Here is a 72,089-nt window from a genome sequence, read left to right on the forward strand (position 1 = left end):
CAGCTTAACAACCACTCTTGATTAAATCACATCTTCAGGGAGATGATCTAATTACAGTTTCAGGCATACAATACTGAATAGAGATTAGAAGAAACAGCTGCCTTTACAAATGGGATTAGGATTAAAACATGGCTTTTTCTAGGGTACATACATCATTTCAAACCAGCACACAGTCACATTTGATTTGATACAAACTTAACTTCAATGCATACACATACAGCATTCCTATATTCCTCTATACCCCCATCATTTTCTTGTCACAAATTATATCTTTATATATTGTATTACGAAACTAAAATTTTTTTCACTACTTTTTATGCATTTGCATTTTAGAATCTGCAAAAGTGGAGTTATATACCAAATAATACAATACAATAATACTTGAATTTATAATTACCCATGCATTTACTGGAGGTCTTTATTTCTTTATGCTGCTTCAATATACTGCCTGTGTCCTTTCTTTTTAGTCTGAAGAACTCCCTTTTAGCCTTGCTTTTTAGTGGTCCAGTAGTAATGAACTCCCTTAAATGTTGTTTGTCTTGAATGTCTTACTATCTCCCTCATTTCTGAATGACAGTCTCACTGGATATAAAATTCTTGGTTGGCAATTGTTTTCTTCCAATATTTTAAATATTTTATCCCACTGGCTTCTTGCCTTCATTGAAATTGAAACTTAATTGTATTAAGACTACCTTGTACATAACATGTTGTTTTTCTCTTACAACTTTCAAATTTTTCTCCTTGTCCTTGGTATTTGGTAGTTCTAGTACTGTGTGTCTGTCTAGTACTGTGTGTCCTCGGTATTTGGTAGTTCTAGTACTGTGTGTCTGGCTGTGGTTCTCTTTGAGTTTATACTGTTTGGGATTTGTTGGAGTACTTGAATGTATATATCCATGTTTTTTGTTATATTTGGGAAACTTTCTGTCATTATTTCTTTGACTACTCCTTCCACTCTTTTCTCTCTTTTTTCTCCTTCTGGGACTCCCATAATGCATATATTGGTACACTTGAGGGTGTCCCATAGGTTTCTTGAGCTCAGTTCACTTTTTCCATTCTTTTTTTCTTTCTGCTCCTCAGCCTGACTCATTTCAAGTGTCTTTTCTTCAAGTTCATGGATAATTCTGCCAGCTCCAATCTGCTGCTGAAACTCTCTAGGAATTTGTCATTTTAGTTATTTGCCCATCAAATGCAGTATTTCTGTTTGATTCCTTTTATGAAATATCTGTTTCTTTATTGAGAGCTTCATATTGTTCTTTTATCATTTTTCTGATATCTTGCAGTTTTTTTTCCATGTTTTATCTTCTTGAGCATATTGAAGATCATTTTTATAAAGTCATTTTTTTCTAGTATATACAGTCAGGTCTTGTTCATTGATAGTTTCTGAAATTTGCTGTTTTTTTTTTTTTTTGGATGGGCCATTGTTTCCTGCAGCTTTGTTTGTCTTGTAATCTTTTGTAGCATACTGTACATTTTAATATTTTAAAGTGTAAGCTCTGGGATTTTGTCCCTGATCTCCCTGTTCTTTTTATTTGTACTGAGTGGTGATATGCCAGATTTCCTGGAGCAACAGGAGCTAATAAAAATGATCAAAACAAAGCAAATAATATATTTCACAGTGTCTTCAAATTAGTTCTGTGTTGGTTGATGCTCTCCTTCAAAGATCAGCTCTACTATCAAGAGGATCAGCCTGAGGCAAAAGTGAAGTAGGGGTTCTGTCTTTTTTGAGCCTGCGTCTCATCTTACACTTGTGCTTACTCAAGACATTAAGAATTCCCCTGTTTACAGGATTTCAAATGCCCCCTCTACTCCCTATGAAATAAATTTTCATACTACCTGAGTGCTCTTTTGTATTTATTAAAGCAGATAATCTTTTGCTGAAGGTTGCTTGAGTTAATTTTTTCTTAAATTACTTCAGGTGTCTTCAGACTGTTTCTGCCTGTAGGGCAAGTTCTTTTCCCCTTTTTGGTCAGGAAGTTGCTGTTGATCCCACAATATCAGGGCCAGGCTCATTCCTGGGAGTCATGTCCCATGTTGCCAGGGAGACTCACACCCCCAGATGTCATTTCTCATGTAGAGGGAAGGGTAATTATTTCACTTGCAGAGTTGCACTTAGAGAGAGAGAGAGGCCACATCTGAGCAACAAAAGAGGGTCTGTGGAAATAACACTTAGGCATAATTATAGGTAGACTTAGCTTCTCTAGTACAGAAATAAGTTTCATAAGAACAGATCTCAAGATCAATGGCCTGGCTTACTGACTTGCGAGTCCCTAGTGTTTCAGATTCCAGTTTTCCCAGGTGGGAAAGTTTCATAGTTCCATATTTTTTCACTAGTCCCTTGAGGGACTTTGCCACTACTTTTTAATTATCTGTCCAACATACTCTGGGAAATATCTGGGTATTACATTAAGCTATACAGAATAACCATTCTGGGCTCCATGGATTTGGGTTGTTTAAATGAATCATTCAGGCAGGTTGAGTTAGATTGTGTGCTATAGAAACTTTAGGCTTTGGACAAAATAAACCTCTCTTCCTCCAGTCTCATAAAGTAGATGAAGTTCTAAAATACAGACACTGTCATCCTTTACCCTGTATTCAGATTTACCTTTAATCCCAATCAGATCAGCTTCATTCTTATCTGTAACTGAAGCCTGATCTCTTTTTTGGCTTCTTTAACAGTTGTTATATGCAGCAATACTAACTTTCAGAGCTGCAGAATTCCAACTGTGAGTCACACAGGTACCCAAAGATCCAGGGAAATTCCAGGTTATACCTTTATAGCACAGCATCTCAGACTACAAACAATACTTAAAGCTCAGTAATAAATGTGACTGCTGTAAGAGCTTACAATCTAGGCCTGAATTTTCTTATACGTACTTTCTGAGAGACCATGCAATATTTATCCTTTTTTACTGTCTTATTTTGCACAACAAAATGTCCTCAAGTTTCATTCACCTCATTGTGGTCTTCACGGCTTTGTTCCTTTCTGTAGCCGCACAATATTCCGTTATATGTATACACCACAGTTTGCCTTTCTGCCTGTCAGTCATTGTACCGTTCAGCCACCTCCATCCATTGGGCATCATGGATAATGTCCAGAATAAACAACCCATGTCTCACAGTATCTCACTTAGTTGTACAATCATCATCACTCTCAATTTTAGAACTTTTCATTGTTCCAGTGAGAAAAATAATAGATAAACTCACCATCAACAAAGAGAAAAATCCCAAACTCCTCTTAACTCTTATCTTCAACCCCATTCTTTACCTCTAGTATTACTGTGGTACTGGCATTGTTTTCTGTTAAATAGAGGCTACAGCACACAATAGTAGTTAGGGAAGGGCTTTTAAAAAGCTCTCTGGGTCAGGAGGCACTGACTGGCTCAGAATACCGCTAACCTGAAGTTTATTTTTGTGTTTCATGGCCCAGGGCTTCTATAAATGTGTCTGCTCGATGGTTAAGCTAGCTGAGAAAAGGAGAAAAATTCAGAGAAAGAGAGTTTGGGGAGGTACATAGATAAAAAAGTAGCAATATTTTCCCTCATTTGTTTGTTCAACAGATACTGAGCCCCTACTATATACTAAGTACTGTTCTGAGCATTGATTGTTATGAATAAGGCTTTTGTACACAGCTAATTTTATTGTAGTTATTCCATTAGAATTCTCATTCTAACCCTAATTCTAATAATAAGTAGATAAATAGAGAAGATGATTTTAGGAAATGATACTATTTTCCTAGGGACCTGTTGAAGTGCCTCTTCTAATATTTATGGCTGACTCCTCAGGAGAAGCCCCAACCACACCAAGAAAAGGTCCTCAGAGCTGTTCTCTGTCTCAGCAATGATCACTATCTGTAATGAGCAGTTGTTTAATTGTTCCTTTGTTTAATGTCTGTCATGCTCACCTAAACAGTAGCTCCATGACAGCAGCAACTGCTTTGTTTTTATTGGACACCCCATGCCTTTTTCAGGAGCTGGCCCTTGGGAGGGTACTCAGAATATATCTGTGGAATTAGGGCAATTAACACTCCTGATTTGCCTGGAATTGACGGTTCCTAAAACATAGGGCTTTCAGTGCTAAAACTGGAACCATCCCAGGCAAATCAGGACAGTTTAGTTACTCTATCTGAAATGCATATCCATTGGATGAGATATTAATCCCTGAAATAGACCTTCCATTATCCAAATTGAACCTCAAGTCTCTGTAAACCAGACCCAGAGCAGAGGTGTTTCTATAGCATGGTACCATTAGTTGCAACCAAGGCATTTAATATGGGTTCCAAGGCCTATATTAAAGAGAAAGCCGATCCCTAGGGAATCTCTCCAGCATTATAAGTATCAGTAAAATAATACAGACATTGAGTTCCAAGGAAAAGAGACACCCACAATCACTAAACTGAGCAGGACTGAGTCAAGTCTATCACTTCTGAATCTTCTCAAGTCTCTTGAATGCTGAGCTATCCATCCGGAACCAATCTAGAAACTAACAATTAAATATAGCCTAAATATGAAGTGGCAGCTAGAAGATAATTCTGAAATCATGTAGTTTAGCCCTCTCATTTTAGACTTGAAAGGATTCAGTTTAGTCTGAGATGTTAATTTCTTAAATGTAGAAGCAAGTTTTTAGGATCCTCTTTATTTGTTGCTACGCTGACTAGAGTCTCTTTAAAATATTGGCCAACTGCTCTTGCTCCACAGTTGAGAAAATGACTCCCTTCCATTGTCTCCTCTCAACAGGTTGTCCTGTTTTGCATTTCCTCCCTCATTCTCTGTGCTCTGGAACAAGTTCTATTAGCCTTTTTTGCAAATGACATTTCAGTGTACTGGTTGTTTCTCCCTAAAAGACTTGTTTAACAGGTTCAAGTACTTCCTCTTCCTTAAAGTATGGGATGATTACTTTGAGATTTAAAGTGAAAACTTTTCACCATCATGTATTCTTCAGATCTTAAAAAAAAAGGCAACCAAAATTTTCTATAAAGATTTTGAAGCCTAATAGGCATCTATTTGTCACGTGAGATATTCCTCATGTTTACTGCAATAAACTTTAAAGAGTTTATGCTGGAAACACAAGCCAATTCAAAGATAACAGACCAAAATTCACAATCATATTTACATTGTTGTGTGTTCTGAATCAAAAGATGACACCACATCTGCTATTAGCCTTACTGAAAGAGCTAACCAAATCACTTCTATTTTGAGATGTTTTCAAAACAGAATGCCCTAGTTCAACAATTTTGAGAGAAAATTCAGCTTGTCAGTAGTTTGGAAGTTAGAAAGTTTATGTTCATGATTGCCTTTTGCAACAGCTGATACGTTTTACTTTTTTGAACTTAGGAAAGCAAGGCATTAAAATAAGTTTGTTGTGAATCATTAACAAAAACAAAACTTAAGACAAATGTTTTATTGATCTGGGGAACTTGATCCAGGCTGAGACTTTATTTTACCCTTTGCTATTAAGTTCTTCCTATGAGAGTGCTAAATTGATGCCTCTGTAGAGAAAAAGTCTTGGTCTTTCTTAGATCTGTCTTTCTTAGAAATATCTCCTTATGTACTTTTTCTTAGGAAAAAATTTCTTTAAAATCATTGAGCAGCAGTCTGGGCCAGAAAATTCCTCTTCCCTTCGTTTTCAAGTCTTTCCAAACTCCACCTCTATAAGTAACAGCAATGTCCTTCCACTCTACCTCCTTATCCAAACACATCTGCAAACACACCTTTCCTGGGAGATGAAGAAAATGGGCCACTTAGTAATAAGGAGACAAATCCATATATTCATTGTCCATTTTCCTTTAGTTCTTGATCACTCTTTAGAGGGAATTGATTGGAGCAAAATGTGTTGATAATTGTAGATTCTAAAATTATCACTACTTTATACCAGGCCCTGGAGCCATTAATCATATGCTAATGGTGCTAGTCAGTAGGAAAACTGACCTTAAAGCAGGGTTCAGTTAAGAATCCTAATTCTTTTTTGCCAACACACATCACTGTCTGGGAAGGAACACACATAATCACATCAAAAAGCAGGTAGGGGGCTATTATTTATTTATTTATTTATTTATTAAACATAACATACAAAAGAATGTTCTTACCATATGATCATTCCATTCTTGGTATATAATCAATAACTAACAATATCATCACATTGTTGTATATTCATCACCAAGATCATTTCTCAGAACATTTGCATGAATTCAGAAAAAGAAATAAAAAGAAAAAAACTCATATATACCATAACCCTTACCCCCTCCCTTTCATTGACTGCTAGTATTTCCATCTACCCAATATATTTTAGCCTTTATTTCCCCTATTTTTTTCTATACCACTTATCACTCCCTTTCATTGATCACTAGCATTTCAATCCACTAAATTTATTTTAACATTTGTTCCCTATGATTTATTTATTTTTAATCTGTCCATACCATAGATAAAGGAGCATCAGACACAAGGTTTTCACAATCACACAGTCACATTGGGAAAGCTGTATCATTATATAATCATCTTCAAGAAACATGGCTACAGGAACACAGCCCTACATTTTCAGGCAGTTCCCTCCAGCCTCTCCAATATACCTTAACTACAAAGTGATATCTATATAATATATAAGAATAACCTCCAGGATAACCTCTCAACTCTGTTTGAAATCTCTCAGCCATTGACACTTATTTTGTCTCATTTCGCTCCTCCCCCTTTTGGTTGAGAAGTTTTTCTCAATCCCTTGATGATGAGTGAGTCCCAGCTTATTCTAGGATTTCTGTTCCATGTTGCCAGGAAGGTTTACACCCCTGGGAGCCATGTCCCACGTAAAGAGGGGGGAGGACAGTGAGTTTGCTTGTCATGCTGGCTGAGATAGAGAGGCCACATCTGAGCAACAAAAGAGGTTCTCTGGAGGTGACTCTTAGGCCTAATTTTAAGTAGGCTTAGACTATCCTTTGCAGGGATAAGTTTCATATGAACAAACCCCAAGATTGGGGGCTCAGCCTATTGCTTTGGTTGTCGTCACTGCTAGTGAGAATATCAGGAATTCTCCACATGGGGAAGTGGAATTTCCCCCCTTTCTTGCCATTCCCCCAAGGGGACTTTGCAAATACTTTTTTATTCACTGTTCAAATCACTCTGGGATTTATCAGGGCATCACTCTGGACAAACCTACAAAATCTCATGCAAGGGAGTTATTTTTTGATAAATTATATGAGATGCATGACATTCTTTAACAAACTTCATGTCACATGTATTATATTTTAGAGTAATGGGCCCAAATAAAATTCTTGGAACTGTTGTCTGATAATTACTCTTTGTAAATTTGATTAATAATGAGCACAAAAACATAAACCAATAATTTGACCAGTATATATTCCTTTAAAATATAAGTTTTAAATATAGAAATTTAAGTTTGTGTAGTAGAGCTGCATGGAAATACTCAATTTTGATTATAAAATTCTTTTTTTTAAAGTAATTGCAAAAAAGTGTACAAATACCTGTGTACCCACCACTCAGAAATGAAAATGAACATTTGTCAGATCTGCCTTTGCCTTTGTTTATGAAAGAAATCAAATATCAGATAAAAGTGAAGTCTCTTCTTGTTTTACTGCCATCCCCTCCCAGAGATAGCCATTTTCTCCAGTGTTTCAGTAAAATACATTTGAAACCATATAGCTTTTCATTGTTCCAGTGAGAAAAATAATAGATAAACTCACCATCAACAAAGAGAAAAATCCCAAACTCCTCTTAACTCTTATCTTCAACCCCATTATTTACCTCTAGTATTACTGTGGTACTGGCATTGTTTTTCTTGTTGTTGTGCAGAAAATATATTTAGTATTATGCATTTTCATTTAAATATCCTTAAATATTGTACATAAATGCTGATTTTACTACTGAAATAATGATTATCTACATGTCAAAATGAATGTTTAGACATCTTACAAGTTTGAATTGCACAGATCATCCAGAAATCACAACAGTGCCCCAGGGAAATGCTCTAATATTCTCAAAAGATGATATAACCTTTTGAAAATCAATTATTTTAGTAGATGAAAGAGAAAAATATACTTTATAATGACTATTAGTAAATGCTTCTCAGAGAAGCTTTTTTTGATGAACATAATTTCTTAGATATACTTTTTGAAGTCTGACTAATAGTCCAGACCATGGAAACTTTAATGATAAAGCTTTTAAAAAGTTACTATTTTATTAACTTTAATATTAAATATAAATGGTATTAGTAATATCTAAAGAATTCTAATAAAAAGTGTTAGCAACATCTAGGGAATTCTCTTTTATCATTTTATGGTGAGTTATTTAATAGAGAGATTCGCCATCAATATTTGAAAACAAATCATTCTTATTTAGTGCCATAGTAGCTCCATGGGTTTTACGCTGCAAGAATATTTAGGAAGAAAGACCATGCAGTGTTTAGAGTACTATACTTACCATTCGGCTCTTTGACTAGGGTAGCTTTGCTATTATCTTGTTGTATGGACTTGAAAAAATTGTTTAATCTCTCTGGGACTCAATCTCCTCATCTCAAAAATGCTTTGGTTGAGGGAACAGAGGTAGGAAAAGATTTAAAGAGATGGGTCATTAATATTTCTCCCTTCTCTAAAATTTTATTATTACTCTCTTTATTTTCTCCCTTCTCCATTCAAGGACATAAATTGATAATTACTCAAAATTGAGGGTAAAGGACACTCCTGGCTGTTAACAGATTGACAACAGAGAATCTTCTAGCAAAATTATCAGACTTCAGGTCAAAGGCTACAAAAATATGAAATGGAAAAACCTTTGCTTCATTCATGATAAGATTGACACATTCAAAAGGAACCAGACAAAAACTGCTAGAGAGAGAAATTAGGAATAGAGAAATATGTTTTTATTTATTATTCACTGTAAAGCTTATATAGAATGAAGGACGTTTATTCAAATAAACTCATGTTAAACATAGCTGACTTTCTAATCAAACAGAAACACCTCTAATCAAAATGATGCATGTTTAAGATCATTCAATATTTCCTTGTTAGTGCAGAAAAATTAAGTTGTTATGCATTATATAATCACTGAATATGGTAAGATTGCCTCATGACCTTGTGAACAAATATTACATTATTTCTCAGCATCAGTCTCCCTCTTGAGTATATTGCAAATCATTCATTTGTAAGAGCAATTAAGATTTGGTAAATGAATGAAATAATGCTCATGAAAGGAAAAAATAAATTTGCCTCTCAACAGGTTTTGTCTATAAATGAAGACATAGTCATTTGCAATCCTCTTAGTGGTGTTTGAAAACCTACCATTTCTGTTGTGGAATTTCCCATGCAGTTGTTACATTCTTTGGTACAACTTTAGGGTCTGGGAGATAAAAAGTGACAGTGACAAAGAATCATATGGATATGTGGAAGAGACTTCCTAAAGTTATCTTGTCTAGTGAATTCCCTTCTATTTAGGAGTTATTTGTAGCAAGTTTAAATGGATGGCTCCCTATGATATTTTTAGTGATCCCAGATAAGGAAAATATATGTCTTCTGTAATGGCCACTGTCAGAGTTGAATGACCCTTGCAGACTCAATGTTCTCCCTAAATGAGTTAATGGATGTGAAAGAACATTGTAAACTGTAACAAATGTTGGAAATTATTATTGAGATGACCATTCCAAGGCTGACCCAATCATTTGTTGCATCACAGTAATTCCCGCTAAGTGGGAGAGTTCATTTTATAGTTATGAAGTGGTTCTGGAGAATTTATGTACAGAGGCTAAGGCCAAACACATATATACTCTTTTATTACTAGGAAATCCCAATATGGCCTCCTGGTCAGCTAGGTTGGTCGATAGACAGAATTCCTTTTACACAGGCTAGAAGCTGACAGAGGGCATGGAACCAAAGCATGCCAAGCAGCCTCCTTTACCCTTTCACACTAGTTCCTCAGATTTGAGGAGAGAGACATCAAGGAAAAGTATACTGAAAAGCAAGGGGAGCAAAAGGGATTTACTCTAAGACCTGGAGCTAGACTGGTCTGCTTGGCCTGTCCAAGAGCATGTCACAGTAACCTGTCTCACTATTGCAGCCTCATGGGAGACAGACCCCAAAGAGAGAGATCCCAAGAATGGAGCTTGGGTTCAGAGAGGCCACAACATGAATCCTATGGCTCCCCAATATCTTTTCCTGACTTGCCATATGACTACAGTATTTTCTCCTCCACTATGAAGGCAGGCAGAGGGGACAGGAATAGTTGCATTTTCTTCTTTTTCCTTTAAATGTATTCTCTGTGAAGCAGAAATTACTTCCTTTTCTTTAATATATAATAAATAGCTTCGTATCTAGGCAGTAATCTAGGTAATATAGGTTTTTAATTTCTTACCTATTTAAATTATACTAGAGTAAACTAATAATTGTGCCTTTGTGTTCCAGAGAAGCTGTGCCTAGTTCACAGATACTGTAGAGCAAGTTAACCAGCTACAAAGGCATGGCAACACACCCTGCTAAATGATTTTCTCAAAATTGCATCTGATCATTCTTCACATTTTTGTTTCATTCAATTTTCATATTCTTTTTTTCAACATAGAACAAAGTATATATGTATGTATATTTCTCAAATATGTGTTTGGCTTCCTTGGGTTTGAAAGCTGAGAAGGCCCAGGCCCTGGTCTAGAGTGACTGTTGATAAGTAGCATGACCCATGACTTAGGTTTTTTTCCACTTATAAATTGGAACAAAGATTCTGTGTCCTTGGACTGTTCATCTCCATATTTCAGAGTGACACTGAGGAAATAAATGAAAGAGAAAATGTGAAAGCTTTTTCTAAAGATTCAGAGAGAAGGAATTCAATACTGAAAAAGGCTGCCCATTTCACTTTGGACAGTTTTAACCTTTTTTTTGCATTGAAGCTGTGATCTACTCCCCTACAACTTTCCCTTTTGATTTTATCTCTGCTGTTCTGATGCCTCATTCCTTTTTCACATGAGGAGTCTTTAAATATTTGAAGACAGCTATGCTTTCTGAGGTTTTCATTTAAAATTCAAGTGTTCTAAAGAAGCCATAAACCACAAATCATGACATTAAACTGTGTCTAGGAGACAAATAATAAACATTGCTTTGTAATGAAGCAACGAGCTTCTAGTTTGATTTAATACACATATCTAGTCTTAACAGCAATACCTTGAACTTGTAAAATGAATTAAATTAATGGAGAATTCTTTCAAACAGCATTTCATAAATCTTATAGTAAGTAAATTCATTTTTCAGAGTCAGAAGATGGGAACGGTGGAATTAGAGAGATATGGGTTTAATGCATAGCTTCTCTAGCTTTGTGTCCCTGGCAAAATATAGTATCTAATTTCCTAAACCTCATTCCTTTATCTCAGAATTAGAGGTGGTAGTTCTATTTCTCAGTGTTTTGCTGAGGATTAATGATAACATAACTAAAGGACTTGACACAAATATAGTGAAAAACTCTCAGTGGAAATAAAGAATGAACAACTTCAACATATTTCGACATGGTTAGATGATCAGAAGTGTAAGTGGGAGGAAAAACAGTGAGAAACAGAACAAGATGGACTGGGCAATAACATTTAGGTAAATAGTCTCACATGATATACACATAAAACAATACCATCATTGTTCATAGAAGATGGACTGAAAGACTAACACCACATGCAGTGTGAGAGAGGAAGTGCCTTTCAAATGGTGAAAACTGAGATTTTATATGAGAAATGAAAAGGACTAAAATAAAAGAAGGAGGGATGGATATGGATCAGTCATAACAATTGCTCTAATTTCGTGCACCTGAGGTCCAACAGAAACGAAAAAGAAAAATGAGCCTTAGCACAGAGCCTGGTATGTAGCAGAGACTCACAATAGGTAACTATTATTACTTGGGTGAGGTACCACTTCACAGAACTGTTTGCATCAATTTAAATATCACTGTACTTAAAAACATACAGTGGGTTAGAAGTTGAGCCGGTAGAGTCAAAAGGCCAGGAAGAAACTGTAAGTAGACAAGAAAAAGGATATCTTTTCATAATATAGAATAATGGCAACATAATAATAACAGCTGTTATTTATTGAGTGTTTACTCTGTGCTAGGCATTAACTCGTTCATTAGTTTATTCAACCAAAAAATAGCTAATGAGTACTTATTATGTTTCAGAAGCTGTTCTTGACAGTGGGAATATAGTAGGAAAACAACAACAAACTCTGTTTTTAAAACACTTACCTTCTAGTGAGAGGAGACTGGCAATAAAAGAGTATGTTAGATGGGGCCAAGTCCTATGCAGGAACCCTTCCCTCCCTCAACAAATCAGAGAAGGACATTATGGAGAGGGAGATGACTGCAGTTTTATACAAGGAGGTCAGGGAAGGCACCTCTGAAGGACATTGTTCCAAACCCTTTTACTGTATTCTTTTAATCTTCTCAAACATCCTATGAAGAATTGACTTTATTAACCATGACTGCTGTTTTTCAGATGCGTAAACTGGGCCCAAAGTCCTTTATTTCCTTTTCTAACGTTTGGTACTAACGTTTGGTAGCGGGCTAGGTGACAGAGACAGGATTAGGCTTCAGGCTGCCTGTCTCTGGAGCTGTCCCCATTAAGTATTTTTTTTCATGTAGGAAGCTAGAAGGGGCCCTGGGAGATCCCTCAGAATGGGAAGCAGGACTGTGGTTTGGTAAAACATTGAATCAATATTATGATTGTATCCATTTTCCATTTTGAGAAATACAAATAGACATATTTTGTTTTGAGGGGGAAAAAAAAACTCAGAAAGTAAAATCTGGGCAAAATCTTCCAGGCTGTTGGGCCTATCCAGAAGTTACAAAGGATATGCCAGATATTTCCATTAGAAAATCCTGATTTGGTCCAGCCCTTTTATTTTATTGTGACAGGACAAGGAACTTCAAGACTATAAGTGACTTTTCCAAAGTTGTATAGCTTGTTTATTAAATAATCTGGTTGGAAAACTGAGCTTGATAACGTAACCCGTCACTATAAGCAGAACAGTCAGGCTGACCGACCCAAGCCTTCATGATTTACTATGAATGGCTGGCCCCTGCCAACCTAGCTCTCTTGCCTGTGGCTTCTGTTTTAAACAGTAGAGATGTCATGTTAAGTCAAAGTCTCAGATAGGAAAAGTGAATTCCTGAGTTGGGAAAGACCCATTTGTATAAGGGAAGAGGGGAGTATGATAAAGAGGAAGTGAGAGGAGGCACAAATTACGGAAATGAGGTGAAACATCAGCCAAGAATAGGCAAGGTGAACTTCAAGATGGGTTTCCATCTAGGAAGGAGGGAAGGGACCATGAGGTAGGGACTAAAGGATTCCTCTAGCTCAGTAATTCTAATTATAGCCCCATAGGACAGGTAGGAGTGGTGCAGGGTTTTTTTTTTTTTTTTTTTTTTTTTTTAATTGTTCACTGGTTTATTTTTCCAAATGAGCAATAGGCTATTTACAAATAAGCAGATCTTCAATGATGCACATCGAAATGGTAATCCTGTCATTGAAATTGAAATGGAAAAAATTCATTAAGGCCCATTTGATCTGTAAGTTTAAGACAAACTTTTTAATGTAGTAACAGATTCATTTTACTTTTGATGCCCCCTCCCCCAAACACATGAGCACCAAAATGGTAAGGAATGTAAAAATTAAGGAGGGAACATTTTCAAAAGGAAATCTTTGGAGATCAGTTTACTGCAAGTAAAACATAATAAACAGTGAGTGCACACTCCTGATACACATAAATACTAATAAATAACAGATACTCCAGATATGACACAACAAATGCAGCTTTATATACAGAGAAAATGAAGCTCAGAAAAATTACTTACTCAGGATCACACAGCTGGCAAAAATTTCATGATATATCAGTTTTTCTCTTTTTGTGGGTCTCCTTCTCCCTTTTATTGCTGCCATCATTTCTTCCCTGCGCCTTTTACTTCTACCAGATGGGTTATTGAGGTTTTTGCCTTTATTCTAATACAGTTATCAAATGTCCAGTGAGTATGTGGTTACCACGACAACACACGCTTTGCTAGGGATTAGCCTCCCTGCTTGGCCTCCAGAATCAAATTTCACAGCACAAGTCCCCTACCTTTGTAGAACTTACCACAGCCAAGGGTAATTTTACATTCGTTCGTGCACCTACTTATTTGCTTAATGTTTCTCCCGCTCCCCCCCCCCCCCCCGCCCCGCCCCACTAGGTCATAAGCTTCATAATGGCAGGGAGCAGCCTGCATTTGCCACCAGTGTGTGCCCAGCGCCTAACACAATGCCTGGTCCTCAGGCGCCACATGATTCCTGAAAAATGTTCTGTGGTTCCTTTCAGCTCTCTTCGGAAAGTTACCCGGACAGTAACCTTTAGCTCATAATTATGTTACTAGATACTGTATAACGAGTCGGACCGGCATGTACAGGTAGTACACACACACACACACACACACACACACACACACACACACACGACTGCACAAACAGCCCCGGGCAGGTGCACTCAGGGGGAAACGCAAGCCTACTGAGCGAGCCAAACCAGCGCTGGTAAACAGCGCTGCGAGGGGCTCGGCGGGGCTCCTCAGCGTGGGAGGGGATAGCGGCCACCGCGCCGCGGGAGTCCCCTGCCCGCCGCCGGGACCCTGGGAGGCGCGGAGGCGGCGGGGTGGGCGTGAGCTGCGCTCGGGATTGGTCCGCAACTGTGGGCGTGGCGGGGCTGGCGGCGGGAGGCGGCGCTGGGAGCCGAGGGGTGTGCGCAGCGGCTGGCGCCGTAGTTTCAGTATAAACAAGGAGCTGACTGGTCGGGAGCATTTTTTTTAATCCTTCTCCCCGCGCGCTCTCGTTCTCTATCCTTTGGTCGCATCTGTGGGCGCGCGGCAGACATCCGGAGGCCGAGGAGTTGGGGGTCCTTGTGCGGGTAGGTTGTTCCCTGGCTGGGCTGTTCTCCCGGGAGAGGCCCGAGCCCGACGGCGGGAACTCGGTCCTGTTCTGCGCGCTGCGTCCTCCCAGGAGGCGGGATTCCGCCCTCCCGGCCGTCCGCGCTGCGCGGGGGACTAGCCGGTGGCTTCTCTAACTGCGTCCCGGCTGCCAGGTGCGCCCCGAGGAGGCGAAAGAGCCTTGGGCCAGCGAGTGCTTGAGCTCTCGCCAACACACGACGGTCCCGCAAAAGCTAGGAACCAGGGCAGCCCCCCTGCCCGGCCGCCGCCGGCTCCTGGAACTACCCCGGGGTCCGTCCGGGTCCCAACAGGTGCGAGGTCCAGCGGCTGGGACCCCGGCAGGGAAAGGCTTAGGTTTTGCTTTGCTTCTCTCGCGCCGATTTCGCAGTTAGTCCTGTTTGACGATCTGGGTGCAGTTTGTGAGGATTTGCGTTGAGTTCTGGTCGCGTTCATTCCTTTTTTATTCCCGTTTTCCTCCCTGTACACAGCTCGGGGGTTTTCTACTTCTTGACTAGTTTTAGCGTGTGGTTTGTATTGGGTGGGGCAGGGGTATGCGTATTTATTTTGGGTGTCGGTACCTTATAATCTAAGGTTTGACTCTGGAAGGGCCAAGGGAACAAAAGTCAGAGACCCGCCACTAATCCAGTGGCGACGTTCATTCATCTCCCCAGTTCACCTGGCACACTTGCGAGACACCGAGTAGCCCTTTTCTTGCTCAGGTGAGTCGCTTCGGGTCACTTGGCCCGGCGATGATGACGTGAGCTGGGGGTACCTGGAAGCCTCTCGGACAGTCAGCGTGAGGAAGCCTCTCCTAGGAACCATGGGAACAAATCCGGTACTGTATAGGAGAAAGGGGGCCAACCGGGGGTGGGAGTTGGAGGTAGGCTGGTGTGTGGGCGGCGCGCGCGTGCGTGTGTTCGTGTGTGTGTGTGTGTGTGTACTACTTAAGTATTGTTTCCCACCTCATCCCAGCCCAACAGGCACATTTCCCGCGAAAGCGACAGAGCTAAGAATCATCTGACAGTGCGGAGGCTGGCACAAGTGTGGTAAATAGTGGCAGGGGATGTTCCGGGGCGATGCACGCTTCTGAACATAGACGTGCAGATGTGCCGATGAGGTCGCTGGGTGCAGTGTGTTTAGATGACAATATGCGCACAAGGTTTGTGTGTGTGTATGTTTGGGTCGTACGCGTCTCCAAGGAGCCCTTCGTCAGCAGCGCCATGTGACCAGGGTCTGGAACTGCTGGTGTGTGTAGATCTAAATTTAGCCCTAGATGATCCACAAGTCTCTACTGACCGAGGGAGGGTCCCTGAACTGGGTGCATAAAGGGGAAGAATTCAGGGATCGGGATTTTGCGCTCTTGGATGATGTCTGGTACAGTCAGATACAGATGGGGCGATGAATAATTGTTCTTTCCTTTGAAAACAGTAGTTAGAGCTTGCTTTAATTTAAAATATAGTTGACCGTGGTGATAAGCCTATGTTAAGAGAGAAGGAGATTTACACTGAGTCAGAATCTTTATCTGATTGTAGAATTGGGAGGAAGATTACTGGCCAAATGAGGTTTAGACAAATGTAAAATTTTCTTTAAAAAAAAAAAACAGGACAAAAACCTTTTGCTGTTGACATTTTCCTGATAGAAAAAAATAGCAGCTTGTTAGACCCTATAATTAATGAGTGCTGTATTTGGGGGGGGGGGGGTGGCAAGTTTGAGACAATGAAAACCAAGGGCATTTTAAACAGAAATCAGAGTTTACAGACAGTGCTATATTATGCTTTTTAATAAATTCTCTAGCAAAGATGAGAACAGCCACTGATTAGCAAGTTTCTTGTTGGCATTCTCCACTACGTATCAGTCAATCCTTTGTTTTCTTAGAGGTGGCAACATTTCTGGCTACTAAGCATATTGGCCTTGTACTTTCCAGTTGTCTAATGGAGTGTTAAATTCTTAGAATTCATTTCTCCCATGGTGCATTTTCAGCCTTGTTCCATTTTATGTGCTTCACTAGACATTTTATCTGATACTACCACACCTGATACCTGGATCATGCTGTCTTTTGAAATAGAGAATCACCAGAAAGCATGTACATTCATTGTCTTTTATTTCCAGCTTACCATCTAGTCAAATATATTCTTCAATGTATATTACTAAATATTTCTAAATAAGTATTTATTGCATTAGTACTAAAAGATGATTCTTATTTTCATGTAGATTGATTTTTATTAATATCTAGTATTCTTAGGCCCTTGAACTAAATGTTCCAAACTTCAGTTTAGAAAATAATTGATTAGTTTGATTATTACATCTGTTTGCTTTCTTACCATTTAAAATTAACTAGTGGCAAATAGAGTACAATAGCCCAAATAAAACCAATTGAATAAGACGAATCTAGGAAGAAAGAGATGGGAAGGAATTTGAAAGGGAGAAGCCGGGGAAGTGACCATGCTAGCTAAGTAGATAGTATGGTACAGTCAGCTTCTGTAAAGGCCTTCTGGAAAGGCTTCCTGGAAGAAGTGTATTTTAAAGGAACATTCAGATGCCTACAGGAGGGCAGCTCCTTGCTTGGGTGAGGATCTGCAGATAGTGAAAGCAGGGATTGAGAATTTTGATTCTGATACCACAAAAAATGGAAAAACCATTTCAACATTTTGTGAGGTCTTAAAGAGACAAGTTATACTGCTGAAAATGCTGCTTAATTAAAATTTATGGGGGATTTTTGTTGTTATGGTTGAATTCAGGTGTTGATTCCTGACCCTTCTCACTTTTTCGGAATTATAGTTGTCTTTTTTTCTTTTTTGCTCTTCCAATATTAAATCTACAAAATTTAGATCTGTGCAAGCCTTAATTATCTTAAAATGACAGGTGTCGTAACCTAGTGTTGTAGGCAGATTTCTTTCTTGAGACTTTTCTGGCTGAACTGGATCCCTAATAATTCACTTATCTTCCTCCTGTACCTGAAGTTTCTGTAAAATGGACGCAGGGATTGAACCACATGATTTATGCGTCTCTCTTAGCTTGGTGATAACAGATTTTTTGCTGTGCATTATCACTGCGTGCATGTGCTGTGCCCTTTTAGAGGTGAGGGAATAATGAAGTGACTTGCAGATAGATGTTTACCTGCTTTCTGGATACATGGAAATGAAGAGAGGAGAGTGAAGTTTCTTTTTATTATTGGGGTTTATGTAGAGATTTAATGAACTACTTTTTGCTTTTATTCTTCTCCCCAAATGTGAGAATTTAAAAATATGATTTTTTTTTGGTCTCTTGATTTAACTACTGTCTAAGTGTTTAATTTCTCTATTGACCAGTCATTTTTTCTTTATGGGGGGCTATTTAGGGTATATTCAGTATTTCATCTCAAAGTATATCTGTATCTGGATATCATTCATCTGGTTCAAATTTTATTAGGAAACCCTGTATGAAAATTAGTTTAACACAAAGAAAGTACAAATTAACCTTATAATAAAGCAAAACATTTTATACTACTAATATTTCTGCTTATCTAAAAGAGAAGCAAGGGAAGGGCAAGGATAAGGGTAGAATTTTTAGAACTTGTAGCCAAAAAATAAAACTATTTTATTATTATATTTATTATAATAATTTCAATAATATAATGTAAAGAGAGGCTCTACTTGATTAGTACATGTCTTCGTAAAATATTAGCTCTTTTTCCTGCTGAGATGAACTGGATTTAGAAAAATAAAACAAAGTCTTAATAAATGATGCACCCCTATGTAATGTTCTATAATTGAGCTGGAGATCTGTCATGTATAAGTGGTGGTCTGACTGCTTACAACTGTGCTGTAGAAAATGGTAGCCATAGGCCACATGGAACTATTTAAATTTAAACTTGATTTAATTAAACAAAATTAAAAATGAGTTTCTCAGTTGCACTAGCCATATTTTAAGTGCTCAATAGCCACATACGACTAGTGGCTACCAGATTGGACAGTGCCTAAGAGGAACATTCCCAGTATTCCAGAGAGCTCTGCTGGTCAGCTCTGACTTTAGATAATGATGATTTTGATTATCCAGAAGATCATTTTTATCCTCTGGGAAGGTGAAAGTTAATTATTAACATAGATGAACACTTAAAACCTAAGGAAAGTAAGACTGACTGACTGTCAGCTTATCCTTTGACCGTAAAGCATAAGCTACACCACCTTTCAGAGTTCAGTAATACGCCAAGGTCACAAACACCTATTTTTCAATGTTTTTTTCCCCCTAGAATTCTAGTTGCCCTCTTGCTTTTCTAAACCATCACTGACTGTTAGTGCTGGAAAGCACTAACCATTTAGAAGACATGGAATGAGGTGCCACCTACTGTTAAAATCAGGAACTGCATGTAAAAATGATTCATGCATAAAGGATGTGAACATATTCTGTATTGTTTCCAACAGTAAAAATTTATCTCATAGAAGTTTTAAATGACTCTCCAGCCCATAATGGGTTGTCATCTACCAAAGTATTGCTTTGTGTCTTAAAAATACTGCTAACAAGGCAAAAGATGAAAATTTTAGCTTTATTTTCTTTCAAGAGAAGCCAGAAATAGCAACTGAGTCAGAATCCCCTTCCTCCAGAAATGAGGAATTAGTAGGGAATTTTTTAAGTATCATGTTGGACCAATCAAAGCAAAACGCAGATTCATTTTTTGTATGAAAGCCTGTAACTTAAATAGGGAAATGTTATCACCATTTCATTCTTATTATGGAGAAAAAGAAGATCGTCCTTCCTTTAAAATACTCTGTTTTTTATACTTAACTATGAAGTAGAGTAAGCGTTAGGAACTCAGTTCCAAAGAATGTACTTATCTTGGAGTTCTGCCCTTTCGGTTTATGTGTGGTCTGTGTGTTCCTGTGCCAAAGAAGTGCATTGATTCTAAGTTGTCTGCTCTTTATTGTTTGCCTTCTCAACACAATAGTCTTTTCTTCAAGGGGAGTTAGCAGAGGTGTAGCATTTCTACAGTATCCAGAGATGCTGTTAGAAATCTCTGCTTTTAGGATTTCCCCTCACTGAGGAAAGAAATAAGCAGATAATCTTCTAGACATTTTCAGGCTCAAAATAAGCCATATTTTAGTATCAGAAACTTAACTATTACCTTTCATAACTCAAATCCTTATATTCTGAGACCTACCAGTATCAAAAGGAATAAAGCTACAATATGTAAACTCATTCTGTTGCGGATCTCTGGAAACTTTAAATGAATAAAGGAAGAAAGTATCTTTGAAGATGCATCCCACCAAAGTACAAAGTTCTTTTGAAACATAGTTGGGAATTGAGGACTGGTAATTCCAGGATATTAAATCAAACCTCTCCCTACTAAACAAATATGCTTCCAAAGTTCAACTGCGATATGGAGGCCCTCATCTACTCTTTTTTTTAAATTGGGATACCTGCCCAGCATTTGAACAGAAGCGAAACTAAGTGATCACAACATAAAGACACTTGATTTATTAAATATTTCACTGAAGCACTCTGATGAAATAGTGATTCGTTAAAAAAAAATGTCTCTGACTTACACCTTTTCCCTCTCATTCTCTTGTGCGCAAAGGAACTGCTGACTTGGCATTCTGGTAGAAATTTACAAAGTGCCTATACCGAATGTTGAAGGATGGCTTTTGATTTTGTTCCCACACCCATCTTTTCCTCAGCCTTTCTTCCCATTTGAATTGTCACCTGAAACCACCTTATCCTGATGCACCTGCTTCGTTATAAATAACACTGCAAAGCAGTCACTGATTCAAACACACTGTGCTGTTCAGAAAAAGGCAGCTTTTCATCTGCTGCTTTGGTTGGTTTTAAGCCATTAGGCATGCCTTTCAAATCCATTCACCCCTTAAATCACCCAGAGCCTGCTTCCTTGCTGCTGGATCAGTGTCAGGCTGAACTTTTCAGGGTCCTTGGAAGAACATGATATATCTCTGGTGACTGAATTAGCTTCCCTGTAAGATAACTTGTCTGTCAATCATCTTTTCAGCTACCAAATTAATTTAAGAAAGAACATTTATCTTGTATACCTGGGTTGGGGGTTGGGTATATTTTTACTCCCCATTGGGAAGTTTTCCAGAAAAACCTGTAATTGTATACTAATATTGGTGGCTCTAAGCTTTCCTTTAGCCTGATTCATTTTTAAAAATCTGTCTTCCATTACCTTACTATGTCTCTTGCCCAGGCCAGAGTGCCCTGTGCTGCCTCCATTTAGGGGGAAAAATGCCTATTTTACTATCGCTACCCAAAACTAGAAGAATTATTATTCTTTTATTTTCTTTAACCCTATTTGATTTCCAGTGCCTGAAAATATAAATATGCCTTAAATTCGAAGGAGACGCCCTTGACCACCTTAGACCAAGGTTTTCTTCAGAACCAACCATGTTCTCCTTCTTTGAAGTACCGTGGATACCTCAGATCTACCTTCTGTGTGTTCTAGCACATGGGCTTATTAATATAAGCAGATTTGTTGGTATATTTATCTGGGGGTGTTGGGGAGGGAGATTTGTGTTCTCCCTAAAAAGTTGAAAGCCACTGGCCCAAAGGAACTTAGTTTCTGAGTTCTGAGCAACCCACTTACAAATGAAACTTTGTAAGGGAAGTATTGCTTGTGAGGAGATCAACCTGTCCTCTACACTGGCGGTGATTTAAATGGATGAGCGGCTTTTTCACCTGTCTTATAAATCTCTCTTCTTCCAAAGAAGGTAGCTACTTTGAAGCTTGACTCAATTGAAAACCAATGCCGGTATCTAACTTGCTGCTTTGTCACATATTCTTATTTTGGAGAAGAATCAGTGTTTCCTGAATAAAATTTTTGGTTAGCAGTTCCTCACAGATAGCTAAATTGAGCTGGTGAAATTTGTGCTAAGGAAGGATGGGAGACAGTGGAGAACCTGGCATTCGGAATATTTTTGAAAGTATCGGGGATGCAAATCCAGAGTCTGTGGAAACCCAAGGCAGAAAATATTAATTGTGGGAACTGAAAGGAGAAGGTTTGCTGCATATAAGAAGGCATCAGTACTATGTTGAGATTAAAAGAAAAAAAGAAAAGCAACTATGGGATAGGAGCCTCAGGTTTAACCCTTCTCCCCTGGTGAAATCGTTAGTAAATGATTCCTAGAGTTAATAGTGTCCAGGGATAAATACCTCTCTGAATTCTCATGTCCAGTACTTGGATACTGGATTTGTTTACTTAAACAAAAGCCAAGCCATTATTTAATCTTCCTAACCGCCACCTCTTGATTCCAGAAGCAGGTAGAACTAAAGACCCAGACATCGACTCTTGGTGATACTGAACAGCTCTGATTGATCTGGGTAAATAAGCTGCTATACTTATCTCCTTAGATATTTGAAAATATGCTTCAAAAACAGTACATTCCGTTTCATTCACATGTACTGACCTTTCCCCTTTTTTATCCGGTTGCATCTGTTACCCAAGGCAGTTGATCCTCCCAGAAAATGGCTAGTCTGGCCACTTGTTAGAGATTGTCCAGAAATGCATGATAAATACTGTCATCCAGTAGCTTTCTTTTCGTCATTTTTCTCATTGAAATTACCACTGGAAATCTGTAAAGGGTATGCAAACAAATTTAAGAATTTCCTTGAATCTAAATCTAAAATGCCATCAATTATTTTTAAATTATTTCATATTCTGCTGAAATAAAAAAGACTGCCAATTAAACAGTGCCATGTTTTCTTATCTCATGATTAGTTAGATGAAACCCAATTTCAAAAGTATCAAAGTTTTAAAAAAGCATGTATTAGAATCTAATGAAATCTCTTTCTGGAGGAGATGATACCTTGATAGCAAAAGTCAGTAGTTTAAATGCTGATGTTGGCGGTATTGCTTTTTAATAAGAGTAATTAAGACGGATAAGGATGATTCCCAAATAGAATGGTTGCGTTTGTAAGCAGGTAACACATTACACAAATGGGAGCTGCTGAACTTCTCAGAACCTTCCACACTGTGGAACTGAAGACTTGCCAGGAAAGAGCCTTGAGGGGGAATTGACGTCAAGGACTGTGGAATATGCTTTTTTCCCAGAAGAATGCACAACTAAGCATGGGAGAAGGGCTTAAGCAATTGAAAAAAAAAAATGATGTCTTTGTATGGCAAAGTAGAAAAGTATGATCATTGTGCCTAAACGGACGGGGTCTCTTGGAGTAACTCAGATCTTAGCTGTTTGTTGTTGCTATGTACAAGTTCAGCAATCCAGGTGGCTCGTGAGAAAATGAAATCAGCTGCTTGGCAAAGGCAGAAAACCACCTCTGACATACTGTATCTCTTCTCACGATTGATTTTTAAAAATAATAATCTATAACCCCAATTAATTTACCTCCATTTGCATTTCTTTGCCATCTGCAGTATTTTCTTCTAGTATCTGGTTGATGGGAGTTGTCTAAGTGTTGATTTTTGTGTGTCTTACAAGAAATCCTGTGTGTGATACATTTCCAAAAAGCAATGCAGAAGTCTTTTACCATTGCTCTAATAATGATGATCTAAGAAGAATTTTATAAACAAAATGGGTAGTTTTGATATAATTAGAATTTCGGAAGGGGTGAGTAAAATAGAAAATGATTTTCTAGATGGAAACCATACTGGGGATGGGGTTGGAGGTGGGGAAAATCAGTGAAGTTTCACAACTGTTAATTGCCAGGACTAGGACTTCATTAAATTTGAGTCCCTGTCTACTTCGTGGGAGTAGATAATTAAGAAGTACAAATTCTTGCCTTTTGGTGCTGGTTCCTTGAAATTAATCCTCAGTTACCCATGTCCCTTTTATGGGTTAGTATTAACTGTTAAAGAGCACAAGGCACCAGGGCTGCAGATTCAGGGCCATTCCGTTGGTCTCACCCTGCACTTCAGTCGCATTGCTGTGCCATGTTAGCCTGGTGCCTTCACTTCACTGTCCCGGGTCTCCGTTTGCACATTTGTCAAAAGAGGAGCTTGGACCAGCTTGTGGGTGACCCGTGGACTTTGACGTCTTCCGTGACTGTCTTGCACCATTTGTTAGACACAGAAGACATACATTCTTCCACTGAGTTACAATCCCTAAATCCATCTCACTCATTCTTAAACCTCTGAACAACCACTTCTAATTGACGGCAGTTGGGAAGTGAAATGATCAACCTGGACCAATTGATGGGTCTAAGATCTGTTTGAACTCTTAAAATTTTCTAATTTTCTGGAATTTTTAAATCCCAGCCAAGTATCTTGCCAAAGTGCTTTATTTAGATGGTTTCAATAGTAACTAGTAAGTGGAGAAATTGAGGAAAATTAGGAGTTCCTGGCAGAAAAAAAACAAACAAAAACAATTTAAAAGGCGTGATGAAGTGAGTCCCATCTGCCCAGCTTGAGGACAATGTCTCAAGGTAAGGGCAGACAGACCTTCTTTAATCCCCACCAAGGTCAATTTATTTGTGAAGGGTTGTATTGCACATGAATTATATTCACAGCAAACTAACAATGTGACGAGGAAAGAAATGTACTTTGTCCTTGGCCTTATAAATCATGTTTAACATTGAGTTATTTTACCCTGATTCCTACATGTGAGGTCTCACCGACTAAGGGGGTGGTATGGAGCAGTTGTGTTATCGTTTACATTCCATAATATTTGCTCCTTTTGGCTTTTATAACTGTGTCCTTCCAAAGCCAGAGGCACAGTAACGTTGACCCTGGTGGTGACAAATTTTCCCAAGTGGAGTGATTCTCGGTAATGACTTTCTTCTCACCAGTGACTGTTTTTTCATTGATCTTTTTAAATTCCCTCTCAGCACCAGTTTCTGGATGGGATAGTACAAAGAGCTGAAGCTTCTTCTTTTCTATTTCCTTTCTTGCTGCTTCTTTGCCTAACCGCTATTTCCATCCGCCAGGTCTGCCTTGTAAAGGATGCTGCTGTTTTTCCTAACACTCCACCCCTGGCCACCTCCTGCCCAGGCACATGCACATGCATGGCGCACTGTGTCCCCATTTGCTGTAGCTGGAACAGATGCTTGTGGAGTGCCGGATGTGACTTCTCAGACAGGGCTCCAAACCCCCTCCCATTCTGATGCAAATATATTTTGGCATCTTGAAAAGAAGGATTAGCCTAGGTTCTGTCCTCCTGCAGCCTCCACATGCCCTGTCCTGCCAGTCCAAGGTCTGGAGGACTGCTTCTACTCATTGTTTGTCTTGTCTATTCCTTCCCAGCAGCTTTTGAATGCCTTCATTGTCCAGACACGCTACCAGAAATTGGGAGTCTGTTCTCAGAGCCCTGTGCTCTGTCCCTGGGAATCTGAGTAATAACTTAATACTTTCTGGCCTCTACTGAGCACCCTCTGACAACGGCTTTGTGAGGGGCAAAGCACACAGATGGAGAGAAGCAAATTATCTCGGGACTGTCAGAGCACTCCTTGTTCCCCAATCCACTGCCTTCTCCGCCTGCATGTTTACTGAGAACTGAGGCTTTACAGAGGTTCCCCTCTTCCTCAAAAGAACTTGACACAAAGGGGTATCTGGTCTTCTAGTGAAAGCTGAGGAAAAGTCAGGATTATGCATTAAATCTCGTCATATGTACTAAATATGTAAATAAATACATATATGCACTATGCACTCTAACTCAAGGCTTCTCACAATTTAGTTTTTAACTTTTGCCCAGTGCTAGTTGGATATCTCTTAAGTGTTATATAATTCTTCATAACCAAATGTGAGGATTTACATAGTTCCTTCCTTGGAAATGTTAAGACTCAGTGGAATAAAGCAATCCCAAGCCTATTTCCCTTCCCCCACTATTGTTAACCAGATGTAAAACATCAGTATCTAAATATGGCAGCCTGAGACATGAATTTCAAGTCCAGATTGGATTGCGTGGGCTGATCATTTTATAGTATTTGATTCAATAAGATTAGGACTCAAAAGTTACTCATGCATGTATTACTTAAAGAGTAATTTTGTTCTTGATGGACTCTGACATTGTGTCAGAATCTAAACTTTTTTTTTAAATTGCCTGTTCCCTGGTTACTAAGATTTAATGCTTCTTAAGCTTATTTTTTCCTTTTACTACATATTGCTGACACTATGTTTTCTTGTTCCTTTCAGGAAAGCATGCCACAGACTCCTCCCTTTTCAGCAATGTTTGACAGCAGTGGTTATAACCGAAACCTCTATCAGTCTGCAGAGGACAGCTGTGGAGGGTTGTATTACCATGACAACAACCTCCTCTCCGGCTCTCTGGAAGCACTCATCCAGCACTTAGTACCTAATGTGGATTACTACCCGGATGTAGGTGCTCATACTTCTCTAAAACACATCCTTGCAATTGAGCAGAAATTATATACACTAGGCAGGGGCCATAGATCTACAGAATTATGTCTGGGTTGCTAAGAATTTTTCTAATAGAAATTGCATATTGACTATGCTGACAGTATTATCTCCAAATTTAGGTTGAGTGTCTTAAGATCAAATTGAGCCCAGGTATGGATCAGATTTTGGTGCTGTCTGGGTATCAGTTACTTTTCAGGCCAAGTACCACATTGTAGGCAGTCAAATATCATCTAACTGTAATTTCTGTATATTTGATGCATGCATATACCTTGGTCTTTAAATGGAAATGCCAGAGAACATTGAATGCTCCCAGAATATCTAATGCCTTTTTTTCCCCAAGACTGTCCCTATGCTGAGAAAAGTGAAGTTAGTCAGGGAAAGTACATAAAAGAGAGAGCAAGATTTATGCTCAATTTGCAGTTTGCAGTTTGAACGTCAGTGACATTTGCTTATGTTTTACCTGGGTAACCTACATTTGTATACAAATCTCTAGATAGTACTTTCCTATCTAGGGAATTCTTTATACATTTTCTCAATCTTTACAGTAAGTTCAAGAGGTTAGAGAGGAGAAAACTGAAATTCACAATGTTCAGTAATTTGCATGCAGGCTTACTCCCAGCATCGGCAGTCAAACACAGGTTTTCTATCTCCAGGGCAAGTGATTTTTTTTTCATTCCCTTGTGCCACAGCTGCCTCTTTAGAGTTGAGCTTAGTAGTACAATGAGATTTACTGACTAGCTGGTTGTTGATGAAGATTTCATGAAAATATGTAGATACTATATTTAATGATTTAGTAAATATACTAATGGCCTTGGTGTGCAAAGAAAAGTTTGTGCTTGCCACTGTAATGCACAGTAACGCTTCTTACTAAGTTATTGCTCTGTGTGTGATTTGTTATATAGCATTTTCAGATATGTTGCCACACAGGGAAAACTTGTAATCATAAGTACAAGGAATTCCTTGTTGGGCTCTGTAAGTGTTTATAAGCTATTAAAGGAGCCTACCGGGCAGGGAACGGGAGGAGTCAGAGGAGTCTGTGGTGGGGGGAAACAACCGTGGAAATTGTTCTTTTCATAGGGAGTCTGAAACTATTATAACAAATAGGCTCTACTTCATTACTGGCTTCTTGGGAGAGAATGTGGTTAAAGAAAAGTATTTAGTGTTATATTGTGCTTTATCACATTGCTGAGCCTTTGAGCAAACAGATTACTTGAAAGCCTGCCTTTGAATGTTCTGACATAAACACTGCAGCATGCCATGCTGGGCACACTGGAGAATTCTTAAGCTGAATGCAGGCTGTTTTTTTTTTTTTTTGGTTTGGTTTTATTTCCATTGAGTTACTGTAATATTTGGACATAGAACACAGTTCTGTGTGGGGGGTATATCTAAGTTAGATTCACCTCCCTGGGCTGAATTCTATTCTACTTTGCTAGAGTGAAATATGTGTCCAGGTGTCCTTGCTTCCTGAGAATGGATTTGAAAATGTGCTCTGAATAGTTTTTCTAAACTTATCCTGTCCTTTTGTTAGTTTAAGCAGTGTTTAAAGGAAAAGATACATAAGAGGATAAAGGAGAAATCTCTCTTACACTGTTTTTTGCTACTAGTAGGCATCACTTTTGAAACTGCAGCATAACCTTGTTCAAGAGGACTTTATCAGAAACTCTCTAGATAGCTATATATAGTTGGATAATGAAATAAAATATTTTTTATTTTTTTGATATATGATAGTAGAGAAGTAGTATTTGTTTCAGTGAGAATGTAACCATTATGGCTTTTTTCTCTTACCGCAGAGAACATACATCTTTACCTTCCTACTCAGTTCTCGGTTATTTATGCATCCCTATGAACTAATGGCCAAAGTTTGCCACTTATGTGTCGAGCACCAGAGACTAAGTGATCCTAGCAGTGACAAGGTAATGAAACATTCTGAACTTTATAATTTTTAAATGTTAGTTTTGGTAACTTGATGGCTTAAGTAATCATAGCATATTTCAGGCTAAGATGCATGGAAGGCCTCAGAACTGTTCATAGGGAATTAGGAATGTTGTAAATAACGTAGTACAAATCTTATGCCTTGGAGGACCCCTCTGATGCCCTAAATTGGTGGTGCTTGGCATCGACATGGAAGTATGGAAAGACTGGAGCCGCTTCTTCAGCTCTAGAGACTTTGTATAGAAGTTTATCAGTGACTTGGTTTTTAATGGCAGATAAAACACTGAGTTAGATTTTCTTTTTCTCCCTAGAACCAGATAAGAAAAATTGCACCGAAAATCCTTCAACTTCTGACAGAATGGACAGAAACATTTCCGTATGATTTTCGGGATGAAAGAATGATGAGAAACTTAAAAGATCTGGCTCACCGAATAGCCAGTGGTGAAGAGGTGGGTAACCTGAATTTAGCACAGCCCCTTGAATTCCAAGGCATAACCTTGGTGGGAAATGGTGCTGAATTGTGCATCAGAATCTCCACTGGTAACTTCCTGTTTTGCCTTTGGACAAGTCCTCTACATATATATTGGTCTGTTTGGTATGTCAAATGGGGATGATTGGATATGATTTAGATTTATAGGCAATTAATTTAGGGGTATATTCATGTCAATTCATGCACAGGATTTGTGTTGCAAGTGTATTTTTGATCTTACTTTACTTTTACCTTTCTTCCTTCCAAAAAGGTATGACACAGCTAATTAGAGAATAAATAGCTTATCAATAGATTAAACATTAATAGAACAAAATAAATAACAATATATTAATAGATATAAGAATGTAGTGGGAAGTCATAAATAGAAATAGATAACCTGGACAATGGAAAGGAGAAAATAAATATACTCATCTTGGGAGCTTGTAGAGTAGAGTAATCCGTAGAGTAGACTGATTTGAGTCTAAGCTCCTTGCAAAGGGGAAACATAGTTGATTATGCAAGTCTCATTATCAGAAAAGAGAAAGCATACTAATTCCTCAGTGAATTAGGTTAAATGAAATTTATTTTAAAAATATCTTTCTTATGAGGGACTTTGTACAGGGGATTATAGAATGAGATCATGGAAACTGTTTTTTATAGTATTTTCAAAAAAAATGTCCCATGATGAAAGCATAAAATGAGACCATGTGATAAATATATAGTTTAGCAAAGGTGATTCTTTGGAGGCAGACACAGTAAGGAGGACAGAGAAAATGATCCAAGCCTCTGGTACCAGAGGTTGATTTGTGACTAGAACCTAGAGTATATGGAGATGGAAAGCAAGTCTCCTCGATAATCCTCCATAAATATCACTTCCCTCAACTGAGCCTTCGAGAAGAGTTAATGGCTGTGACAAATTCAAGGTTATCCTCTTTGAAGTGAACCTGGAGGGCTGATGCTCTGTGTTGAGGCTTGTAGAGCAAAGTTGTCTTTGTAGTTGCTCTGTTGCTGGCAAGCTCCTGGGAACAAGTTACTTAGGCACCAGTACAACGTTTTCACATAGGTAAGGATCAGCAAAACATTTGGCAATAGCAATGATGTCTTGTTTTGTTGGTCTTTGAAATACTTTTTCCCAATGTGAATAATCTTCCTTGTGGACTCATTGTTTCAGTGGTGTGCTCTAAAGATCATGTAACAAGATACCCTATCTATTCTATGTGTGTCTTGTGAATGCATTTTAATGCCATTTTCCCCAACTTAAAAAAAAAAGCAAAGCTTATATAAAATTAGTGTGAAAAAAATTATACGGGGCTTCTCTGAGCTATGTTTTATTCATGAAAATGAAATTAACCCTTTTAATGTTCTCTTTTGATATTGTTTTGAACCCTGGTGCCTGAGACGGCGACATTTCTGCAAGGCTGAATGAGTACTTTCCTGAATCATTTTGCAAGCTATGACTGTTAAAATCATTTTGCCTGTATGCCTGTGACAGGTTCAAGGCAGGCATACATTGGTAGGTCCTTCACAAAGGCAAAAGTTAAGCATCACAGTGCAGTTTTGTAGTGAATCTTGTAGTAGAGGAGTTAGCTGTTGGGTTATTTGGCAGTCACTGCTGGCTTAGTGACTGTGGTTTTAGACAAGCTGCCCCAAATATTAGTGGCATCATAAGGGCTTTTTTCTTCTATGAAGACTGAGACCTGGAGTCAGACAGTCCATACTTCATTTCAGTTAAGTTGTAGTTAGGTAATTAACTGTATATGTAGGTCAGCTGACCTTCCTGCTATTGGTTTTTTAAAAGATAGGAATTGTGACTTAGTTCTTTCCAAAAGGAATGCCTTAAATATCTTTTGCTTTTTAAGGTAAAAATTAGTATTTTGAAAATGCCAAGTGGATGCCTTTGGATCCTTCTTATCTTGGGTGTCAAAGAGGCTGGTCAGAAGGGGTCTGGTCTTTTTACAGGATCAAACCATTCGAGGGTGGGATAGAACTGTGCAAAGCACCCAACAGTCTCTGGCCCTTACTTCTTATCAACACTTCATCTTAACAACATATCCTTGGTAACTCTGCCGTATTTGGCATACTGAGAATTTCAGATGGTGCTGAGGATGAAAAGAGGAGGTAAAAAAATAAGCCAGGTCTACATGAAGAATTGAAAAAACTAGGGTTTGAGTAGAGTGGTATCACTTGTCCTGATCAGAATGGGTTTTATGGTGAAAGTCCACATTTTGCAGCTGCTTGAGCTCAATGTGCTTTGGCAAGCCCCCTAAATTCCTTGCTCCTTGATTTTCTCATCTCTATAAATCATAGAAATAACTGTCTTGTGTCACTGTCCCTTTCAGCTCTAAAATTGGGTGATGGATGCTCTTTGCCCATTTCTTTGCTCGGCAGGCTTCTTATCTGTCATGTGTTTAAGTGCTCTCCTCAGACAGGGCTTCCCTCTCCACCCCACCCTGCCCCCTCCCCATTATTTGCTTTCACTACTAGTATCCTGTTTCCTTCATAGCACTTTTGTGATTATTAATTTTTGCTTGTTTATTGTTTGTTTCCTCCCACTAGACTTTATGCTCTGCCCTCTTTGTTCACCATAGAATTTCTAACTCCTAGTTTAGTGCCTAGAATTTAATAGGTACTCAGTAGTGCTTAAATGAATGAATGAATGGACAAATGAACCAAGCAATTACTGGAATAAAAAATAATGATATCTCTACACTGGAAAGAGTGCAGGCTTGGGGTGGGACATGTTGCTTCTTGCCTGGGACCTTGGGGTTTTTTTTTTTTTGGCAGTCAGTGAATCCAGGTGTGCCCTACAAATAATTTAGTCAGGTTCTGGATTTGCTAGGGCAGTTCCAAATAATTTGGCTTAATGTGTCTCCTTCCTGGGATTTTGCCCAAATTGAAGTGGTTTTTTAGGACTTGCCTGCAAGAAACGTGAAATGAAACTATGATTGAATTACATGACAAATGCGTATGTTGGATAGAATGTAATTTTCTCTTCCTTAGGGCTGGTCTTTATAATAAGAACTTCTGTCTTTATTTGCTAGGTAATTATTGTCACTGGCATTTGAAGTTATAAAAAAGAATAAGTACATATTTAGTAATTTATGATTCAGTGAGGAATCATGCTTAACAACAGCAAGCTTGGATTCTCTAATGGAATCAAATGGCAGCAGGAAACTTTAAGATATGTACATACGTTCTCATGCATTCACTGCCCATCCCCCCATCTCGCTTTCCTTTCTGTCTCTCCCTGTCTCTCTTTCACACACACACAGGTTCTTTATTTGAATGGCTTTTCCCCCTCTATCTTAATGTGTACATTTATCCCCTATATTTTGCTGCTCGTTTTGCTCACTAACACCCTCTTCAGAGTTGAATCCTTGAGAGTACCTTCCTCTGGCTTTTTCCTAAAAAAGTGTTTTTAAGTGCAGTGTAAAAATCTCTCACCAGATATACCAATTAGTAGAGCATTGGTGCTCAAACCTTGCTGCATATTGGAATCACCTGGGGAGCATTTACAACCTGATAAGTTCTTCTGCACCCCAGACCAATAAAACCAGACTCTCTAGGAGAGGGATCCAGGCTTCAGGCTCACAGGTGGTATCATCAGATGGTCACCTGAGAAGGGGTGGTAATTTGGTAATTGTTTTTTTTTTTTTTTTTTTGCATGGGCAGGCACTGGGAATCGAGCTCTGGTCTCAGGCATGGCAGGTGAGAACTCTGCCACTGAGCCACCGTGGTAATTTTTGATTAAAGTGTTGCCATTGTGGATCTTGAGAAGGGAGGAGGATGCACAATGTAAGAATGACCATGTGCTTGTAGAAGCTGGTAGAACATAGAGTAATAGATAATATTTTTAAATGAGTTGTTTGAGTAGAACTTTCATATGCATTTCTCATAGTTAGGTTATTTAAGAACCTTTCTATTCTGTGGGAAAGTTTTTTAAAAAATTGCTTTTTTTTTTTTCCCAGCTTGGGCAGGCACCGGGACTCGAACCCAGGTCTCTGGCATGGCAGGTGAGAACTCTGCCAATGAGCCACCGTTGCCTGCCTCATTAGCTGTTTTTTAATAAAGTAATTAAGTCAAAAATGCATTCTCTTTGTTTAAAATAATTTAAAAATAATTCACACAAGCAAAAGGTGCTCAGAACTTCCTCCCATCCTACTTCTCTCTTTAGAAGTAACAACTGCTGTCAGTTTTGTGTGCATTTTGCCTGACCTCCTTCTAACTAGATATGGATTTGTGCACAAATCTGCACATCCATAAGAGGAGCATGTGTAGTTTTGTATGTCTGTGTTTGTGTTTACCTATTGCTGTTCATCCTCCTTTATTTACTCAGGAATATCCTAGATACCATTCTATGCAATTGCATAAAGCTGTATCCTCTTTAAGCATCTAGACAGTAGTCAAGTATATTATTGAGCCATGTTGGGTATTTTTTTCTTTTTTAAAACTATTCTGTTGGATACAAACAACTAATTTATTTTTTGTGGAAAAAAATTCAGGAATATTCTCAGACGGACTTTTGGCATAGGAGAAAAGTCCTTTATCCACATCAAACTATGTTTAATAATATAGTAACATAATGAGGGTTGTGGGTTGCTTTGGTAAATAACACTTTAATAACAGAAACCTCAACTTCATAAAATGTATTTTCTGCTCTGTATGATATGTGCTGTAACTAATATACCTCCAAGAAAGTGTTTAATTAACTATTATGAGTAATGCACTAGGAAATATTTGCATAGTTTCTAGGGCGAATATCTAACTCTCGTATAGTCATGTATTATGATATTTGGGAGAGGGGACTGAAGAAGACATTTAAATTTATGGATTTCTTAATGTAACTTAAGGTTATGAAACTAGAATTCAAGGAATAGGGAAGAGAGATTTAAATAGGCTTTAGACTTTCAACAGCTTGGAATTCCAAAGAAAGAGATATTTTCCTTGAGTGGTGAGAGAATTACCAAATAAATAGCTTTTTCTAAACTTACAATCTTAATGCTGTGTGACTAATTTTTCAATGGTATAACTTTTGAGGCACATCGGTATTCCATTGATGGTTCTAAAGTGGTCTTTGAATATAGAGAAAAAACAAAGGTCATTGTCTAATAGACCAGGTTAAAGAATTCAGTGGCGTGTAAACCAAACAAGTGGAGAAGAAGAAAAGAAAAGAAAATGCCTTTTTTTTTTTACTTGACTATATGAGAAATGATCATTTCTGAATATGGTTATAATTTTCCTTGGCTCATGTATGCAAATATCTATTCCTTTTGGAGTTTTGGTGATTCTTTCGTTTCCTTGGCTGCTCAAGTGTATACCACTGCAATGGGTTGGCTTAAACAATGGGAATTTATTAGCACATGGTTTTGAGGTTAGGAAAAATTCCAAATGAGGGCATCATCAGAGCAATGCTTTCTTATGGAAGACTGCTGTTCTTGGGCTCCCTGCTGGTGTTACTTGGCCCTCGGGGCCTCCTCTGGGACATGGAACACGCATGGCAGCCTCTCCTGGTTTCTCCTTCTTCCCAATTCTTTTGACCTTCAGCCTCTTGCTTCCTATGGCTTTTTCTCTATCTGAATTTCATTCTGCTTATAAAGGATGCCAGTAATGGGATTAAAGCCTATCTTCGTTGAGTGGAGCCACACCTTAATTTAAGTAACCTCATCAAAAGATCCTACTTACTGTGGTTTTACACCCACAGGAGTGGATTCAGTTTAAGAGCATGTTTTTTTCTGGGGTACTTAGCTCCAAACTACCATAGTAATATGCTCTAGTAATCCAAATTACCTCTATAAATATTTTGGTTTTTTATATTTGTAGGCAAGATGCCATTAATTTTCAAATGATTAATCTCAGAAACTATTATAGTGCTTTTTAAGGAGCTAATTAGGGACTGAAGCATAATACAGGCCTTCACATCTGTGATTTCACTGGAACAGTCCTTCACTGGAGTGGTTTGCCTAATGACCATGTTGTCATTGAATCCGCCTGTTTTCCTTTGTCTAATGCGGGCATCATAATTTACCTAGAGGGTGATTTGTTAGTAATTGATTATGAAGTCATTTCTTTGACTTAAGAAATCCTTTAAAAGTTAAGAGGTTGACTTTTATCCATAATATGTGCATCACGTGTTAAACCAGTTTCTCTTAAGAGTTGTGGCTGAAGCATAATGAAATTGCCAACAAGGTGGCAGCTGGTAGTAGCATTACTGGAAGCATTGCCATGTGGAGGGGTTCAGTCGTGAACACTAGTACTGACTCATGAACTCAAAAGAAATGGACATGGGCCAAATGAAATCAGATCAAAAAACAAAAAAAAGATGAATTCCACTTTTTTGTGTGTGATAACCTGTGTTAAATGTGGAAGTCAGGGTGGAGTCGGTTGGGGGGTGAAGGGGAAGTTCTAGTATATTTCTGCCAGGTAGCTGCAGCTGGTATGACACCAACTATCAATAAGGTGTCCTAGACTGATGAGGTTGAGGATGGTAGGTAATCAAGAAGGGGATCCTAAATAAACTATGAAGAAAAGGGTGCTCTGACTTGAGATTGATTCATTATAACCCACCCAAAGTAAACTGGTACCCATTGCTCCATCAGCCCAGGAAACATTTAATTGTCTGAGGTTCCTATTACACTGGATTTCCTCAGTAGGTAATATGAAACTTCGCATACTGTTTTCATGGTCCGAACTGACTTGTGCCTTAAAGAGCATCCAGAGAAAAGAAAGAAACCATACAAGCCTGAAGAGATACTTTCTAAGTCTCTTTAAAATGTAGGGCTGGGTAGAATCCTCACACCTGCCCTCCACCAAGATGGTTCCCTTACATCAAGTTAAATTGTTTATGGCATAGTCTCTGTCTGAATTTGCATAGTTGTGAAAACATGTGGTGTACATTTCAGTCCTTTGCTTATCCCCTGCAGACATACCGGAAGAATGTCCAACAGATGATCCAGTGTCTGATCCGCAAACTTGCTACGCTCAGCCAGTACGAGGAAGTCCTGGCAAAAATCAGTGCCACGTCCACAGACCGGCTTACGGTTCTCAAGAACAAGCCACAGTCTATACAGAGGGACATCATTACAGTCTGCAGTGACCCTTACACGCTGGCCCAACAGCTTACTCACATAGAGCTGGTAAGACTGTTATCATCCTCGCCCTTTACAGTCACAGATTTGGTTTGCTTTGGCAACCAGACAAGGCACTTTTCCATAGTAATGTCACAGGGAGAGGTTAGAATAATCCAGATGGGAAATAATGTACAATGTGGTTGGAACATGTTTTGTTTAAACATGTGAATGTGAAAGCTGCTGATATTCTGAGAAGTCACTTTAAAACAAATACAATGCAAGACTGCAGAAATGTCCTGAAGAGCAAAGAGTTTTTTTGACTTTTCTCATCAGCCCACTCTAACTCACACTCAGCTTTCACGAGCTTATGGAGCCTTGACTGAAACATAAAATTGCCTTTGGTTGGATCTTTCTTTAAGGCAGTGTGAAAGTATTTAGGTTGAAGGTTTTTCAAACTGCATAAAAAATGAGGATGGTGCCAGAAATCATAGAGAATGTTGACCTTCCATTTCTTCTCATTCTCTTTAATATTGTTGACCTGCTTTTCAAATTTGCGTTTCAGGAGAGGCTCAATTACATTGGACCGGAAGAATTTGTTCAGGCATTTGTTCAGAAGGACCCATTGGACAATGACAAGGTAAAATCCATCAGCCCACCTGGTGGTCAGCCGTGGACTTGGAGATGGAATCCCTTAGTCTTTGATAGTGGCACAAGGGACGGAAGTTGAAACTATCCTGTTCTAGGTTTTAAAACCAAGACATGATTTATTTTTTATTTTTGTTTTTTTTGCTTCTTACTCGAATTAACCATGTCTGATTCATAGTTATTTTTCTTGATCTGAGTCCACCAGTGCCCTTACAATAGTCTTACGACATCACCACCTTTAAGCGTCTTCTTCCTTCTTATTGGAAAGCTTAATAAGCCCTTTACAAGTATAAGTAGATGCGAGCATTTGTGGTGATGAAGGTAGGAGATAAAAGCATAATGGTTTTAGCAGATTAAGTCAGAAAGGAAATATGAAAGAGTGCTTTGCTCATGATTCAACAATAACAGGGGCAATAAAAACAGGATAGGCAACCAGCTTGTTGAGGAAGGGTCTTTTGTGCTTTGCCTCTTATTTTAAGATGAATCTCTCACAGCAGGTTTATTAGCTGGGTGAAGGGCGTTGGCTATAGTGACAGTGACACCGCAGAAGAAACCTTTTTTTCCGGTGACCTCTAGGAGCTTTTGAAATGTTAGGCAAAGACTTGATCATCTACTGATGAAAGTCTGCATCTGGGAATAGGGACAACAGCTGTTTTCCGGCCTTAGAGTAGTTTCCCTCAGTACAGGAAGTGAAGAATACATTTTTTTTTTGTAAGCAAAGGCTGGTGGGCTTTTGCTTTGTTTTTCTTTTGAAAGGAAGGAAAGAGGGGTTAATTAACCTGTTTGAGCCTGGTCTTGGACTCCAAGATGAGGTTAACGTATTTTGCATTTGAATTACGTTATCACTGACCCTACTACACATTATTTCTTCCTTTCAGTGGGTTTCACTCGACCAAGAGATTTTATATGTATTTAATGAGAATTAAGTTGGTGATTCACTCACTGGTTAGTGCTCTCTCTCTCACTCTCTTTTTTTGTTCTTCCCTATCATAGGAAGCTTTCCTAATTTGCAGACTGAGAATTAAGGCCCATATCTAACAAACTGAGAGCCTATTACATTTATTTTCTCCAATTCATCTGCTCACATTGCTTTCTCTGTAGAGTTGCTATGGTGAACGGAAGAAAACACGCAATTTAGAAGCTTATGTGGAATGGTTTAATCGCCTCAGCTACTTGGTCGCTACAGAAATCTGCATGGTGAGAAAATGAATTTACTCAGTCTCTTAAAATGCAATACTAATTTTTCCATACTTATTTCATAGCTGTTGGTCCTACACGTTAGATAACTGACTTCTGTTGTTTTTTTTCTTCACAGCCTGTAAAGAAGAAACATCGAGCACGAATGATTGAATATTTCATTGATGTGGCTCGGGAGTGTTTTAACATCGGCAACTTTAATTCCTTGATGGCGATAATCTGTGAGTATTCTCTGAAAGATACATGTCCTTTATTTCTATAGGTGTTATAAATGTATCCACTGAAAATTTGTAAAGTAGTATAGTTTCATTAATGAAAACTATACTTTTAATATTTGAACTATGTCAGAACACTCCAAATATGCAAGCATATGTAATCTTTTAATTGTACAAGAATTCATAGAATACTTTAGACCATTTATCATCATCTGGATTTTTATCTATAAAAGCTCCTAAGCAAGTTTTTTGTCCAAATAAAGGGTTTTAAAAAGTGTTTGGGCAGCTTGTATATCAAGCATCATAGAAATACCTGATTTGAGATTAAATTCTGAGTCCATCAGCATGGACAATAGGGTGGCTACATTAGACTGGAACATTTTTTAACTCCCCATGCTCTTATAATATTCCCTAGTATACAGATTTACTCCTCTTCTGCACTGTGGTGATTTTTCTTCCTTTTTTTTTTTTTTTCGCATGGGCGGGCACTGGGAATCGAACCCAGGTCTCCAGCATGGCAGACGAGAACTCTGCCTGCTGAGCCACCATGGCCTGCCCGACTGTGGTGATTTTAATACCATTGGCCATATTTCTTTCCTTTCATTTTATAAACTCAGTGCATGGAGAGACAGTATGTCATGTTTTTTCCCAAGTGTCCCTGTTGTCTTGCCATAATTATTGACAGTGACTCTTTCATTAGAAAGTTCCCTGGTTTATATGAGAAATTATATGGTTGTCCTACACATTGTAGATATGTAAGTATGTATTTAAATAAAAGGATAAATTAAAAAGTCAGGGTCAATTTGAAGCCAGAAAATTTTCCAAATTTAATCCAATAATCTTTCCCCATATCATTTCCCCTTTGTTTCCCTCATAAAAACACTGGCAAAGTTTGAGCTCTTTATTTATATGGCTCACTCCATGAAAATAGTGGACAGAAAAGTCATCTTGATCAGGGACCTGAAAGATTCACAGTCTAGGTAAATAGAAGATTGCTTAATTTTCCTCTTACACCAATAAGAAAATGTCAAGGCAAGTCATAGCCTGGGAGAAAATATTTGTTATACATGTAGCTGACAAAAAAACATGTATCCAGAATATATTAAAATCCTTGCAAATCAAAAATAAAAAGACAAATAACCCAATGAAAAAAATAGGCAAAAGACTTAAACAGACCTTTCACAAAAGAAGATATACTAATGGATGATGAGTGTATTCAGAAGTGCTCCACATCTATAACCATCAGGGAAACACAAATTAAAACCACAGTGAAATGCCATTTCACACACTATGATGACCAGAATTAAAAAGGCTGAATGTATCACATATTAGTGAGGATGTAGAGCAAGTGGACTGCTCATGCATTATTGGTGGGAGTGTAAAATGGTACTACTATGTTAGAAAACTGGTTTGCAGTTTCTTATAAACATATGCATAGGGTATAATGCAGAAATTCTACACATAGCTATTTGTCTGACAGAAATGCAAACATATTCACAGATAGACTTGTACAAAAATGTATATAAAAAGCTTTATTCGTAATATCTGAAATCTGAAAATAGCCCAAATGTCTGTCTATAGCTGAATGGCTGTACAAATTATGGTACAGTCATACAATGAAATACTGTTCTGCAATAAAAATGAGCTGCTGATACATATAAATAGCATATTTGAATTTCAAAGTAATTATGTTGAGCAAAAGAAGCCAGATGAAAAGAGTATATACAGTATGATTCCATATATATGAAATTCTACAACAGACAAATCTATAATCTGTGATGGTAGAAAATCACTGTTCTGATTTTTATGGACAGTGGCAATTGACCACGAGTTCTATATTTTGATCTGGATCGACTGTAAGTTCTATATTTTGATCTGAGGCAGTGGTACATGGATTTATACACATCTTACAAAATTCTCCAGTTGTATACTTAAAATCTGTGTATTGCCCTGTTTATAAATTTTACCTCAATTAAATAAAAAAGGAACATCCTACTGGTCCTTAAAATGTGAATGTTAGTGGAATGAAATTAATATATGGAATCACTAGGGCTAGTGAGGACTCTTTTCTATATAAACAACCACTGTAAAGTCTAGAGATACTTGCCATCTTATTGATTAAGCACTTTTCTAAGAAGCTGCTATATATACATAAAGCATCATTTAGGAAGCAGCACGGTATGTTAGAATGTGGATTTTGAAGTGGGGTCAGTATGAGCTACCATCTCTGCTACTCACTAACTGGATGACCTTGGGGAAATTTATTACCCCTGGAGTTCCAGCTTATTGTAGGAATGTTGAGGGTATATATATATGTGCAAAGCACTCAATGACATGTTAAGCTCCAGGTCAGGGGTTGGCAGAATACACACTGTTGCCCAGATTTGGCCCACCACCAATCTTTTTATATCCAATGAGTTAAGAATGCTTTTTATGTTCTTAAGTGATTGAGAAAAGAAACCTAAAGGAGGATAATAATTTATAACGTGTGAACATAATATAAAACTCAAATTTCAGAATCCATAAATAAAGTTTTGTTGGAACACAGCCATGCTCATTTATTTACATAGAATCTATGGCAGCTTTGTGCTAACAATGGCAGTATTGACTGGTTGCAGCATTGATTGCATGGCTTGTAAAGCCTATGGTATTTATCATCTGGTCCTGTATGGAAAAACTTTGCCAATCTCTGCTCAGAGTGATTGGTAGCAGTTATGTTGTTTGCAGGCTTAGGGAAGATTTACAAGAAAACTTGCCAGAAAAGAGTTTATAGCTTGCTAGTAATTTGCAGAACTCTTACATTTTTTAGGAGTATAAGTTAGAATGGCTATTCTTATTTCTTTATTTTAATTTTCATTTCTTCCCCTCCATAAGCTGGAATGAATATGAGCCCGGTCTCTCGACTAAAGAAAACTTGGGCCAAAGTGAAGACTGCAAAGTTTGACATTCTTGAGGTATGTGAAACTGATGTTTTGCTGTTAAAGTAATGTTTTACACCTGGAAAGTGAAATTTTTTTATGTGATCTTGATTCATGGTTGGACTACAGAGAAAAAGGCCATCTATCTTTGCAGACCTGTAGTATGAAAAGATGGATTAGAATTGGAGAAGGAGGAAATAAATCAGGTTATAGATGAGATGTTTATGCATAGAGATTTCCATTTGGGGAAAACTTCCATTTATGTGGCGCTTGTTCAAGAATATATATAAACATCTTTATTCATAATATCCCAAAACTGGAAACAACCCAATGCCCATATACAGGTGAATGGCTCAAATTGTTGTCACCACTTTGATAAATGGTGACTTGTTGGTCAGATTACATTGTTTGCCAGGATAGAATTTGTGTCCTCAACAATTAAGAATTTTACTTCATCATAGGCCTACTAGCTTTACTTATATACATGTTCCTAGAGGCCGGTCACCCTCATTCCCAGCAAAATGTTCACTCACCACTCTCTCAAAAAGTTTAGCCAACCTGTGAAAAAGTCTTTCCAATATAATTTTTAGGGCAGTAAGAGTTATACAAAAGGGCATTTGCATTTAAATCATATTTATGTCACTATTACCTTAGTGTGCTGGTACTTTGTATCTACTATGTTGAGATATAATAAGAAAGGGTTCTTTCCCAAGTTTCCCCTCAAATTAGGAATTTCTATTAGATGTGTTATATGATACTTTATTCATATTATCTAGTAAATGTATTTCCTTCTTACAAGGTAGTAATACTTTAACAATTGGTGAATGATTTGCTACCATGTGCAAAGATCAAGTTCACTACAGAGTGTTGGATCACTGTACGTGGCTAACCATAAACTAGTGTACTGACCTTTAAATGAAGCCAGTAAATTTTTCTAGTGCTAGTGTTTGTTATTAGTTTTAGATCTAATCTCAGTAGCTATCCTGGATGGAATTTGGTCTAGCTTTAACATTATTAAAGACACAAGCTTGTAAAAATAAATCAGACATCAAAAATGGAAAAAAAATTGTGTTTTAAGGTGTTTCATGCATGAGTATTTATGAGAGAGATAAATCATATCCCTAATGAGTTTCCTAACTTATTTTGAATTTTTATATATCATTAGCAATGTGATCATAAAAGTATGATTAAACTCCCTGTGGGTGAGAAGTAAGTCGTTAATACTCTCTGTCTTTTGCCTATAGCATCAGATGGACCCTTCAAGCAATTTCTATAATTACCGAACAGCTCTTCGTGGGGCAGCACAAAGGTCTTTAACTGCTCATAGTAGCAGAGAGAAGGTAGATACTTAAAATAGCATGACTCATGCTACAGTTGACATGTTTTGCACTGAAAAGCAATGTGGGGTGCTGCAAAGCTTCTTTTACCTGTTCAGATCTAAGAATAAAAGTTGGTATACTGTTAGTGCACTGTAGAAATGTTATTACTTGCCACATGGGGGAGGAGTGCAAAAGCAAAGTTGCACTGTGAAAAGGAAAAGGTCTCTTGGTATAGAACTTTGCAAATACATACATTGCATTATTTAACTGATTATTTTGTAGTGTGTCTTCATTGTGTTTCAAGCAATAATTAAGTCATATTTTATGATGACTAATAGCATTAGAGAATAATTGACTTAGTGGAAAATAGACATTTAAGCTCTGCACAAGATAGCTGATTTGATGTAACCTTTTCTCTTAAAATAATTTACTTACCTCCCACGGTTAAGTCATTTATTTTCAGAAACTAGGTTAGTTGCTGTAGCATTAAGTCTCCTGTTACTAATTGGATATGTGGGTGGCAGAAAAAGTATGAGGATGATGACTAAGAAGTTAATGATCCTTACTCTATCTACCCCACCCTTAAACAATTTAATACATCCTGAAGCTACCATATTCCTGACTCGGGGGCTCCTTCTTTGGCATAATTCTGTGTTGTATTTCCTGTGGAGAAAGTATACATTTTTTGGCATTTGAAGATCAGGTTATTTGAAAAGTAAATACCTGGTTATGGAAAGTGGGCTAATGAAGGTTGTTGTATGTTCTCTATTGTATGTTTAGATTCTGTCCATTTTTTAAGTTAGACTGTATCTTCCACAAATAAAAAAAGGTAACAATCATTTCAGGGTACATCAGTCATTCCCCCTGTCCCAAGAAAAAGCTTTATCCTTAGTTATCTGTAATAAAAATCTAAAATGAAAACACTGTACTTGGTTTGGGAGCATAGATATTAAAATTGAAACAACACAGAGAAGTGAGCATGACCCCTCTGCAAGGGTGATGCACAAATTCATGAAGCATTCCGTATTTAAAAAACAAACCAAAACCAAAACCAAAACAAACGCAAAAAGGAATCCCACCTTTTAAAAATGCTGAATTAGTTCCTAACAAAATCCAGAAGAACAGTGTTGATAGCATTTGAGAGATACTGTAAATACATTAAATTTTTCTCTGCATATGAAGAAATTTACAAGCTCAGAGAGGGGATGAAGTCTAAGTAACTATTTTGCTGTAATCCAGCAGTTTACCAGTTTTTATATAGTACTTGTCAGATCTCAGTGTTCCTGTGACTAGGTTGAGAAAAGACCTAATCTGAGATCTTTAAGCATCAGAAAAATCAGCACAAGATCCCAGCACCCTGGAGTGGGACAGTACATTGGAGGCCACACGTGTCATCTGGTCTACCTCTCTCTCTCTCTCTCTGTCTCTCTCCTGAGTGTGAAGATACCTCTCCGGGGCCCCCCGAGTGAGTGGGGGCTCTGCTTCAGCACGGAGGCCTCGTAGTCCTACCTGTCAGCAGGCTTTGAACAAACTAATTCTGAAGTCAAGCTCCCCAAAAACAGCTCCCTGAATATTGTACTTGTGAGAAACTAGCAGGGTTTCCCAGAAAAAGTCCAAAGTATCTCACCTTTATATAAATTACTAAATTCTGCTGCTTTAGCTTTATTTTTTCACTCAGTTCTCCATGATTCATATGAATTGTACTCTGTAGTTCATAAAACAAATGAAATTACCACCATTTAAACATTTATACAATTTCTTTTTCTCAATTGATCTCAGCGGCCAAGAATGAAAACATTTCTGGACAAAATTGATCTTTAATTCAAGAAAATTGGGATTTCTTTTCCTTTTTTAAGGCATGAGGAAACTCTGTTTCAAAATGATTTCCTGTTTTAAAATATCCCCGGCAACATTGCTAGAGTAAAAAAATCTTAAATATTGTTCTGAATCCCAAATTTATGTGATCGAAATGAAATATTTCATCTAGGTACAATAATATAGAACAAATCAAATTTTCCTTCTGCGGCACAGTAGCTCTTAAAATACCTTTAAATAGCTCAGTTTCCCTATGGTTACTTGTGTTGCCAGGTCTTTAACCATTCCGTGTATGATTACATGGTTTTTAATCCTTTTGCCATTCTGATCCTGTTTCTGTGAATGCATTCCACTCATAAGCATTCATTTCTAGATGTGGAACTGTTAATATATTTAAAATACAGTTGCTCAGTCTCTGAATTAGGAATATTTTGAGAGGAAATTGGAAAGCATTAATACTTGAGAAGTTCTCCCACTAAACACATCCATCAGTAAGACTTTCTAGAAACTAAATTTTTACCCTCTCCCACTTGTAACCTGCACATATCACCTTAGATCATGGAAATCCAAAATCCTTACAATCTCCTGGTTTTTACAGTGTTATGTTTGTATAGGCATTACAATCTGATGGGAATTGTCCATGAGTAAATGAGGAGTTGAAGAAGCCTGTGAGACTTCTTTCTTGAATACGAGCATAAAGAGAAGAGAAGTGCAGTATGCTAAGTGAGATTATTTGCATGCCTGTTTTCTTGGAAAACTAATCCAAATAATCAATACTCCAGCACCTTGCAGGCACCCGTGAATGCAAAATTCCCATAAATTAAAATCTCTGCTACCCAGTTTATAATCCCATTAGAAGCACATGGCGGAAGTTTATGAAGTATTTTTTTTTTTTAATTAAAAAAAGAATTAACAAAACAATTAGAAATCATTCCAATCTACATGTACAATCAGTAATTCTTAATAACATCACATAGTTGTATATTCATCATTTCTTAGTACATTTGCATCGATTCAGAAAAAGAAACAAAAAGACAACAGAATAAGAATTAAAACAATAATAGAAAGAAAAAAAAAACAAAAACAAAAAACCTATACCTCACATGCAGCTTCATTCAGTGTTCCAACATAATTGCATTACAATTGGGTAGTATTGTGCTGTCCATTTCTGAGTTTTTATATCCAGTCCCATTGTACAGTCTGTATCCCTTCATCTCCAATTATCCCTTCTCTCTTTTTTTTTTTTAATTAACGGAAAAAAAGAAATTAACCCAACATTTAGAGATCATACCATTCTACACATGCAATCATTAATTCTTAACATCATCACATAGATGCATGATCATCATTTCTTAGTACATTTGCATTGGTTTAGAAGAACTAGCAACATAACCGAAAAAGATATAGAATGTTAATATAGAGAAAAAAATAAAAGTAATAATAGTAAAATCAAAACAAAACAAAACAAAAACCTATAGCTCAGATGCAGCTTCATTCAGTGTTTTAACATGATTACTTTACAATTAGGTATTATTGTGCTGTCCATTTTTGAGTTTTTGTATCTAGTCCTGTTGCACAGTCTGTATCCCTTCAGTTTCAATTACCCATTGTCTTACCCTGTTTCTAACTCCTGCTGAACTCTGTTACCAATGACATATTTCAAGTTTATTCTCGAATGTCCGTTCACATCAGTGGGACCATACAGTATTTGTCCTTTAGTTTTTGGCTGGATTCACTCAGCATAATATTCTCTAGGTCCATCCATGTTATTACATGGTTCATAAGTTTATCTTGTCTTAAAGCTGCATAATATTCCATCGTATGTATATACCACAGTTTGTTTAGCCACTCTTCTGTTGATGGAGATTTTGGCTGTTTCCATCTCTTTGCAATTGTAAATAATGCTGCTATAAACATTGGTGTGCAAATGTCCGTTTGTGTCTTTGCCCTTAAGTCCTTTGAGTAGATACCTAGCAATGGTATTGCTGGGTCGTATGGCAATTCTATATTCAGCTTTTTGAGGAACCGCCAAACTGCCTTCCAAGTGGTTGCACCCTTTGACATTCCCACCAACAGTGGATAAGTGTGCCTCTTTCTCCGCATCCTCTCCAGCACTTGTCATTTTCTGTTTTGTTGATAATGGCCATTCTGGTGGGTGTGAGATGATATCTCATTGTGGTTTTGATTTGCATTTCTCTAATGGCCTATGAAGTATTTTTAAATATCTATATGAGATAGCAAATAGCTCTTCTTAAATTTCACAGCCCAGCACTACAAAATAGAGCATAAAAATAAAGCTCTTGCTTAAAAGCTATTCAAATATTGCACCTCGATTATCGTTTTATTCTCAGTTCCTTGGGACTGACTTATGATGATGTTTCCTTAATTTCAGTGTATCAGTGACATCTGTCCCCTTGAATGGGGCCTAGTCGCATTTTGGGAGTACTTACAATGAGGTCAAAACTGTACTATTTACATTTCACTACAATTCAATGAAGTAGTTACTACTACTCCCATTTTAGGTGAGGAAACCAGGTTTCTGACTATGTTAGGTTTATACAAGGATTGGTGAACTTTTCCTATAAAGGGTCAGATAATAAATTTTAGATGTTCTGGGCTGCAGGGTCTCCACTGCAACCACTCAAATCTGAAGTAGTAGCACAAAATCATACATAGATGATTTGTGAATATATGACTGTGGTTGTGTTCTCATCTCTATGACTACTGTAATTTGAATTTCATTTAATTTTCATGCATCATGTAATATTGTTCTTTATAATTTCTTTTCTAGCCCCTTAAAATGTAAAAACTTTTTTTGTGTGTAAAAAATAGATGGTGGCCTGTAGTAGACCCACATGCTGCAGTTTGCCAGCTCCTGGCTTATACCATTAGTAAATTGTGGAGCTGTATTTTAAACTGATGTCTGACAGATTCTAAAGCCCAGCACTAACTCTCAGTCTTTCAAAGAGGCAAGGAGTTCAGAGTACTTTTATCATTGTTACTAAGACTGTTTAGTTCTAAAATGATAGAGAAATATCCTTTAAAATTTAAAGAGAAAGCAAAAGTAGATGAGGTCAGGATATATTTACTAATTCAGCTTTAAAGATATCCACAGACAACACAGATGATTGCAAAATGAAGATCTTCCTTTATTTTCAGGTATCAGTGAAATAAAAACGAATCGATACTTTTTTAAAAAAATGACTTTAGAGAAAATGGGAAGTTCTTTCTAGAAATGAATTGATTTTTAATATTTTTGCATGTGAGCCAGAAAGTTTTTTTTTCCAAACTTCCTATTCACCATACAAATCAAGCTTAGGAAAACTTCAAAAACCCAATCTGGGGAAACAAGATAGACCCACAAATTGTCATTAGTATATTACTTGCGTTGTAGTAAACTAAGCATCTTTAAAGACATGTTGGCATTTGATAGAAAGTAGAAATGGCTATATGCAAGGTTTGTTCTTGGTTCAGTAGGGCTTAATGCTTATTATTTTAGGTTATTTAATTAAATACCACCTCATCAAGCCAAAGCTGTGAGGCAGGAAAGTATTGCTAAAGAAGATTCATTAATTTTAATTTACACATTTATATTCCTCCTTCACTTGGAGCACATCTCATAGCATATTGTGCAAGATAGTTTTAGGGTGATTTACCACAGAACAGGTGCTAACGTGTTCTGTGATAGGAGCCCCAGGTTTCCTCAATAGGAAGTTTGCTACAACTATTGCCTAAAACTCTACGCTCTCACATTACTCTTGAGCAATGTCCTCAAGAGTAAAATTAATGGTTCATCTCTTTTAAAAAGTTCATCTTTATTGTATAAATCTTAAGGACATAGCAATACAGATTCTAGCAGGGAGATCGGTCATGGATCTTAGAATCTTGGTACTTGCAATGATAGATAGTCTATTACTATTTTGCTGTAACCAAGGGGTTGCGAAATTAAAAATGAGTGGTTTTGGATATTTTTCTTTCATTATAGCTAAAACTTTCAGATTTTATTGCATACTATTGCATTGTGAAAAACAGGAAAAAAATGTGGAAGTGCTAACCCATCCACCTGCCAACCCAGCTGTAACTGATGTGCTTCAGTTTTTAATAGCATCTGCATCTTAAGCAAAATTATTTAAGGAGGGAAAATTGCTGACATGTGAGGGAAATAAAACACCACATCTTAATTTTGTAGACTTTTATTGAATCCATAGTTAATATCGTTTATGTCTTGTATTATTTGAAGAGCAGCTACATGTTTATTTGCCCAAACAAACCAGAATCTTTTTTAAAATTTTTCTCTAGATTGTGATACCATTCTTCAGTCTCTTAATCAAAGATATTTATTTCCTCAATGAGGGCTGTGCCAATCGTCTTCCAAATGGCCATGTCAATTTTGAGGTGAGTGTGATAAGATAGGATGGAAAATTGAAAGTACAGAGAGGGGCAGCTGCTCCAGCACCTCTCCCTGCCAGACTGCAAAAGTGCATTCTGATTCTGGACTTACAGAACCAAGTTTTCTTGCCTGCTACTCTGTAAGACATTAATGATGCCAAATGAAATAGATTAGCTGTACCATTATTACTTGGAGGAACTTAAGTTAATTTTTACTTTATAACCAGAAAATGAAATTTTATTCAATTAAGGGAATCATATAAGATTAGAAAGCAGATGGATGCATGTTAAATTATTTCTTCCAAGCTCACAACTTTTATGACTCCTTCTAAATTCTTTTCTTTAATTCTTTTCCAGAAATTTTGGGAACTGGCCAAACAAGTTAGTGAATTCATGACGTGGAAACAAGTGGAGTGTCCATTTGAGAGGGACCGGAAGATCTTGCAGTATCTGCTCACAGTGCCAGTCTTCAGTGAAGATGGTGAGTCAGCCATTCAGGCAGAAGTGCCCCGAGCACCCCCCAGCCCTATAATTAGGAAGTTGGTCTGTTAATGGTTGGTGTCTGGTTCCTCATACAGTATGAGGTCTGCCCTCTGACCTTTTCCATCAAAAAACTTTTTTATTGCACAGATAACTGTATGATTCATGCACAAAATATATGGCTCAAGTACCTACATAATAATCACCCTTAAACTGGATGATTCTTTATAATATCAAATCTGCAACTCTTTAGGCACAAATGGAAAATTATTTATTTTTAAATAATAAAAATTAATTATTTATTTTATTCTCATTTGTCCTTGCTTCAATGCATAAAAAGGTGTTTCACAGGGTAAGAAAATGGGTAATTGGAGCTGAAGAAATACAGACTGTGCAACAGGACTAGATATAAAAACTCAAAAATGGACAGCACAATAATACCTAATTATGAAGTAATCATGTTAAAACACTGAAAAAAAAAAAAGAAGGTGTTTCATAGTATGTCCATAGTCATCCCATGACTTAGAAAAAAAAGTTTGTTGCTACTCCCTGTTTAAAAAGTAGTAGAAAGTCTTGACCTGTTAAAATATTGGGGAATTTGAGGCAGAAAACGTGATTGAATATATACAGAAAAGAATCGCATGGGGAGAGCATTTGTAAAAGGCTTGGTGATTTATCCTGTTCTTGTTATATTCTGTGACTATTGGAATCTATAGCACTTAGCAATTCCCATGGTAAATTGACAGTGTTCATGATAATGATTGAAGAACATTTTGGACTGTCAGTGAAACATTAAGCATAATGGGCCTTAAATGTGAATGCATGTTAATCTGTTTTAATTATTAGAAAATTAGAACTGTATGCTTGTTTGTTAATTCCATCCTAATCCAAATGTTTGCCCATGAGTTCTGTTTCTTGAACAGAACAAATCGAAGAATTCAGCACAGTTCCCGATTTGATTCTCCATTTATCAGTAAATTTTAGTCCATAATATTCAGGATACCTACCTATTCCAGAGGGTACTTGATTGTTTTTACCTCTGCAACTAGGATTAATGGCATGCTTTTTATTTTTGAGGTGAAGATTCCTTATGATTAAAAAAAGAAAGAGAAGGTGTTGAAAGGATGAAAAATTGGCCCAGAAAACCTAGCTTTTTACCTATAGAGAGTTTTTGAAAACTGGGGTTACCAGAAAAAGATTCCCCCATTTCTTTGTAAAGAACATTAATCTGAGTATATGATAACATGATGTGGCTTGCAGTTGTGGGCCCTTTTTTGTGTGTGTGCCTTATAAATAATCTCTTAGTGAATTAAAGTGCCTTTTTGGCCAAGAAGCCCTTGGGTTTCAGTTGAAATGGCCAGTCAGAGGCAAAATGATATTCTGTGTTCTTAATGAAACTTCGAAGCTTCTCAGCCATAATTTGATATAAAGTGTCTCTTTTGCTATAGGGTTTGGCTCAAGTTGAAGAAGGGGGTGAACGTTGGTGGATAATATATTAGCATAATGCTTCAGTGTTAACTCTCTTGTTTTTGGTTGATTATAGCTCTCTACTTGGCTTCTTATGAGAGTGAAGGACCTGAAAATCATATAGAGAAAGAAAGATGGAAGTCTTTAAGGTGGGTCTCAATGAGCTGCCCTCATCTAAAGGAGATGTTGATCTTACTTAAAGGAAGCCACATGCTTTCTCTATGAGGTCTCTGCCAGTCTGTTCTCAATTCTCTGCACCTCAGCTCCTGTTACCCAGATCCTCATATCTTAGAATCCTCATTGCCACTACTCAGTTTATTGCCTTTCAGTATGTTATACTGGCAGATATGCAGTGATTCTACCATTATTTTATGGAATGAGGAACTAAAATTATCCATGATATGGTAGTAAAAGCATCATCTAGTTCTCCTCATCTAAAAGATTAGAAGTTCAGAACACATTTCTGAATAGTTGTTCTAACTCTAAAATTTTAATTTACTTGAGAGAAAAGAAACCTTAGTAGGAGTTGGCTCGATAAAGTTGAGTGTGTCACTTAGCCATTGACTCTTAGTCCCCTGTTTGGTTTGAGAGGGAGTTAGGACTTTAAACATAATCCAGAGGTGTTTTCAAATTTTCAGGTTTTAACAATCTGTTTAGTATTTTCAAACAAAACTAGAAGAGATAAATTTCTGTTTTGATCACTTAAGACATTTTAAGGGGCCAAAGCAATCCTGGAATATAGTATGTTATAATGAAAATTGTTGTCTTTAGTGTATTTCTACCAAGAAACTCTAGGAACATGTTCCTTTTTGTATCAGAGTTGACAAGTACATGTCTCTTCTTGCTGTTGTGGTCTCAGAATCTTTGGGGAGCCTTCATTATTCTGCCTTTAGGACTAGGTTTCATAAAACAAAATATTCAAGATACACTTGGTTTTGTCTGCTTTTGTTTGTATCAAAGAAAAACTTAAGCCTTCTTCTTTGTACCTGTCATGAGGAAAGTATGAGTATAGGGGCATTAGATTTATTATCCTTAGAACACTCCTGGTGATAGAGAAAGGACTGGAAAAGTTTCATGTATCCCCAGAGGCAAACACAAAGAAGTTAGGGCCAAATGGCGCAGAATCATGGGAATATATTAGCCACACTGGACTGGTACCCAATTCTATTTTCATGAAATTTTGTGCCTACCAGTGGCACATCTAATTTAAACTTTTCATTATTTTATGTTGTTATTAAAGGTTATTTACTGTACTCTTCAATGCCTCAGAGTATAAACCTTGTTGGAAAAAAGATTTGGGAATTACTCCTTTTAGTTATCCTTTTTTGGATGAACTTTTGCCTTTTATGTCTTTCCTCCTTTTAATTCTCCCTTTCTATGGTTTTTAGTGCTCAGTATGGATACTAAGAACAGCTTAGATATTGTTATTTTCTTATAGTTTATTAAAAAGTTGATAAACAGATAAATTGGATATGCATAAATAATACCTGATATCTGCATTACCTGTGGAATCCAAACAGATTAAAATAGCCCAACCTACCTCCAATTCTTTTCCCAGTTGTTCTTTTATGTCATATTTTGACTAGTGGTTAAATTGGAAGGGTTTGTAAATCAGAAGATTGCTAGTAGGAACTAAAGCATGAATTGTTTAACCTCTTCCCACATCTGTACGTTATATAACACAATATTTAATAATATTTAACATTTGATTGATTAAAATGTGGCAAAAGAATTTAGTGAATAATTTAGAAACGTGAGGTGGAAGAAAGAGGATGACTCCACCTGCAGTAGTACAGTGTACTCAAAGTTACATGTTTTTGATGAGAATTCACTGAAGGACTACCAATGGCACAAATAAAATATGTGGTAGCAAAGAAATATGTGTATAGACACAGTGACGATGTATTCTTTGTGTCACAGTCTAGTTTCCATGTTAATTGTCCTTCACGGGCCTTGAGCTCCACCAATTCCTTCCCTTCATATCTGTTTTTATGTCATACACTCTGCCTTTTCTATACCCTTCTTGAGACCCATATCCAATGCCTTCCCCTCCTCGACTCATGTGTCTCCTATAAAAAGTTCCCTCCTCAACTGATGTGGCAGTGTTCTCTCCTGTCACCAGCCATACATTGTTTTGTAGTTCATGTGGTTCTTTCCCTATTGATCTCCAAGCCCTCGAGGACGAGCACAGGTTCCCTGCTCTCCCATGGCTTTTCAGCCTGTGCCCCTGCAGAGTTGTTGAATGATGCTGGGTTACTGCAGGTATAGGCCAAGGCATGGCAACCACACTGAGGATAAAGAATGGAAAATGGGCTATTGGAATTGGCAAAGCCACATATATTGAGTGGATGCTAAGAGTGATGATTCTAGAATGATAGTGCCTACCTGAAAGCTTATACATAAGTTAAAGTTGAAGGCAAGAAGATATTTTTACCTAGACATTTATCCTGATGACCCTTAGAGCCATTCTTTGTACACACTTAGGTTCAGTAATAGGAATGACAAATATATCTCTGAGGGAAGACAGCTTTCTCATCACCTAGTGATAAGTGCTCCCAGTGGTCATGGAATGTATTGTTGAAGATGCTGATATCTACCAAATAAACCCATCTGTGGTTAAGACCAGCATAGAGCTAACAACTTTTTATCATTAATGCTCTTTATTTCTTGCTTTTCTTTTAATATAAAGCCTCTCAAGGCACAGATTTACCTAGACACAACTCTTTTGCCATCTCCATTAATAAATATGTTTTCAGTGACCAGCAATTTTCTTGAAGGACTTCAAAGCTTGTATCTGCTCCTACTCCTACCCCCATTTTTAAGTATGTAAAATCAAGCCTAAAACACGGGACAATTGAAGGCTAATTTCATTGTGATACTAGTTCACTTATTCTGCTGCATTCTTTCTTATAATGTTGTCTTTATTCCTCAGGTCAAGCCTCTTAGGCAGAGTTTAACAGCTGAGATACTGACTGCTGCTGCTGCATCATGCGATGATTGAAGCTGGCCTTTGTTTTCCGGCATATCGAACTAGAAAAAATCATGGGGACCCCCCAGTATCAGCCTGCTCTGGTCAGCAGAGAAAGCAAGCTCACTCAAGAGCAGCTGGGGAACTTATTTTCCGCAGCTGACAGATTGACCAGATTTCATGAGACTGAAATGTTCACTGAAGAGGCTCGAGAAAGAATCCTTTAAAGATCTTGGCTCTGCACATGATTCATCTCCTGGAATTTCCATGTGAATCACAGCTCTGCACCTGGATGGAGCTTTCTTTTGTGTGTGTGTTTTTTTTTATTTGGTTGAACATTTGCTGCTAATGGGACTTGCCCAGCTGAGTGCTGGCGCTTAGGAAGCCCATGTTTCTTTGTTAACTTAAATGAAAAAGGAAGAGGGGGGAGGGGAAAATCCCCTTCATTTAGATCCCCAAACTCAGCTCCATCAGCATTTCCAGAGAGAAGTAAGACTGAATGCTGAAAATGGAGATTATTTCCCTTTAGCGTGTGCTGTGTTGTGAATTCTTCTCCTCCCTCTTCCTACAAGGTTTTGAGTTGGCTGCTGGTTAGCAAACTCATTTTTACCCACGTAAGTTATTTAATATAATAATGAAGCTCAACACTGTGGTAGGAAAATAGCCACTAGGGAAAAAAAAAAGCAGAGTTTGTCATTGGACTGCTTAACGTTCTACAAGGACTTTTTGTTTTCTTTGCCCCTCTGAACTGTTTACAGTTGACCACTGTGTGCAACAGATGTGTTTTTCAGTTTTTTGTTACTTAGTTTTCCATGACACCAATTTTTTTTCTTGTAAATTTAAATTGTCTGGCTTTAAGGGTCTTGGGAAAAACCCACAGTATAATTACATTTGAATTTTCTTTAACAGCCTATTATTTTTCATTACATTTGGGGTCTGTTGGTGACTAAACATGAAAACAAAGAATAAATTGGAAAAGTGACTCACCTCCCAGCAGTGAACAAAACAAATTGAAAAATACCTTGCTGTTAACACAGTGGTTGATCTAATTGTGAAACGGTTCACCTTGTTAAAGATCTAAATAAGTCTGTAGTTGCTCTGCAAACTTAGCCAATATATTTATTTACTCTAAAAGAAACTGTAGAGTAGTAATCTGTGCTGATGAACAACAACAACAAAAAACAACAAAACACCATGTTACAGACACTTGTATTTGAAAACTTCATGACATGGTTTAAAAAAACAGAGCATGTATGCGTGCTGCACATCATCTGAGCAGACTTATGTGTCTCCAAGTTGTCCCTTTACAACCATCAATATATTTTACACTCTGCAGCCAGGAGTTGTGGCGTCTTTATTTTCCTTTATGGATGGAATTGGTGGGGGGCCATGGGGCTGTGGAAGGGGGGCTGAGGGCTTTAATTACAGTAGTTCTCTTTTAAAAGAGATTATGGCTAAAAATGAGTCTGTCCTCGAGGAAGTGTCCAGTAAGAGTGTGTGTGCATTTAGTTTTTAAAATGAACAATAGTAAGTATTTAATAAATGTACTTGCTGGGCACTTACTGAGTTTTTACATAGATTATCTTGTCATTATTCCACTTTTTAGATGTGGAGACAGGCATATAGAGGTTAAATAATATGTCCAAGGTCTCGTATCCAATGAGGGGCCCAAAGATTTGAAGAAGGCTTTCTAATTCCAGAATCCAAACTTCGAACCACTACCTCACTGCTTCTCAAGCTTCATCATGCTTGCACATAACCTTGGGGCCCTGTTTACATGCAGATTTTTTTTTTTAATTGAGAAATCTTTACACACATATAGTCCAAACATGGTATACAACCAATGGCTCACAATATCATCATATGCTTGCATATTCATTACCATGATCATTTTTAGAACATTTGCATCACTACAGAAAAAGAAATAAAAAGGAAAAAGAAAAAAATTCAGACATCCCATACCCTTTACTCCTCCCTCTCATGCCTCACTCATATGGACTAACTATAATGTACAGACTTGAAGAAATGAAGTCGAGCATAGATTATCAGTTTGGGGCTTATTGTAAAGAGTCCTAGATCGTAAATTCTTACGCAGTCCTGTATTCAGGAGTTGTAACTTATTTCTAAATTCTGAGATGCTGAGCTGTTTGTATATAACCTGGCCTTTCCCAGAAAGTTCAGGTATTTATGTGACACCAGAGACTCTGAGTTAGAGCTCTGAAGCTATGAAAATCAGCATTACCCCATATAATAACTTAAAAAAGTTGAAGAAGTGACCAGACATCGAGTAGGGACATGAAAGAAACTGATCTGAATAGGACTAAGGAAAATCAGAATGCAGAATAAAGGTTGATATGGTCCATATTTTAAAACTTCAACTTCTGTGTGAGACCAAAGGGAGAGATGTTTATTTGGTGCAAAATTTATGTTTTGGGTAGCCTATTACCTAATTTAACTTGTAAAATTGTCAGTATGGTCAGTTTAGTTGAATACATAAGTACATGGAATCTTGAATTGGGCACGAGATTTTGTTGGATTGAAAGACAAGCAGATTTTTATTTTGTAGGTGATTTTGTAGGTGATGCTGATATTGCTGGTCCTGGTACTCCAGGCACAGCAAGGCACATCACATCCACCCCCCTTCCCCTTGCACTGCCTTTCCCTGGCCTCTCTACTGCACCACCCAAAGCTGTAATAACAACAACACCCAGGCTGTAACAGCCACCTAGGTCAGGGGTAGGCAAGCTTTAGACCACTGGCCAAATCCAGTCCCCCTCCCCCTCTATGGTAGGGCCCATGAGCAAACAGAGGTTGAAAAAAAATCAAAAGAATAATATTTTATGACGTGAAAATTAGATGAAATCCAAGCTTTAGTGTCCATAAATAAGGCTTCATTGGAACACAGCCACATATTTATCTATGTATTTTCTTACAGCTGCTTCCTGCTACAACAGCAGAATTGGATATTTGCGACCGACACTATGGCCTGCAAAGCCTCAAATATTTGCTGTCTGGTCCTTTACAGAAATTTGCTGACCTCTGAACTAAGTGATTATTTTTAGCATTACAATATTTGTTTATAAAACAACTATAAGGTCTCTATTATGGCATTAGATACCTGAAATGCACTGAAAAATATATATATACTGAAGTGGTGTTTGACCTAAATGTGGTTCTAAGTGTATTTAAACAAAAAGTGTTGACACAGTTATCCCTCTCTTATATAGCCTGTTGCTTTACTGTCCTGTAAGCCAAAAAATTTAAACTGTGTATTAACTTATCCATGCAAATCCTTTACTAGTCTCCTTTTTATACCATTTGCATATTTGGGCTATCTAGCAGGCTTAGAGATGCATTTATATTTATGGGGCTGGATGGGAGCCTTGGAAAATACAAGCACGAACAGCACTAGGCAGTGTCGGCAGATTGTGACTCAGGACGCATTTTGTCCAGGCACGCTGTGCACTCTAAAGCAACAGCCTGGGAGTTGGGGCCAGGAGGGGCCTCAGAACAAGCTGAGTCTAAGTAGGTGAAAGGAGAGTGCACATTTCACTATTTGAAGGATGATAGCTTGCTGTTATTTGAGGACACAGGCCTGAGATCCCCAGGGGTAATCTGCCTTTCATCTAACAAAGACAACGTAGTTGGAAACTGGTTGTCTTGCCTTTGGCTGAAGGGTTTTAGCTTTCTATCTCCACCTTACCTGGCTCTGGCACCTCTCCTCAGTTCCTCCCTCTTATACCTTTCCTTCCAATATTGTTTTACTTTATTCTGTCATTTCTTTTCCTAGCTGTTGCCTGCATACCTCCTGTGTTTGTAATTTCAAGAAAACATAGTCCACCATTGGAAACTGAGTTGCTCAACTATACGAGAATGTCGAGCTGTAAGTTATTCATGTGCTCTACCTTCCACTTGGGTGCTTTTGTTTACCCCAGGTTCTGTCTCAACAAAAGGTGGTACCTGCCTCTGTCCCTAAACTTGTCTCACTGTTCTGATGGAGAATACAGGACTGGGAATACAAAGGAGCGTTAGACTAATTTTCTGTTGGCACCAAGAGTTCAAAGGAATTCCTGAATTCGTTTCCTTAAAAAAAAAATATGGTTAGTGACCTAGAGACTACTCACTAAACATACAGAACTTGAAGATACCTTGATGGTGACTCTGTTAGCTTTATCCTTAAGTAACTTTAAAAGAAAAGACTTTTGTCAGACTTGGGCTTTTAGAGTTTTAATAGAAAATTGGGGCACCTCTTGGATAGTATCAGCCAAAGATTTTCCTGGGCTTGACTTACCTGATAATCATCTTAGTTCTCTGCTACATGTAATCAAGAACACTCTAATCAATATAACAAAGATAATGGGGTTTCAGGTTTGTGCATCTAAATCTTATACAGGTTAGGGACCTGTCATTCAAAATAGCAAACAATGCTGGATTCTTGCAAACTATTCTGCTGTCTTAATTCTGCACTTGAGAATCAATGTCTGTTAAATGATACATTTTTTACTTAATACAATGTGGGATTTCCCAGGTAGCCAATTCCCCTTCGTGCTAACAGCCCTCAGAAAGTTTAAATTCTGCACGCCTAAAACCCTGCTTTTCTTCTCTAATATTCTAATAAGAGATTAAACATCCAACTAAGTACAATCACAGTGTGGACAATATGAGGCGGCTGTCTTAGAATATTAACTGTTAATATAGGGAAGTATGAAGACACACATTATCCAACATTTTGGAATTTCTATGTAATAACTCATGGATCACAATTTAGGGAATTAAGAAGGAAAAACAGAACTCATATTTCTTAGAACAAAGAAAATTATGCCCTCCTGAATGGGTGCATGAAATGAAGTTTGCTTTCTCTTTCCCTTGTCCCTGTGCTGCTGGGAGAAAATGGAAACTTAGTGTGAAATCATTTTTCTGTGGATGAATCACGTGGGAAAGTAAGTTTAGCATAATGTGTTGTCAACTTGGTTGAGACACGGCAGTTGGAGGAACGTGGGTGGGCATTGCTAAAATTTTCGACAGGTGAGCTGTGGTGGGGAGTTAATATGTTTTTTTATTTCAGCAACTATATGTTGAACATATGAGCAAGCCAGTTATTTGCATAGTTATCAGTGGGGATTCATAGGTTTTCACTTTAATTGGTTGAGTAAATCTTAAATGTACTCCTATGGCATAAGGATTTTGGAAATGAGGACAATTTAGGTGATTCTGACCCATGCCATGAGTGGCACTATTCATGAGTTGCTTTAAAAACTAATATTATTAATTCAATTGTTAACACTCCCCTGTGTTTATTAATTAGTACCTATAATCATAAAAACAAATCCATCTTTAATAATATGAAAATCTATTGTTAACAAAATACTGGGGCCAACATTATAAAGGGTTCAGGGATAAATTTGAAACACACTCTGAGAGCAGTAGACGAACGGTGGAACTAAGTGCTAAACCTCACTCTCCCGAGATTTCTGGGACTTTGGGAAGTTGCCCTCCCCTTCTGAACCTCAGTATCCTCATCTGCAATGAATGAGCCTAGACTAATAGGGGTCAAGTGGCCTTTCCAGATCCAGTAGTCTCTGGTTTGGAAAGCATTTATTCAGCTTGCTGGGCTGAAAGAATTAGCAAGTAAATACAGCATCCTGAACTTGGCCTCCAACCTTCTCTTCCTCCTGCCTTGGCTCCTTTGTGTTTTGTTTAATCGTGTTTGAAGAAGGAAGAGATAAGAGGCTAATTGTTACTTTATCGCAGACAAAGGAGTGATAAAGTCTCAACTCCAGTTGTGTGTCACACAAGAGGATTGGGGTCTTTGTTGTAGGCAGTAGATAAAGAAAGTAGAGTTTCTAAAGACAACGAAAATAGCTTTGTTGTGTAGAATACATCTTTGCTATAGCAGCTGTTGAAATTGTTTATAAAGATAAAATCATATATAAAGAGCCTGTTCACACCTAGTCATTTACAAGTGAGTCACTATTTGGCTTTGTTCTTTCTAGTTTGCTAGCTGCCGGAATGCAACACACCAGAGACAGATTGGCTTTTAATAAAAGGGGATTTATTTTGTCAGTTCTTCAGAAGAATGGCAGCTAACTTTCCACTGAGATTCTTTCTTGAGATTCTTTCTTACGTGGGATGGCGCAGGATGGTCTCTGCTGGCCTTCTCTCCAGGCCCCTGAGGTCCAACAACTTTCCCCAGGGTGACTTCTTTCTGCATCTCCGAAGGCCTGGGCTGAGCTGCGAGTGCTGAGATGAGGGATGCCGAGCTGCTTGGCTGTGCTACCTTGTGCTCTCTCATTTAAGCACCAGCCAATTAAGTCAAATGTCACTCATTGCAGCAGGCATGCCTCCTAGCTGACTGCAGATGTAAATCAGCAACAGATGAGGTTCATGTACCATTGACTCATGTCCACAGCAACAGAACTAGGTGCCTTCATCTGGCCAAGCTGACAACTGAATCTAACTACCACATGCTTAAAAGTAAAAAAAAAAAAAAAAAAAAAAAAAAAAAAATCAGCCAAGTGATGATTAGAATCCCTTTCTGCATTTGACAAGCATTCCAGGGAAAGTCCTATACTGGAGGAAACCAGAAAGGGCATCCATCAGTCCTGTGACAATGGCTATCTTCTTTCCTTGGGCTATAAATGCTGTATAAATCCTAATCCAGGAAGACTTCTGCAAAAGAGAAAAAAAAATCTAAGAAAGTAAAAGTCAACAAGAACTCATAAGAGGAAGAAAAAGTAGAGGGATATGTAAATGATAAAGTAAATAAGCTTTGACAAGTGGGAGAGGGACCTTTTACTCATCTTTACAGGAGACGCAACAATAGTAGTATCTGAATATCTGAAATACTAAGATATTTAAAGTCTAATGAGAAAACAAGAAAACTAGCAGCTATGTTGTCAGGAACTTGCAAACTATTGGCTATTAAAATAAATATTAGGTGAATGAATAGATCTAGATAACTAGGAGAATTATTTTCAATTACAGTAATTTATTGAACTGACTCCATGAAATTCATTTTTAAAACATTTCCGAAAATAGACATCACCAACCCCTCTCCACCTATTTAAAAATTAGCAAGGCTTTTGTGAAGAGCGAAGGGCACCTGTCTGAGGTGCATCGCTGTCAACCAGTTCTGCCTTATGAGAGAAACAAGGATAACTGGAGGGGTTTCTAGGGGTTCCTCAAGCAGCTCAGCAGTTCGAAAATGCTTTCTTTCTTTCAGGATAGTCTTTTGGTTTTGCAGACAAATTCAAGGCTGCTGTGATGATTGGGCACACAGTGGAGTAAATGTGACCCCTTAGTTTTGCCCCTAAATTGTATGAGGAGTGAGGGTGGAAATAGTCCTACTATAACGAAAATAGTCCTACTACTAGAATTCTCTGTGTTAAGAGAGTTCCGAGGACAGTGTAAACGGTGTTTTGGTGTTCCCGTCAAGTTATTAATCAGCCCATACTCTGTCAATTTTGTGTGAACATGAGGAAGTACTTACTCTCCCCTCATCTAAGCCCATGCCCAGACTGATGGTCCCTTAGTTAACAGGTTCTTTTTCTCCTTGGTACCAATCAAAAGCAGTGGGTTCTCTGCCCTACAATGTACCTAACACCCAATCTATGAAACCAGGGTTTCAAAGAGAGAAAGAGTTTATTGCTAATGTGAAGCAGGAGAGCGGATGACCTATTGGTCTAAAGATGTCTCCTTGAACTGCGGTAATTCTGATAGTTTTTTTTTTTTCTTATCGTTTTATAGCATCAAAAGATGGGCAGGTTTGGGGGGTGTGATGGTGGCTCAGTGGCAGAATTTTTGCCTGTCATGCCAGAGACCCAGGTTCGATTCCTAGTGCCTGCCCATGCAAAAAAAAAGAAAAAAAAAAGGACACGTTTTAGGATAATGAGTATAATAGCTCAAGATGATGAGGTTAGAAATGATTTATTAAGAATGTGCATATTGATTACATGCTAGCTTTGTCTAGTAAGATAGTTTAAGAATTGGGGAGGGTTAGTTCTAGGTTAACTGAACTTCCTTCATTAATAAACATTAGGGAATGTCTTTGTGATCTTAAGACTCTAAGGTTATAAAATAGTATAAGGAATTATAAGCAGGGCCATTCAAGAGATTTTTACATTCACAAGGTTTTATAGTTATATGATCAATGCAGCTGGGTTACAGTTCAGTAATTTCAGGTATTTTCTTTTGACTATTTTACAATATATGGGAAAGTATGAAAAGCAACTATATAATGATTCAGTAATCATAATTATTTTTTAATTCTTAACTTTCAGTTACAATTTCTTCCTCTTGTTTGTCCATTTCCTCAATCTTGAAGGATATCTGGGCAATGACCGTTCTAATTTCTACATGCTGAAGAAGGGTGTCAACATTAGGAGGTAGAGGAATGAAAACTGGTTGTCATTCTTGGAGATCCTAGTACCTCTGGATTTTAGGGTTTAACTGGCATAGGAACAATCCAGAGCTTTAAATCTCTGAAAAATAAACATAAGTAAAAATTTTTATAGTGTCTTAGAGCCCAGGGCATTTTTTTAAACTTTTTTATTGCATAATATATATATAAACAAAGCAAAGAAAGAAAAAAGCATAGTTTTCAAAACACTCTTCAACAAGTAGTTATAGGACAGACCCCAGAGTTTGTCATAGGCACCATACCATCATCCCAGATTTTTCCTTCTAGCTGCTCCAGAATATAGGAAGTAGAAGGAATAAATACTTTTTTATCATCACAATCAACTTTTTTCCCTTTTTTTGTGAAAAATAACATATATACAGAAAAGCAATAAGTTTCAAAGCACAACACAACAATTAGTTGTAGAACAGATTTCAGAGTTTGGTATGAGCTACAATTTCACAATTTTGGGTTTTTACTTTTAGCTGCTCTGAGACACTGGAGACTAAAAGAAATATCAATTTAATAATTCAGCAGTCATATTCATTTGTTAAACTCTACCTTCTCTGTATAACTCCACCATCTCCTTTGATCTTTCTATCCCTCTCTTTAGGGCTGACCATTCTTTTTTATGTTGGAAGGGACTGTCAATAAATATGGGGTGGTGGGATGGAACTAGGTGATGTTCTGGAGAGGCTAGGCCCTCTCAGTTTCAGAACTCATCTTGTCCAGGGACCCATCTGGATATTGTAGGTTTCTGGATAGTTAACCTAGTGCATGGAAACTTAGTAGAATCTTATATATTGCCCTAGGTGTTCTTTAGGATTGGCTGGAATGGTTTTGGTTGGGTTTGGCAAGTTATGATATGTAGCAATGTCTAACTGAATTTTGCCTAAGAGTGACCACCAGAGTAGCCTTTATACTCTATTTGAATTCTCTCAGCCACTGATACTTTATTAGTTACACTTCTTTCCCCCCTTTTGGTCAGGATGAACTTGTTGATTCCATGGTGTCAGGGCTGACTCATCCCTGGGAATCATCTTCCATGTCACCAGAGAGTCTTTCACCCCTGGATGTCATGTCCCACATAGAGGGGAGGGCAATGATTTCACTTACAGAGTTGAACTTAGAGAGAGTGAGGCTATGAGGCTATATCTGAGCAACAAAAGAGGTCCTCCAGAAGTAACTCTTAGGCATACCATCATAAGCTTCACAAGAGTAAACCTCAAGATTTGGGTATCCCTAATGTATCAGGGGATTCCCTGATAGTAAAGTTTAATAGTTCCATAAATTTTCTCCCATCCCTCAAGTGACTTTGCTGATACTTTTTGCTTATCTGCTTAATATATTCTAGGATGTATCTGGGCATCACATTAAGCTGTACAGGATTAAATGCCCTCATTCTTATTATGGGATCCCTGCGTTTTAATTGTTCAACTAAGCTGTGCAGACAGTTTGAATTAGATTATGTGCTGCAGAAAATTTAGGTTCTGGACAAAATAAGTCTTTCTTCCTTTGGTCTCAAAGAATAGGTATGGTTCTAAAATATAGGCGATGCCTTCCTTACCCTTGTGTTCTGAATTACCTTAATCCTGACCTGATTAGCTTCATTCTTATCTCTAAATAACAGGTTATAGATATATAAAACATTTTCTCAAAATCCAGAAATAATAATTACTGCTCTGGACTCATTGTGTCTGCTGTAAGTACTTACAATTTAGGCCTGTTTTCTTATAAGCATTTTCTAAAGGATACTATACAATAATTGTTTTTTCATTTCTTTTTTATTTTGCCTCACCAAATGTCCCACAGGTTCATTCACATCATTGCATGCCTCAAACTTCATTCCTTTTTGTAGCAGCACAATATTCAATCATATGTATACACTATCGTTTGCCAATCTACTTCTCAGTCAGTGCATCCTTCAGCCACCTGTATTCATTAGGCATCTTGTATAAAGCCCAAAGTCCACAGTTGATCAACACTGTCAATTTTAGATAATTTCATTGTTCCCAAGAGAAAGATAACGAATAAACACACCCTCACCAAATAGTAAATCTATTCCTCCCCTTAACTCTTGTCCCTTACCCTGTTATTTAACTCTGCTGTTGCTATGGTTGTGCTGATGCTTTCCTGTTAAACATAGCCCATAGGACGCAACAGCAGTTTTCCCCCAGCACCCTGAACTTACACACTCTTTGTATATGAATCATACCTTTGAAATAGTTCTTGCAAAGAACTTACTTATATTTCTAGTGTTAATCACTGGGACTCATAAGTCCACACACCCCTTTCAAACATGTTCACCTTCAATATAGTAATATTTCTTATAGACCCAGTAGAGAACCACCTTCACTTCTATCTATTCTCATACATTTGAGTTCGACCTCATTAGCTAACTGTTCACCCATCTCTAGCTTCTAGTATCTCTAAGTCCCCTATATTCTGTATTATAAGCCTCTGATTTACCTTTACCATGGTCATAAAAGTGGAGTCAAACAATATCCATCCTTTTGTATCTGGCTTATTTCACTCAGCATTATGTCCTCAAGGCTCAACCATCTTGTCATATGCTTCAGGATGCCATTTCATCTTACTGCTGCATAATATTCCATCATATATACATATGTATACATTAATCCATTTTGTTAATCCACTCATCTGTTGATTGGCATTTGTATTGTTTCCATCTTTTGGTGATTGTGGATAATGCTACTATGGACATTGGTGTTCAAATTCTGTTTGCTTCACTGCTTTCAGCTCTTCTGGGTATATACCAAGTAGTGCTATTGCTGGGTCATACGGCAACTCGATATTTAGTTTCCTAAGGAAATGCCAAGTTTTCTTCCATAACGACTGTACCATTATACTTCCCACCAGCAGTGCATAAGTGTCCCAATTTCTCCACATCCTCCCCAACATTTATAGTTTCCTGTTTGTTAGTAGCAGCCATTCTTTTAGGTGTGAGGTGGTATCTCATTGGTATCTTGATCTACATTTCCCTTATAGCTAATGAAAAAGAGCATATCTTCATGTGCTTTTGAGCCATATGTATTTGCTCTTCAGAAAAATGCCTATTCATATCTTTAGCCCATTTTATGATTGGGTTGTTCGTTCTTTTCTTGTTGTAGTATATAATTTCTTTATGTATACAGGATATCAAACCTTTGTCCCATGTGTGATTTCCAAATATTTTCTCCCATTGATTTGGTTGCCTCTTCACCTTTTTGACAAAGTCTTTTGAGGTGCAGAAGCATTTGATTTTGAGGAGTTCCCATTTATCTACTTTTGTTATTATTGTTGTACTTCAGGTGTGAAGTTTAGGAAGCTACCTCCTATTACAAGGTCTTGAAGATGTTTCCCTACATTTTCTTCTAGAAGCTTTATGGGGCTAGTTCTCATATTTAGGCTTCTGATACACTTTGAGTTAATTTTTTATAGGGTGTAAGGTAAGGGTCTTCTTTCATTCTTTCAGCTGTTGATGTCCAATTTTCGCCCAGGGTATTTTTTTTGGATTCTCAAGAACAAAGTTGCTTGGAGCTTGGTACACTGTGGATTCTGCAATATCTAGCTGAAACCTGCATGAGAATGACCTCCAGAATGACCTTTAAACTCTATATGAAATCTCTTAGCCTTTGAAACTTTATTTTGTTTTATTTATTGTCTCCCTTTTGGCCAAGAAAGCATTGCCAATCCTATGATGCCAGGGCAGGGCTTACCCTTGGGAGTCATGTCCCGTGTTGCCAGGGAGACTTATACCCCTGGATATCATGTCTCACACAGGCAGGAAGGTAGTGAGTTTATTAGCAGTTTGGCTTAGAGAGAGAGACCACATTTGAGCAACCAAAGAGGTTTCCCAGGGGGTGGTGACTCTTAGGCATTAATTATGATTAGGCTTAGCTTCATCATTATAGAAAAAAGTTTTATAAGGGCAAGTTTCAAAATTAAAATGGAAGCAACTATTGCTAGAAAGAATAGCAGGAATTCCCCAGGGGTGGAATTTTAATAGTTCCATGATTTCTTTCTCCAGTCCCTCATGGGACCTTCCAAATACTTTTTCAATTTCTGCCCAAAGCATTGCGAAATGCATCAGAGTATTACATCAACTTGAATTGCATATCGAGATCTCATTCTCTATTCTAGGTTCCATGTGAAATTTTATACAATCTCTAAATATATGAGTAACAGTTCACCCATACAAATTTAAACAACGAGGAGGTTAGAAAAATCCCTTTTAATTATTATAGCACTCCCCAAATGCTTTTCATGCAATATATTGAATTATTTTTAGTGCCTCACTTTTATAAAGTGAAAGAAAAAATCCTTTGTAACAGTTTGAAAAAAAAAGATATCCTTTAGGGTTTGGTTTAAAATGTTAACATAGAGCATTTGTTTTTCTTCAAATAATTAAAGACGTGATAATGTTAACATAAGTACAAGAAGTTTATTCTGATAAAACACAGACTTTCTGCCTTTTATACTGATTATTTGGAAATAAGAACTTTCATAAATTTTACTAAGAACAGATCAATAATTTAAGAAAACTTTGTTACTTTAACAGAGAGAATTAAATTTTAGTTTTGTATCAGTATACTATTTGATAAATAAGTTTATCAACTCTTTGATTACAACAGATAAATTTGTTTCTATAAATTTTTATATTTATTTAGATTTTGCCAAACAAATTTCTGATTTACATTCTATGAAAACCAGTTCTTTCTTTTTTGAACAAAACCAGATTCTTAAGTAAGCTTATTACATTTCAGTTAGCATTGACTATGATGAACAAAATTTATTTTTACAAATGTTTTACAACTTTCCATGTTCACTCAGGCTTTGTCCGACACATTCTAGAGGACAAAACTACACTCCTTTCCTTAATAAAGCACATTTTGTATTCTTTACATACCCATGTACCTTAAAGTTACCAAAAGATCTATGATACAGTCTTCAACATCCTACAAAACATAATTATTCTTAAAATGGAAACTGTCAAAATAATACCTAATTTCATTAAATGCAAATTTATATTTTTCACCATCTTAAAGATCTAATAGATAAAGTGTTATTTTATTTTATCAATAAACTTGTATAAACGTAGGGAGAACATATCCAATTCAAATAAAATTGCATTTATTTAGTCCAAAATTCATTATAAAAATGTAATAGGACCAGGCTTTGTCACTGCATTATTTTGAAGATGTATTTGCTTTTTTTTCTTTTGGAATCCTAAAAAATGTCATTGTTTTTATAATATCTTAAAAGTATGAACAATTTCAAAAGCATACTGAGATAAGCATACTGAGATATGCTCAAGACTACCAAGCCTGTAAACAAGACTATAGTTGTTTAATTTGTCCCAAGCATAGACCGAGAAAATCTTTTCTATAGCCCTCAAGGACATTTTTCTTTACTTACTGGAGCTTTAAAATTTGACAATTGAATTTTAATCAGTTACTCTCATCTTGAGTTTTAATAATGATTTGTCTTCCATGGCTATGGTTGCAAAGGTATATTTAGGGGAAGTTAATAATTTTAAATTGGGGAATTATAGGACAAAATACCCAAAACTTGGCCTATTCTGCGCACCCTTTCTTCTTTGCCTACCATTCCTAATCTCCCAATCCACTTTTAACTTGGTGACCCATTCACCCAGTCAGATGTCTGGGTCTGGAACTGGAAACTGTTTTTCTCTTTGAAGCTTTAAAATGCTGAATGCCTGGAGTGCTGGCAGGACAGAGGAAAACCTAGTAGCCAAGCTTCTAGACTAAAACGATTTAATGGCTGCAAAAGACTTGATTATTTGCTTACCTGTCTTTCCAGGGCTCCAGAACTTCAGGGAACTTGTCCCACCAGAGTTGCCAAATCGATACTTACCAGATGTGGGAGGCTCTCTACCTGAGGTGCTCAAATGACCAATTCCTGAGACACTGCATTTTCAAAGAGAAAGAGTTTATTGATAAGCACAATGTAGGAGACCAGGTGGCCTCTTGGTTTAAGAATTTGCCTCCCCAGGTTTAAGGAGTTAAGGATTTTTATAGATTCAAACAAGGGGAGATGGAGTTGTTACCATTACAATAACAGGTAGAGACTGGACTGGGATTAGGCTAGAATAACCATCACAATAGTAATTATATTCAGGGCTGAGACTAGTTCAGTGATTTCCAGCAATTTCAGATATTAACTCTTGGCTATTCAACAATAGGGGGAAAAAATCCACGTAATGATTGTGTAATTGTTTCAGTTTGCTAAAGCTGCTGGAATACAGTATACTGGAAATGGATTGGCTTTTACAAAGGGGGAATTATTAGATTACAGATTTACAGTTCTAAGGCCATGAGAATGTCCAAATTAAGGCATCCTGAGAAAGATACCTTGACTCTGAAGAAAGTCTGGTGGCATCCAAGGTTGCCCTGTCACATGGTTCATGTGTCAACTTGGCCAGGTGGTGGTCAGACAAGTGCTGTCCTGCAGTTGCTATGAGGACATTTCATGGAATTAAATCATGACCATGTTGGCTGCATCCATAGCTGATTCCATTTGCAATCAGCTAAGGGGAGTGTCTTCTGCAATGAGTGATGCTTAATATGATGATTGGAAGGCTTTTAAGGAGGATTCAGAAGAGACCATCACTCTTTTTGCGTCAGCCAGCCAGCCTCTCTTGAAAGTTCATTGAGGACCTTCCTTGGAGCTGCCAGCTCGCAGCCTGCCCTATAGATCTTAGACTCTTACATTCCCATGGTTGTGTGAGACACTTTTATAAATTTTATATTTACAGATATCTCCTACTGATTCTGTTTCTTTAGAGAACCCTAACTAATACACATGGGAAGGCACATTACAATGTCTGCTGGCCCTTCTCTACTGGATTGGTTTCAAAACGGCTTCCCCAGCTCTTGTGTATCTTTGTGGCCTTTCCTGGGGCAATTTCTTCTTAGCTTCTCTATACTCTCTCAGCTCTCTCAAAGGACTCCCAGCAACTGGATTAAGACCCACCTTGAATGGGTGGGATCACCTATCCATGCAGACAACCTAATCAAAAGGTCTCACCCAACAATGTGTCGACCCCTACGAGATTGGACTAAAAGAACATAGGCTTTTCTAGGGTATGTAACAGATTCAAACTAACACAGTGATCATAATTTTTTTATTTTACTTTTTTTATTGTATAATATAGCATATATACAAAGTAAAGAAAGAAAAATGTAATAGTTTTCAAAGCACTCTTTGAAAGTGGTTATAGAATAGATCCTAGAGTTTCATAATCATTTTTTAATTCTCAACTCTCAGCTACACATGCTGACTATTAAGCTCTGGAAAATATATTGAAATTGCTTAATTTTAATCAGTTACCCTCATCCTAAGTTTTAATAAGGATCTGTCTTCTTTGGCTATGGTTACAAAGGTATCATTAGGAAAAAGATAATTTTAAGTTTGGGAATTACAGGACAAACTATGCAAAACTTGGCTTATTCTGTAACATTTTTTTTGGTCCCTATCACTCCTAATCTTTATGCCCAGTAGAAATAATTTTTAAGCTAAACCTATACCTCCCCATGTGTTTTGTATCCAGCCCTTGTCATATAGCTGCCCTGAGTGGCTTATTTTTCTGGAGAACACCTTGGAGATAGGGATAGATGAGACAGAAAGAACGTGGAAGATTTTTTCTTTCAAATAGTTCTACCTATTTGGATTTCTATATGACCTTCATTAGCCTGCTTTGAATTTTAGAGCCCCAGCTCTTAAAAATATCTACGCTGTACTGCTTCCTGAATCTTTTCGGCTTAGAGTGCAAAGGCCTGAGTATCTAGGACAGGACACAGAGGAACAGGACAGGAAGAGTCTTAAAAATGTATTAGATGCTCAGTTTTCTTAATTTCTGGGACTCTAGGAGTACTAATTTATGTATATACTGGTCTTTCTAGCTTGGTCCCTGCTGTAATAAACTTTAAAGGCAATGTCAAATAACTTAGAGATAGGTAATGTTAATTCTCCATCAATTTTCTGTAATTCTTTCCTTATATCAGGAAAACTTTGAGTAATAAAGGTCATATTTAAAATTTTGACATTCTTTGGATTTTCTGGATTTATATTAGTGTATTGTCTGTAGGTAAAAATTCTTTCAAGGAAAGCAGAGGTACTTCTTTTTGTTTTCTTTATATTTCACTAATTTACTCTGGTAAAGGGGAATACAGAGGAGAGAAGAGGACATCAGGAGCTTCTTCCTTTCCTGATCTATTGGCCCCTCCGTGATAGAGTGAAGTTGGAGCAGATGAAAGAGTTAATAAAGGTCCCATTCTCTGTTAATCTTTACCAGTAAAATTTTAAATTTCCTCATTAGCATTGATTGTTGAGAAAGACAAATAAAAGATTGAACATATATCATCTCATCTCATTTCTGCTCTCTTTTGCAGAATCGCTCTAACTGTAAAACAGTATTCTTTTCTATAGAACCATTCTCAGGCCATTTCTCTACTGATTCTAAATCATGTTGAAGCCAGGCTCTGTTATAGAAATGAACTAATTTTTTCCATAGGCTTATATCTAAAATCTTTCCAAATTTTCAAAATACAGCCCAAAGGGCTACATCCAAGAATGCTATTAGAATTAGAATTTCACATTTTAAAGCATTTCAGTAATCAGGACCACTTAGGCACACTTGAATAATAAAAATGTATTAAGATACCAAACAGACACTTAACACCTACCATATCTAGGTAGCACACCAATTAACAATTAAACAGACATTAAACACTTAATTTCATTAAATACCATTTAATTCATGGATTATTTATTTTGGGGGAATAAACTCAACAAGCAGGCTCAGGTATAGGGCCTTGAACCCTGAACAGAATGGTACTCAAGAAACAGAAAAGGTCTAGAGTTCGGAGCAAGAGGGGTTGTTGTAGAAGTGGAGCCCGGAATCTCAAAACTCAGGTCCAAGGGACTCAAACTTCTGTCCTAACTTCCAGATCCACTTTTACCTTGGTGACCACTCACCCAATCAGATGTCTGGACCCGGAAATGGAAACAGTTTCTCCCTTTGAAGCTTTAAAGAATTCATAAGCCTGGAGTGACTGTAGGACAGGGGAAAAAAATCCCTGGTGCCGAGTCTCTAAACTGACTGGTCTATGAAGCTGCAAAAGACTCGACTACCATGCTTACCTTGAGTCTTAACTCCTGGCTACATTCTCACTAGAACTTAGCAGTTCTACCAGAAGAGGACAGAATGAAGGAAGATAGTTCTGCTGCTAAGACACCCTAGTTCCCAGGTGCTTTTAAGCCTAGAGAGCCTCCCCTTTCTTTGCCTTAACAAAGAGTCCTATCAATTATCCTTGCTTGGTATAGACCTGGGTCCCAAGTCCTCCTCACCAGCAGAGATTTATAGGAGAAGGGGAGGAAACAGCCTTGCTGGCAACCTGTATCTCCAATGAGGTTGGTAAATTCCCGGTTCCTACACAATCTCTCAACATCCTAAGTGCCATGGAATTACCAGCTACTCTTTACTCCTCTCTCCAAACCAAGATACCTCTTTCCTGATGGCCTGCTGATTCTAACCAGGATTTGAAAGTTTAAATTTGTTAATTTGATTCATGTCATGATGTGATTGACTGTAAATTCTTTAGTTAGTTTTCATACTCGTGGAGATTTTGTGTTTATAACAGATGTTTTAACAACTTGGGCAGTGAAGGGATAAATGTGGAAGGGTCAACCTCATAAAACTGTAAAATACAACAAAAATATAATTAATGATATTACTAAATTTATGTATCACCCTCAATTGCCTTGAGTGTAAAATGAGGGGATTAAATTTGTTCATTTGGTCATCAAACTGGTTGGCGACAGGCCTGGAACTAGTACTACAATCTAGACCCTTGAACTAAAGAGATTCCCTCTAAACAAGGCTGGGACTCAGCCTGGTTTGTGGAGTTTTCAGCTGTTCCAGCACCTTCAAGTTCACAAATTCTCTGATTGTTGAGAAACAACTGAATTTAAGATTTACATGTATGATACATGCAATGCAAAGTACTAGGTATTGAAATATGAATAAAACCCCAGTGCCTACTTTGAAGGAGCTGACTTTCTCAGAAGATAGACTCTTGTAGCTCAGTAGGTGTTGGTGCTCCTATTGAATCTACTTTGGCTAATCAGCATTGGAGTTGAGAGAGGTTTTCACGGTAGGTACAAACTTGTGATTATATGAATGTCAGCCTGGGGATCTCCTACTGCAGCAAGTAAAGTATTGGAAAGCCAAGTATGTGTGCATCACTTGAATCCTGCACAAGGGCACTTGATGTAGGAAGACAACTGGACTGAAATCCAACCTAGAGGAAGGGATCCCTTATTGTAATTTACTCTTCCCATGAGGGACATCTTCCCAGTTGACCAAAGGCTCTTCTGTGCTAGCAGCAGCCCTGAGAAGGTGCACAAACAAAAGACTCTACTCAAAGAACTACCACACACGTGTTATGATTGAGGTTCAAGCTGAGGTTTGAGAGTTGATCAGGGGCCAGATGGAAAGAAGACTTGAACGCTATGCTGCAGACTTCACACAGACATACAGTTCTATGTGAAGCCACTGAAAGAATTTTATCAGTGAGGTACATTTTACCAAGA

The 72,089-nt window shown here is 37.6% G+C and overlaps 1 protein-coding gene and 1 non-coding gene across 3 annotated transcripts; both read left to right on the top strand.

The window, feature by feature from the left end:
- The first annotated feature begins 14,728 nt into the window (after positions 1-14,728).
- RASGEF1B (RasGEF domain family member 1B) lies at positions 14,729-53,735 on the top strand. 2 transcript variants are annotated; one of them, XM_077143036.1, is made up of 14 exons: positions 14,729-14,884; positions 25,969-26,151; positions 27,984-28,106; positions 28,437-28,574; positions 35,515-35,727; positions 36,224-36,298; positions 37,408-37,503; positions 37,622-37,724; positions 40,593-40,672; positions 41,881-41,976; positions 48,070-48,165; positions 48,517-48,640; positions 50,183-50,255; positions 53,039-53,735. In XM_077143036.1, the coding sequence occupies exons 2-14, from the start codon at positions 25,975-25,977 to the stop codon at positions 53,061-53,063; spliced, it is 1,419 nt and encodes a 472-aa protein (XP_076999151.1). In that variant the 5' UTR covers positions 14,729-14,884; positions 25,969-25,974; the 3' UTR covers positions 53,064-53,735. The 2 variants fall into 2 exon arrangements, with proteins under 2 accessions (XP_076999151.1, XP_076999150.1); XM_077143035.1 differs by lacking the exon at positions 14,729-14,884 and adding an exon at positions 14,927-15,738.
- On the top strand, positions 42,881-42,986 carry LOC143668610 (U6 spliceosomal RNA). Its single transcript, XR_013168479.1, has one exon. It is a non-coding gene; the product is annotated as a U6 spliceosomal RNA (small nuclear RNA).
- Positions 53,736-72,089: the final 18,354 nt, after the last annotated feature.

Source organism: Tamandua tetradactyla, chromosome 24, assembly GCF_023851605.1.
Source record: "Tamandua tetradactyla isolate mTamTet1 chromosome 24, mTamTet1.pri, whole genome shotgun sequence".
NCBI lineage: Eukaryota > Metazoa > Chordata > Mammalia > Pilosa > Myrmecophagidae > Tamandua > Tamandua tetradactyla.

What these genes read in the sequence shown, in the direction of transcription:
- RASGEF1B (XM_077143035.1), top strand. An exon ending in GCCAGTCTTCAGTGAAGATG is followed by an intron (nt 48,641 to 50,182) that starts GTGAGTCAGCCA and finishes GGTTGATTATAG; the next exon opens with CTCTCTACTTGGCTTCTTAT. An exon ending in GAAAGATGGAAGTCTTTAAG is followed by an intron (nt 50,256 to 53,038) that starts GTGGGTCTCAAT and finishes TTTATTCCTCAG; the next exon opens with GTCAAGCCTCTTAGGCAGAG.